Below are 64,353 nucleotides of genomic sequence, written 5' to 3' on the forward strand. Positions count from 1 at the left end.
CAAGATTCTAACTCTTTGTTTTATTGTGCAGGAACAGTTGAACAGGGCTGCAAACAATCTTTGGATTGTAGATAGCGGCTGTTCCAGGCACATGACAGGCAACAAACACTTGTTGCAAGACTTAAAACCTGTTCAGGGAGCTAGAGTTAGTTTTGCTGGTGAAAGCGGAGGAAGGATTACCGGTAGAGGAACTGTGTCGAATGGGAGAATGACACTTGAAAACGTAAATTTTGTGGAGGAATTAAAGCACAATCTGCTGAGTGTGTCGCAGATCTGTGATAAAGAATACACTGTCCATTTCACTAAGAATGAAGCGATTGTATTGAAGCCTGGTTTTCATATACCAGAAGAATGGATAGTAATGAAAGCTCCACGTGAAACGAATACATATGTGATGGATATGAGGTCTACTGAAATGGCCACCGGAGAATCCTGTTTAATGACGAAGGCAAGCGAATCAGAATCAGAATTATGGCACAGGAGAATGGGACATATTCATCTTCGTAAGATGAACTTCATTGTCAAAAATGGGCTTGTGATGGGCGTTCCCTTAAAGAGTTTTAACTTTGAAGACAAATGTATAGCATGCAAGAAGGGAAAGCAACACAAGAAATCCCATCTCACCAAGAAGATTAACTCAATTGCCGGTACTCTAGAACTACTTCATATGGATCTCTTCGGTCCCGTGAATGTACAAAGTCTAGGAGGTACCTCTTACTGCTTGGTGATCACTGATGACTACTCGCGATACTCGTGGGTATATTTTCTGAAAACGAAAGACGAGACGGCTCAAATGGTGAAGAATCTAATTACAAAAGTTGAGAACGTCATGAGTAAATCAGTTAAATTCATCAGAAGCGACAATGGGACAGAGTTCAAGAACTTTGAGATGGAAATCTTTTGTCTTCAGAAGGGTATTGAGCATCAATACAGCGCTCCGTATACTCCACAACAGAACGGAGTAGCTGAAAGGAAGAACCGAACGTTGATTGAAGGAGCCAGAACTATGCTGGCAGACTCAAAACTTCCTGTGATGTTCTGGGCTGAAGCAGTTGCTACAGCCTGCTATGTTCTGAATCGGGTGTTAACCGTTAAGAGACTTGGAAAAACTTGTTACGAGCTTATGCACGGAAGGAAGCCCAACTTGTGCGGTCTTGAACCTTTTGGGTCTCCTTGTTCGATTTTGAAGACTAACTCGAAATTTGGTGAAGTAGCCGATGAGGGAATCCTAGTCGGTTATGTTGTTGGGACTCCCAACAGACGGGTCTTCAATACGACAACTTGCAAGGTGGAGGTGGTTTGTAACACCGACATTACTAGTTACCAACCGCCAAAACCAAGCAATGGACCTGCTGAGCTGTTTGACTATGTTAAACTTTTTAAGTCGTTTAACGTACCTAATTTGGAAATTTCTGAAGAAGACGAAAGAGCTGTGACGAAGATGATACTTGATGAGGAAGAGAATATATTGCAACATCAGATTTTTGAGAAATCTCAACCTTCCACATCAAACACGATCGATACCCCTGCGGCCTCAACTGAAGATGAATTTATTAATCCTTTTCACTCTCAGCCAGAAACAACCATAGATGAGATCTCTTCGAACTTGGAAGACAATTTGCATGTCGGTGCTGTTCCGACCACGAGAATTCACAAAGATCACCCATTGGAGAACGTTATAGGTGATGTGTCCTCGAGTGTACAAACCAGAAGTAGCCTGAATGAGCACACCTGTGTTTATTCAAGTATAAAAGAAACAGGTATAATGAATGAATGTTTGTACTCCTGCTTTATAAGCCAAATTGAACCAAAGAATTATCAAATGGCTTTAAAGGACAGCTCGTGGGTCGAAGCCATGCAAGAAGAGTTGGCTCAGTTCGAGAAAATGGAAGTTTGGACCTTGGTTGAAAAACCAAGAAATGTGCATGCTATAGGCACGAAATGGGTGTTCAAGTGCAAGAGGGATGAAAAGGGGATTATCGTGAGAAATAAGGCGAGGTTGGTTGTTAAAGGTTTTAATCAACAAGAGGGTATTGACTACAATGAGGTTTTCGCTCCTGTTGCCCGGTTAGAAGCGATTAGATTGTTTTTGGCGTTTGCTGCATCTAAAAAGATGAAGGTGTTTCAGTTGGATGTGAAGAGCGCGTTTCTTAACGGGAAAGTTGATGAGGTTGTGTTTGTTGAGCAACCTCCGGGTTTTCCTGACCCAGACTTTCCGGATCACGTATACAGGTTGAGCAAGGCGTTATATGGGTTACATCAGGCACCTCGTGCCTGGTATTCAACGTTATCGGACTACTTGCTGGAAAATGGTTTTGAAAGGGGATTGATTGACAGTACGCTGTTTGTGAAGAGAGAAGGATGTGACTTCTTACTGGTTCAAGTTTACGTGGATGATATCATTTTTGCTGCATCAAGAGTATCCATGTGTCAGGATTTTGAGGCTGTCATGAAGAAACGATTCGAGATGAGTGCTATGGGTGAACTAACCTTCTTTCTAGGATTGCAGGTTGATCAGAAGAAGGATGGGATGTTCATTCATCAAACAAAGTATGTTCATGATGTGCTGAAGAGATTCAAGATGGAGGACAGTTCTCCATATGACACCCCAATCTGCGTCAATCACAAATTGGGCGCTGAATCAGATGGTGACGCAGATGTGGACCCTACTCTGTATCGGGCGATAATAGGTTCATTAATGTATTTAACTGCTTCTAGGCCCGATATAATGTTTTCTGTTTGTCTTTGTGCTCGTTTTCAGGCAAACCCAAAGGAATCTCACATGAAAGGTGTGAAGAGGATTTTGCGGTATCTTAAGGGCAAGCCGAAACTAGGGTTGTGGTACCCAAAGGGGGGAGACGTTGAACTGGTGGCGTATACAGATTCTGATTATGGTGGCTGTAATCAGAGTCGGAAGTCAACAACAGGAGGCTGTCAGTTTCTTGGAGGAAGATTAGTTTCCTGGCAGTGCAAGAAACAGACATCAGTTGCAATTTCAACATGCGAAGCTGAATACATGGCAGCATCCAACTGCTGCTCTCAGGTTTTGTGGATTCAGCAACAATTGCGCGACTATGGTCTGAATTTCTTACTTACTCCTATTTTAATTGATAACACTGCCGCCATCTCAGTAATTAACAATCCCGTGAAGCACAGTAAAACTAAGCATATTGACATTCGTCATCACTTCATACGGGATTGTGCTGAGAAGAAACTGATCAAGATCGAAAAAGTTGATACACTTGAAAATTTTGCTGACTTGTTTACAAAAGCGTTTGATAAATCCAGATTTCAAAACCTAATTGAGCTAAACGGGATGATCAATCCCGAGTAACCATGTCTTTGATTTAAAAAAAAAAAAAAAAAAAAAAAAAAACATGGGTCATTTTTGCTTAAAATTAGTCGGTTACCTCAGTTTGATGGACATATCCTAGGATATGTTTTGGTCCTCGTTTCAACTTAGAGAATGAGGATAGCCATTAACCGGAAGACTGAAAGTGACCGGTGCAGCTATGACGTGTGTTCTTTCAGTTGCTGAAAATTAGTCGGTCATACTTAGTAAGAAGGACACATACTTGTATGTGGTCGGTCCAGTTGATCCATTGGATCTTCAGGATAGCCGTTTACCTGACGACTTTGACGTGATTGGGGCGATTGAATTTAAAGTTTTTTTAAAGGGAAATGAAATTAATTTTCAAGTCTGTTACTTCGTATGAAGTTCTATGCTGTGATTAACAGAAAATTGATCAAACCTTGGAAAATGATATATATACTGATCGTGTGTGCTTAACTAGTGAAGTTATTAGGCTTAAAAGGCTTTAGAACAGTCATTGTATGTCGTGGTAATTTTTATGGTGCGTAAAAGTGTATGTGATACTAACTTAAACTACTCGAATTTACGTGGAAACTCCTTAAGAGTTTTGAATGTCTTCACACATATCTTTCCGAATGATAGGCAGAAAAGCGACTACCCAGTCATACACGAGCCCCTGAGTGATCTGATTCCCGTGAAGAAAGCATTTCAAGACACTGCAGTGATCCAGATTCGGGACTTGCAGTAGTTTAATACTCCGAAGTCAATAAGAATGTTTGGTTAAAAAAAAAAAAAAAAAAAAAAAAAAAAAAACATGTATATTTTTAGTACTTATGAGACATAGTAACAATCAAGACTTCTCATGTCTGGAGTAAGAAGAGAACGGGAAGCAGTCAACGAGTATATACAAGTTAATCAGACATTATGGGTCGAAGTCAATTCGGGGTGACTTGGGTATAGCCAAATACGCTTTGAGAATAGATAGAAGACATCATTATCTCTGAGATGTTGCCAACTTAAACTTTTGAGCTTAACTGAACCTTAATCCGTATCACAGAAACGATGAAAACCATTTACGTTATTTACATGCTTACAACCTGTGTCTCTATGTCATAATACAGCCAAACACGGATCTAAGTGACAGTCACATAGTTAGTATGATTCCTGTTAGGATCTTTTCTAAAACGTAGTGGTCCCTGACTAGACTGAAATTTGATCCCTTATTTCGTTAAAATTTTTCTAAGATTTTTTTTGTTTTTTTGTCGTTATATCATTTCATTGTTGGTTACTAGATCTTGATCATATTTGTTTAACTCTTTTTGGTAATTTCTAAGGTTAAATTCAGGATTATTCAAACTTAAAGGGCTGATTTTGAAAATTACGGGCGAAGTTGTTGAATTCGGCGAAGTTGTGCTTAACTTCGCCTTGGCGAAGTTAAGCGTAACTTCGCCTGAACTCCTAAAGCCTCAAAAAGGAAAGTTGATAGAAGACAAAGATCGTGGAATGAGGGCTGACGGCAAACCTTGGATGGTAATGAAGTATAAACCAGTCCGTCATTTGAAAGAAGTACCGATGAAAGTTATGCCCAAGAACGTCCTAAAAGATTTAAAATGGTGGTACGTGGATTGTGAGACAGCTGAGGCGGTAATGGAAGATGAGGATGAACAAGAAGTACTTCGGGTGTACGACCCGATGCATCTTGTTAATCTATCGAAGGATGATTTGAAAGTGCTCAACGAGAAGAAGATCTTCTACATTCCTGCTTGGAAGGATCAAGCTAGGAAATATCAAAGGGTAGTGTCGGTATGTGTGAGAGAAGGGGCGCACGCGTAAAGGTAAAGATTACAAGACTCAAGATTTGAAGATCAAGATATGAAGCTACTGCCAAGGGGGAGTCTGTTGGTACACGTATGTCAGTAGTTCATAGTCTAGCATTTGTAATCGAGTCTGTAATGTAATTATGTTTTGTTTATGTTTGTTTTGTAATGCGCGAAGTTGTCAACAAGTTCGCTATGGCGAACTTGTTGAATCAGCGAAGTTATGGACAACTTCGCCTGTGGCGAAGTTGTCGTGTTTATATACTGTTTCAGACGAAACAGTTTGTGGTTGTTCGTTTAGGGTTTTCGTTTCAGTTTTCAGTAACCGAGTTACGTGTCATAGTCTGTAACGGTGACCTCGGGTCACGTGTTTGTTATCAATATAACGTGGTTGGTTTATTGCTTGTGTGTTCGATCTCTATATTCTCTACACTCGTATCTACCTACGCAGGGATTCCGCACCTGCGTTGTTAGAGACATCCCGTGTACGATCCGTCCAGGAACCTACACCTTTAGAAAAGGTTCACTTTTAGTTTATTAATTTATTAATTTATGATTACAATAATTACGATTGGGCAATAATTTGATTTCTTATATTTTCATTGGTAATGTTTAACTGTATTCGTCGTTTAAAAAATATGTAATCACATTCCCAACAGCTCAAATATACCTATTTTTATACTTACATTGTAAACCATTATCTTTTCTCTTTACTTTTTAATAAATTGATACTTTCATATACCTTTATCATTAGTTTTCTCTCCCATTCACTTATAACCGTTTTTAAAAAGTATTAAAAAAATTGTAAAGAGAAAACAACGTTTCTCCCAATTTACTCATGAATAGTAACTTTTAACTCAATCCTCAACTCAAAAATACTTCATAAAATATAGAGAACAAACTCATATATTTATGGAGGAACTATTGTGAGTGCCCTAAGAGCATTCTCATTTTATCCCTAAAACTATGTGAGGGGAGTTGGTAAATTATATGGTGAAGAGATAAAATGTAGTGATTTGTTGTAAATTTGGGGAAATCTTTTTTGTCCTTATTTATTTTTGAATATTTGTTGAATTGGTTGTAAGTAGAGGAGAGAAAAAACTGCAATGATAAAAGTATAAAAAAATATCTTATTTAATTAAACATAAGAGAGATATATCGTGTTTTTTAGTTTAATTATAGAGATGAAGATGGGCAATAGGTTAGAAAAGCTCTCAGAGCATTCCCAATTGGTTCTCCATACATATCTCCATTTCTAAAATTTAGAAAAATCATCTAAATAACCACTCCAACCCATTCTCTATCTCCAAACTTCATTTCTTAATTTTAGTGAAATGGTATAGGATGCCTTCAAATTTAGAGTGTTGCAACAACACTCCATTTCCAACTACCATTCTATAAATATATATTAGAAATCAATTTATATTGAAAATGATAATAAGACAAAATAGTTATAAGTTAAGATTATAAATGGAAGAAAGAGAAAAAAATAATAAAAAAGAATATAGAGATGAGAATGAAGAATGGGTTGGAGAAAGTTTTTAGAAAATGATATATAAATTAAAGAAATTGTGATTTTTAGTTAAATTTTAAAGATGGAGATAGAGAACCCATTGGGAATGCTCTAAGCTACTCTATCTCCATCTTTATAATTACACAAAAATCACTATCTTTTCTTATACTTTTCAATTAAGTACTATTGTTCTTTTGTACTCTTATCATTGAATTTTCTCTTTCCTCTTATGATGCATGGTTTAAAAGTTGTGCCTATAGTGTCTAATACTGTGTGTTTTAGTTGTTTATATTATCAAACACGCGTACTTTGATTGGTTTATGATTGTAGGTGTTCAGAGCTTAAAGGAACTAAATTGGAGCATCCCTGACGATGAAGAATCAAGTTATGGATAAAAGGAAGCAACCAAGGGTTAGAACGTCGCACGAGCATCAAGAAAATGGAAAACGAAGAAGTAAGTATTAACTCCACCTCGCTTACGACAGATCCACAGTAGCTTGGCATAGATGACACCGTAGAGCAGAGTGTGAGTACCGCAAGAAGGTTTAGTCCACCGTAAGCTACGGTGGCCTACCGTATCTTACGGTACGCCTGACGAGAAAAGTCAATTTTTTATGATTTTTTTTAATATTTAAGTTGGGTTTAACCCTAAGTCATCATATCATCTTACCCTAGCCCTAATGAACGATTTTGGGGCAACTCTTTACCATCTTAACACCTCCCTGATCATTAATTCTTCCATGAATTCAAGATTCCAACCAACAATTGAAGGATTCAGGATGCAGAGGGAAGGCTAACCACTCGTGACTACTTTAGGTATAGATTTTGCATATGAACTGATTAATTTTATCACATTAGATGTATTGGGATTTAGTTTTGATTATACTTTTGGTTGTTTGAATATATATTTATTGGAATTGATTAAGCAGTTGTCTTTCTAAGACTTTTGTTTATCATCAATTGTTTGGTTTGTGTTCATCAACATTTAGGATTAAGTTCTTATCCTCATTGAACCATTTGCCGTTAATCATTGATATATGTTAAGTTTCATATTAATGAACTGGTAATTAGGTAGACCACGTTCAGTTATGTCAATTCTCTGATTAGGTTTTGTGAATCATCATAACCAAACTACAATGTCTTGTAATTATTTATCTGTTCTAATAAATGAATCATGTCTATGTGATTTCCAAGTTGATAGAAATTTTCGTTGGTCAGTTTATTGCATATCGTGAACCTGAAGTGTAGTCATAGTTTTCTTAAATTGTTTTACAACCAAATCAATATTTAAACTGTCTGGCATCGTTTGTCCATCATAACATAACTAATTAGTGAACAAGGAACTATGGTAGCACTTTCCATTAATTCTTTATGAAGATGACCTTAATTGCCCATACCAGTTTTAGGTATTTTGTTTTTTATTAGCCCACGACAACTACATCAACTAACAGCCACTTTAAAAAAATATTTAAAAATCATAGAGTATGAACAGTGTCTTACCAAATTTACTGATTAAAAGTAACCTTTTGTCTCTCCTATACGCACCAACAACTCTATATAATATGAAGAACCCATTCAAAAATTTTTTGAGTATCACATGTTATAAATGCTCTTAACTATATAAATGTTATGGAGGGAGGGGCACCATCGGGTAGGTGGGTATCGGGTACCCTACTCAATTAAAGACGTGATAGTGGGCGAATTTCAATTAGGGATTAGTAAATTCGGTATTGGTAACGATTGGTACCTGTACCGCATTCGGTATCGTTGGTACCAAATCGATACAAAAGTTTTGAGTATCAGTACGGTACCGGTATTTCCCGAATGTTACCTTCAATACCGGTACCGAACCGAATATTTTGATATCGGTATTAAAAATTTACGATTTTCAAGATCAGGATTTTCGTTACCGGATACCATGGCGGTACCCATCTCATTCTTAATTCCAATTTTAATTCCAATTGCTATTCAAAGAACTCAACTTGCACCATATTCAATTTTCCAGTGGTATAACCATATTAATTCTTTAATATTAATTCTTTAGTAAAAGATCAGGCAATGAATAAATAATTTTTTAATCAACCCATATAATTTTATTTTTTGAGAAAGAAAACTTTATTTATTTATTTCGATATATGTAAAAGCTCGTCTTCGCAAATATTTCTATATGATAATACATGCCCAAATGTGTATTTTAATTAAAATATATAAAACTAAAGTACATGTTCTGCATAAAATGTAACAAAATATATACATTTAAAATCTATATAATATCATGGTTTGGCTATGAAGATCAAGTGCTACAAACGAGAGTTATCTATCATTTGAATGAAAACATACATAAGATGTAGCTTTGATTGACGATACTTCAACAATTTAACTTTCTAATAAAGCCTTTTAACTTCTGATGAATTCCTCGTCTACTCTCCCTTTTAAACAATGTTTTAAAAACCGGTAATTTACTTTAGTTTAAAAATTGTACAACCGATTGAACCGGAATGTACCAGGAGGTTCAATCGAGTTGAATAATTAATTACCTTGTGATACCATATATAATACCATATAAACACAACTTCAACTAAAAAAAACCCAAAAGTAAATCAATAAACATCAAACTTGAACCAAATATCACACATGAATAATGGTCGAATCAGAGAGAAAGTTTGTACTTTGTATACTCTAGATCCTATTTCGATGGACCTAACAACTTTACTCGGATCAACCCGTGTTGCTAGCTAGAGGAAATCACTAATAACACTCGGATCTTGGATCTTAGTTTGTAAGAACAAAAGAAAGAAAGGTGGAAAAGTGAGAGGTGGTGGAGGTGTTTGGTGAGAGAGAAATACTCTTTATTTCCTTGAATGACTTTTTTGAATTATGAGAGGTAGGTGGAGAAATGAGTTAAAGTGACTCTTTTATATGGTTCCCCATTTCTTCAAGTTTACATAACATGGATACAAAATAAATGTACTGAGGTACGTAATACACTGACTAAAAGCAAATATAAAGACTTACACAATCATAAAACTGATATAGAATATTGGTCCTACATATACGAAATTAGTCAATTACAAAATATGTAAATAAACCAGCATTTACCGTGTTTACTCGTTTATGTTTTATTCTCTATGTTAATAGTCATTTTTGAAAAAATATGGGCCACAAAAAATATCAAAAATATTTTGGATGTAAAACCGGTTTGCCGGTTTGAACCGATATTTTTAAAAAACTGACGGTACGATGTTTTAACAAACCGTCCAAAAATACCGGGCTCTAAATACCAGTTGACTTATAATAATCAGTTCAATCGACCAATACGTACCGTATTTTTAAACATTGCTTTTAAATGCATTTAATGTATTGTATTCGGGTCATTGCATATTTGCATGTGGCGCTTTTGACTTACCGGTGAAGATTGTTTGAATTGCAATTTGTGGCTATTATCTTTAGACGATTCAACTAACAAAGAGTAAGTTAGAGATGTATGGTTAACATTATTTTTCTTATTGGATACATAAAAAACGAGTAAATTTGAATGTAAAGTAAATCCTTGTAACAATGATATGTCTATACAAATTAAATTTGTTATGCATCTACAATATGGTTGGAATCCTTTATTAGTGTTAGTTGTGTTAATCTTTTTTTGTGCTATAATTAAACTTGTTTTAATAAATTATTAGGATAGAGCCAATGTGATACACGTGTAGTTAAAAAATACAACAATTTTTTTTAATTTAATAATATACATAATAACATGACTTATGGATAAATAAGATATAAATAATGATAAGCAAAATTTTACAATTCATAAATCTCTAAAATCTCTTTAAATACAACATTGGATAGGAGAAATGCTAATATCATTATATTTAAACATATTCAAAGATTAACTTATAACATACTAATAGGATATTTAAACGAAATTGTATATATATTCATTAGGTAAAGTTAAAATACAAAGGACAACAAAAATGAGAAAGGTGAGAATGAATCCAATCCATTTATCTTAAATTTGAATGGCTGAGATTAATTTAATCAATAAAAATTGATGGAAAAGAGCATTAAGGTAATAACTCACCTTTGTTGACTTTCTCTCTCCACATGCAAGGCACATGTCAATTCCCTCAATCATTTTAAAATGTCTATAACTTTTTCATACGACATTATTTTTTAAAAAAAATCAACATAATAATAAGCGTTTTTTTATCTTTAATATGCGTATCATATTGATATATAAAAATAAAAAAAATTAATGGGTTTTTTAATTGTGGTTTTATATTGTTCATTGTGTCATTGTGTAATATGTTGTTTCCATTGTGTTTTACGTTTCAATTAATTGTGTTATATATATTCACCATTGTGTCTTACGTTTTAGGCCATTGTGTTATACATATTCACCATTGTATCTTACGTTTTAGGCCATTGTGTTATACGTATTCATCATTGTGTCTTACGTTTTAGGTCATTGTGTTATACGTATTCACTATTGTGTTTTACGTTTCAAGTTTTTACATATTATTATTACATAATGGTGTTATTAGTAATTAAAAAAACATAATGATGAGTTGAACGACACAATGACGAAAAAAGACACAAAGATAAGTGATAAGACACAATGGTGTGCGAAAAAAGACACAGTGGTGTGCGAAAAGACACAATGGCGAAAAAAAACACAATGGTGTGCGAAAAGACACAATGACGAAAAAAGACACAATAATAAGAGAAAAGACACAATGGTGTGCAAAAAGACGCAATGACGAAAAAAGACACAATGACGAAAAAAGATACAATGATAAGCGAAAAGACACAATGGTATGCGAAAAGACACAATGGTGTGTGAAAAGACACAATGACGAAAAAAGACACAATTATAAGCGAAAAGACACAATGGTGTGCGAAAAGACACAACGACGAAAAAAAACACAATGATAAGCGAAAAGACACAATGATGTGCGAAAAGACACAATGACACAATGACGAAAAAAGACACAATGATAAGTGAAAAGACACAATGGTGTGCGAAAAGACACAATGACGAAAAAAGACACAATTATAAGCGAAAAGACACAATGATGTGCGAAAAGACACAATGTCTTGTGAATCATCATAACGTATGAATGTTATGATGAATCATGTCAATTCTCTGATTAGGTTTTGTGAATCATCATAACCAAACTACAATGTCTTGTAATTATTTATCTGTTCTAATAAATGAATCATGTCTATGTGATTTCCAAGTTGATAGAAATTTTCGTTGGTCAGTTTATTGCATATCGTGAACCTGAAGTGTAGTCATAGTTTTCTTAAATTGTTTTACAACCAAATCAATATTTAAACTGTCTGGCATCGTTTGTCCATCATAACATAACTAATTAGTGAACAAGGAACTATGGTAGCACTTTCCATTAATTCTTTATGAAGATGACCTTAATTGCCCATACCAGTTTTAGGTATTTTGTTTTTTATTAGCCCACGACAACTACATCAACTAACAGCCACTTTAAAAAAATATTTAAAAATCATAGAGTATGAACAGTGTCTTACCAAATTTACTGATTAAAAGTAACCTTTTGTCTCTCCTATACGCACCAACAACTCTATATAATATGAAGAACCCATTCAAAAATTTTTTGAGTATCACATGTTATAAATGCTCTTAACTATATAAATGTTATGGAGGGAGGGGCACCATCGGGTAGGTGGGTATCGGGTACCCTACTCAATTAAAGACGTGATAGTGGGCGAATTTCAATTAGGGATTAGTAAATTCGGTATTGGTAACGATTGGTACCTGTACCGCATTCGGTATCGTTGGTACCAAATCGATACAAAAGTTTTGAGTATCAGTACGGTACCGGTATTTCCCGAATGTTACCTTCAATACCGGTACCGAACCGAATATTTTGATATCGGTATTAAAAATTTACGATTTTCAAGATCAGGATTTTCGTTACCGGATACCATGGCGGTACCCATCTCATTCTTAATTCCAATTTTAATTCCAATTGCTATTCAAAGAACTCAACTTGCACCATATTCAATTTTCCAGTGGTATAACCATATTAATTCTTTAATATTAATTCTTTAGTAAAAGATCAGGCAATGAATAAATAATTTTTTAATCAACCCATATAATTTTATTTTTTGAGAAAGAAAACTTTATTTATTTATTTCGATATATGTAAAAGCTCGTCTTCGCAAATATTTCTATATGATAATACATGCCCAAATGTGTATTTTAATTAAAATATATAAAACTAAAGTACATGTTCTGCATAAAATGTAACAAAATATATACATTTAAAATCTATATAATATCATGGTTTGGCTATGAAGATCAAGTGCTACAAACGAGAGTTATCTATCATTTGAATGAAAACATACATAAGATGTAGCTTTGATTGACGATACTTCAACAATTTAACTTTCTAATAAAGCCTTTTAACTTCTGATGAATTCCTCGTCTACTCTCCCTTTTAAACAATGTTTTAAAAACCGGTAATTTACTTTAGTTTAAAAATTGTACAACCGATTGAACCGAAATGTACCAGGAGGTTCAATCGAGTTGAATAATTAATTACCTTGTGATACCATATATAATACCATATAAACACAACTTCAACTAAAAAAAACCCAAAAGTAAATCAATAAACATCAAACTTGAACCAAATATCACACATGAATAATGGTCGAATCAGAGAGAAAGTTTGTACTTTGTATACTCTAGATCCTATTTCGATGGACCTAACAACTTTACTCGGATCAACCCGTGTTGCTAGCTAGAGGAAATCACTAATAACACTCGGATCTTGGATCTTAGTTTGTAAGAACAAAAGAAAGAAAGGTGGAAAAGTGAGAGGTGGTGGAGGTGTTTGGTGAGAGAGAAATACTCTTTATTTCCTTGAATGACTTTTTTGAATTATGAGAGGTAGGTGGAGAAATGAGTTAAAGTGACTCTTTTATATGGTTCCCCATTTCTTCAAGTTTACATAACATGGATACAAAATAAATGTACTGAGGTACGTAATACACTGACTAAAAGCAAATATAAAGACTTACACAATCATAAAACTGATATAGAATATTGGTCCTACATATACGAAATTAGTCAATTACAAAATATGTAAATAAACCAGCATTTACCGTGTTTACTCGTTTATGTTTTATTCTCTATGTTAATAGTCATTTTTGAAAAAATATGGGCCACAAAAAATATCAAAAATATTTTGGATGTAAAACCGGTTTGCCGGTTTGAACCGATATTTTTAAAAAACTGACGGTACGATGTTTTAACAAACCGTCCAAAAATACCGGGCTCTAAATACCAGTTGACTTATAATAATCAGTTCAATCGACCAATACGTACCGTATTTTTAAACATTGCTTTTAAATGCATTTAATGTATTGTATTCGGGTCATTGCATATTTGCATGTGGCGCTTTTGACTTACCGGTGAAGATTGTTTGAATTGCAATTTGTGGCTATTATCTTTAGACGATTCAACTAACAAAGAGTAAGTTAGAGATGTATGGTTAACATTATTTTTCTTATTGGATACATAAAAAACGAGTAAATTTGAATGTAAAGTAAATCCTTGTAACAATGATATGTCTATACAAATTAAATTTGTTATGCATCTACAATATGGTTGGAATCCTTTATTAGTGTTAGTTGTGTTAATCTTTTTTTGTGCTATAATTAAACTTGTTTTAATAAATTATTAGGATAGAGCCAATGTGATACACGTGTAGTTAAAAAATACAACAATTTTTTTTAATTTAATAATATACATAATAACATGACTTATGGATAAATAAGATATAAATAATGATAAGCAAAATTTTACAATTCATAAATCTCTAAAATCTCTTTAAATACAACATTGGATAGGAGAAATGCTAATATCATTATATTTAAACATATTCAAAGATTAACTTATAACATACTAATAGGATATTTAAACGAAATTGTATATATATTCATTAGGTAAAGTTAAAATACAAAGGACAACAAAAATGAGAAAGGTGAGAATGAATCCAATCCATTTATCTTATATTTGAATGGCTGAGATTAATTTAATCAATAAAAATTGATGGAAAAGAGCATTAAGGTAATAACTCACCTTTGTTGACTTTCTCTCTCCACATGCAAGGCACATGTCAATTCCCCCAATCATTTTAAAATGTCTATAACTTTTTCATACGACATTATTTTTTAAAAAAAATCAACATAATAATAAGCGTTTTTTTATCTTTAATATGCGTATCATATTGTTATATAAAAATAAAAAAAATTAATGGGTTTTTTAATTGTGGTTTTATATTGTTCATTGTGTCATTGTGTAATATGTTGTTTCCATTGTGTTTTACGTTTCAATTAATTGTGTTATATATATTCACCATTGTGTCTTACGTTTTAGGCCATTGTGTTATACATATTCACCATTGTATCTTACGTTTTAGGCCATTGTGTTATACGTATTCATCATTGTGTCTTACGTTTTAGGTCATTGTGTTATACGTATTCACTATTGTGTTTTACGTTTCAAGTTTTTACATATTATTATTACATAATGGTGTTATTAGTAATTAAAAAAACATAATGATGAGTTGAACGACACAATGACGAAAAAAGACACAAAGATAAGTGATAAGACACAATGGTGTGCGAAAAAAGACACAGTGGTGTGCGAAAAGACACAATGGCGAAAAAAAACACAATGGTGTGCGAAAAGACACAATGACGAAAAAAGACACAATAATAAGAGAAAAGACACAATGGTGTGCAAAAAGACGCAATGACGAAAAAAGACACAATGACGAAAAAAGATACAATGATAAGCGAAAAGACACAATGGTATGCGAAAAGACACAATGGTGTGTGAAAAGACACAATGACGAAAAAAGACACAATTATAAGCGAAAAGACACAATGGTGTGCGAAAAGACACAACGACGAAAAAAAACACAATGATAAGCGAAAAGACACAATGATGTGCGAAAAGACACAATGACGAAAAAATACACAATGATGAAAAAAGACACAATGATAAGTGAAAAGACACAATGGTGTGCGAAAAGACACAATGACGAAAAAAGACACAATTATAAGCGAAAAGACACAATGATGTGCGAAAAGACACAATGAAGAAAAAAGACACGTTGATAAGCGAAAAGACACAATGGTGTGCGAAAAGACACAATGATAAACGAAAAAACACAATGGTGTGTGAAAAGACACAATGAAGAAAAAAGACACAATGATAAACGAAAAAACACAATGGTGTGTGAAAAGACACATTGACGTGATTTTTGTTTTAAATTTTATATAACAAAAATCATACTCATATTAAAGATAAAAAAACGCTTGTTATTATGATGATTTAAAAAAAAACAAAACATCATACGAAAAAGTTATAAACTGTTGGTACATGATGTCAGTAGTTCAGTGTCTATTGTCTGTAATCGAGTTAGTTGGATTTGTATTTTGTATTAAGCGAAGTTCTCACAAGTTCGCTGATATAGGCGAACTTGTGGAATAAGCGAAGTTAGGGACAACTTCGCCTAAACATGATAGGCGAAGTTGTCGTCTGATATATACTGTTAGGTTACGGCTGTGTTTCATAGTTTTAGTTTACGAGTTTACGAGTTGTCCAGCTTTGTGTAATCGGTGATCAGTGAATCACGTGTTTCCAGTTGCAATACAACGTGTCTTTGTTTATTGTAACGTGTGTTTGATCGTGTTAACGTGTATCGTCTTCTACGCTCGTATCGTCTTACGTAGGGATTCCGCACCTACGTAGAACGAGATATTCTGTGTAGATCCGGCTGGGAACCTACATAAACGTTCTAAAATGATGGGGCTATTAACATGTCTTGCATGTGGAGAGAGAAAATATGTACAATTACCTTTATACCATTTTTTCTTTGGTACCCACTTGACACATGTCAATTATTTATGGCTTCTCACACTTCTCATTTTTATTACCATTTGTAGAATAACTTGACCCTATATTCATTTATCTATAATATTTCTATAACTTATTTTGGGATTTTCAAATATAACATATTTGATTTGACTTGATAAAATAAGAAATTGCTCACATGACATTCTATGGGGGGGTCATAAAATGATGTCATGTTAAAAAATCATCTTGCTTTAATAGTATACTTAGATCAGATAGTTAAATGTAGTGTTTTGTTTTGTCGTTTAAAAACACAATAATATTCCAAATTATGTAGGTAAGTTGCTATAATTCAATCTGAAATTTGTGTAATTCTGCACCAAATATTTATTTTAACTGCATGAATCACAAAATTCGGGCATCAACCAAGGTACTAGATATGCATATCCAGCTTTCTGTCTTGTTTTATTATTTTAGATATGTTTTTAAATTTTTAATTGGTGAGTGGCAAATTGGAGAATGATTATCAATTATTTAATTTTCGAAAATAACAAAAGGTAAGCATAAAAATAATAATAGGTGATTATAAAAAAAAAAGTTGATTGACATCACAAAAAAGGTCATATTTTCTGCAGCATTCTTTCTATTGCTTGTTTATTTGTGGCAATGAAAGTGGAACTACGTTTTTGTTTATTTCGGTACCAAAAACACATAAAAAAAACACAATAATGACGAAAATAAACAAAAAACACATGTATAAAAAAGACAATTATTTTTTCTCCTCAACATTTTTTTTAAATGAGAATGAGAGGATAAACATTATTGTTTTTTAATTTTTTTATTTTAAGTTATGATTTTTTATTAATTTTATTATTTTTATTTTATGGTCACAAATCATTTTCATCTTTCTCATATTTATTTCCATTTATAGAATAACATGACCCTAAAAAAACCCTTAGACTCGATTCCTTATATATATATATATATATAGGGGAGAGTTATCGTACAATAATGACTTATCGTACATTACGTACGCGACAATCATGATCATCGATTTCAATTTCACGGGGTGGCAGTTTGGTAAATAACTCAAACAGTAGTTCGCGATCGAATTGATCGATTTAAAATCAATTCTGATCCAAATTCAGAACTCCTTAATCTATCTCATTCAATTTCTAAAACTCTAATCACAACTTACAGTTCTCAAAAGCTAAAAACCAAAATTGAAATAGAATGTCACTGAACATAAAAAATCTTCAAAATTGATCAAAAATTGATGATTTAATCAATTGAATTGATGTGTAAGAGGCTTTAGAATCATCAATCGATTATGGAATTGCATAATTAACGCACTCAATCGTGCTCTGATTAGAGTTCAGAATATTATGTTTAAACGTTCTGAAACAAAACTTAAGGCCTATAAACGTTCTGAACAAAAAAGAACATATTTAAACGTTCTAATACATTCAAAGAAGTTCTGAGGTTAAAAAAACGAACATCTTTAAACGTTCTAATATGTTCTTAGAAGTTCATGGTGTTTAAAAAAGTTTTGAAGTTCTGATAAAGTTTAGAAGTTCTGATAAAATTTAGAAGTTCTAAGAAGTTCTGGGTGTTCAAAAGAGTTTAAAAGTTCTGATAAAGTTTAGAAGTTCTAAGAAGTTCTGGTTCTTCAGAACTTCTAAAACTAACAAAAAAAAATTAAACACCTGTAAACATGAAATTGAACACTGAAATCACTTCATATAATCTCATAATCATCAAACAATCGTCAATCGACCGTTAATTTTATCATTGATTAGATCATATGAACAAAATATTTGTAACATCCTAAAATATTCTAATATTAAATAAAGACAGCCGCGTTTAGTTATTGTGTGCTAATAGTTAATAAATATTAAATGAAGAAAGATCATGGACTTGGATTAACTATGGTGGATTGGAGGGTAACGTGCCTTAGGTCCATTGGCTTTAAGGGATATAAATATCCCCTTAAACCATCCTAAAACCCTAACTATCATTTCCATCTTTCATAAATCTCTACACACTCAAAACACACACACATCCTACACCATTATATACGGCCGAGAGAGAGAGGCGAGATCCGAGCCAAACGAACGTCGATTCTTGATAGATCCTCATAGTGCAAGATAGATACAAGACCTAAAGTTCGTAACCAAGCTAAACCGTAACCGAAAAACACGTAAAGGTATGTTCTTGACCTTAAAGTTCATGTTTTTATGAACGGTTAGCCTTGAAACCCGAACCTAGGATAGATCGGGTATAAACGAGTATTAAAGTAGCGAACTTGATGTTAGAAACGAACTTAAAGAACTCGCGGCTGCGTATGACTGGTTTAAAATAAACCCTAGACCTATTATTGAACGTTTTAATCTTAAAGGCTCAAACCTTATGCTTTTCCGAGCCGTGTTTTACCCGAAAAAGACCATGGGAATGAGCACGGGTTTGCTTAATACTATATTCAAGAATTTCGATGAAACAAAGATGATTATGGGGGGGGGGGGGGGTTAAGGTAGACCAGCGGCTGCTGCAGGGCAACTTCGCCTGTAGCTAAGCTCGCTGCATAACTTCGCTGCAGCTGGGTTCGCCAAATAAGTTCGCTCGTGACTGAACTTCGCTACATGCAAGTTCGCTGGTGGCCAACTTCGCTACATACAAATTCGCTGGTTGCTAACTTCGCTTGTATAAGTACGCTTAAAATTAAGTTCGCCTCACATAAGTTCGCTTGTATATAACTTCGCTTGTATATAAGTTCGCTGATGTTAAATTCGCTCGAAATAAGTTCGCCACTGACATGTTCGCCACCAGCCAGGGGCTCTGCCCCTTGGACCCCGCCAGGGGCTGCCGCCCCTAGAACCCCGCTGCCAGGGGCGCTGCCCTCGGACCCCCGTTCGTTGTAGGTTATATAAAGATAGAAATACAATATTAGTAGAAATAGTTAATTGATACATGTACATATTATACAGTTAGCCGTGCACAGCTCAAGAAGGGAATCACTATTAACGGTGAACGTAACCGCATTCAGGTGAGTTTCTAGCCCCATTTCCTTGCTATGTTTTCGGGGTTGTGTGCATACTCGATGTGGTAAATGTATGCCTTATATGATTTATGTATAAATGAATGCTTGACGATGCATGAACGATCTTCAGATATTGCATGTGCCATCAAGGGATAGTATAAAGATATGATTGACATATATATGATGTATATATAATGTATAGATGATGTTGGACGTATGAATGTTTTAATTATGAATGTATAGAAAGGTACGAAAGGTACGAAAGGTATGGATAGAACGAGGGAACCGACCCTAATAATGTCGGCGAATGTAGGGAACCGACCCTAATAATGTCGGCGAATGTAGGGTACCGACCCTAATAATGTCGACGAATGTATGGAACCGACCCTAATAATATCGGCGAAGGTCATATGGCGTAAGGCTCTTTAAAATATATGTGTATGAATAAAAGTATGTATGTTAATATGAAAGAAAGAATTAAAATACGCAAGTATGTAAGTATGTATGATAATAGGAAGGTATGTACCTTCGGGTGCATATGCAGATATGAGAATGAATCATACGTTTCCTGATTAACTAGAACTCATTCAGCGTAGCTGACTTTTAGTATGCATGCAGGCTAATCGACTGAGGCAGCTGGCTTGAGGGAGACACTTGGCAATACTAAAAAGGTTGGCATCTGAGGATTGGTCGTGATGATTTGACACTATGTTTTATGTTATGTTTTAAAAAGACAAATTATGGATGATTGTATCGAATGGTTGACTATTTTATTATTCCGCGAAAGTTTTTAATTAACTCTGATTTTAGAACTGCGTTATGAGTAAATCCAACACCAAATGTAGGGTACCGGTAACGGGGTCTTACAATATTGAACGTCTGCAATTGGGTTTCTGCAAAACTCAAAATTGATTAATTGAAACTTCAAATTGATGATTAATTGGATCAATTTCAAAGTTTAATTGATCAATTAGTTCAACAATTACAATTTCAATTGCTCAATTTGACAACTAACCTGTGTGAAACCCCGTGAAACAGCAGACGATGGGTGTGAATGAAATTTAATTATGTTTCTGATCTTGGTCTGCAATTTAGGAGTCGATGTATGATCGTGCTTGATGAGCGAATGATTTAATTTGGGACGGAATATGATTTGAATAAAATTACAATCTTGCCGTGTGTTTTTATAAATCGACGTTCCAGACGCTCGCGTACCTATTGTACGATAAGGGATTTTTGTATCGGATCCTTTATCTATATATATATATATATTATAGTTGATTTCTTATGTGAACCGCTTTGAGTTTTAAGAACTCGAAAGAGTAAAAAAAAATTTAATTCTTTTACACATATGCAATATGTATGTTATATATACGTAAAAAAAATTACTTTTTTTACACACCGAATCCACTTTTTACATAGGTGTAACTAATGTTTACACTAACGTAATAATCACACATCTTTATTTTCTTTCATAAATTATTTTTAATCAGATTTAATCACAGCCACATATTTTATACACATTTAAATTTTGTGTGGTCCATATTGAGTTTTTAAAGTTTTTACAACTAATCAAGTTCTCAAAATTTTATCTTAGCTCTATAATTTTGCTATATGGCTTAGAGACAGTCGAGCTCATCATGTTAGTTTCTTTCTTTGAAATCTTAGAAATGTAGGGTTTGGATCAGTTTCTTTATTTCGATTTTCAAAATTGACATTTTTAACCCAAAATAAATTTGGGATTTTCCGAGATGTTACAAAAAACTCGTCGGGACGACCTGTTTTGTTCAAAAACTGGCCAGGAAGACTTGTTTACAAACTAGTCGGGAAAACTTGTTTGTTCGACAAACTCGTCTGGACTACATGTTTGTTCACCAAACTCATCTGGAACGACCTATTTGTTCACCAAACTCGACTGGAACAACCTATTTGTTCATCAAACTCGTTTGGAATGACTAAGCCGGCGTTATTTAATTGGAGGATAAACACGTCAAGCGAGTAGGAAAAAAGACAACGACGACATGTTTGAAGGAAACATTTGTAAAACTCTTTGTTTATGTGAATTTAAACAGAATCTCTCCCTCTGTAAAACGAACATTTTGATAATTTTTTAAACATAATCACAAAGTTAAAATTACATCCAAATACTAAAAATAAATAAAAGTCATAATGATTTCCATCAATGACACTACTCATATTAGGGGTGAGAAACTTAACCGTTATAACCATTAAACCGAACCATAACCGATATAACCGAACCGATTTTAACCGATAACCGACATAACCGATGGGTCGGTTTAATGAATTTTTAAAAACCGCTAAACACGGGTCGGTTTTGGTTAAAGATAAATCCAAAACCGCTATAACCGAATCGACCCATTTATTTAACCAACAATATGTTTAATATGTTTGGGATTAACTTCCACCAAACATGTTGTTGGATTATATCATTTTGATGTTTTTGGTTCAATGTTTGTTATCAAATTAAGTTGAATTTCAATGTTGGATTATATAATGTCATTCGTTTTTGAATATTTAGTATTAATATTAGGAATTATCTAGGGTGCAGCATTCTACTGCTTCGCCTAGCAGCACGACGCTTGTATTGCTCTCCCACAACCCCGTTTTCACGGTTTAGGCTGCTCCCATTTCGCTCGCCGCCATGCTAATGTGCCTTGGATGATCCACATCTCAGGGTCAGGCGCCGATGAGCACATTGAACTATCCATGTGGCTGATAGCCCTCACAGCCCAGGCACAACGACGCAATTATCAGGGGCGCGCTCTACCCACTGAGCTAATAGCCCGTCGTGCGGGCCCCCCGTGTAATTTATTAGATTAGGTAATGTCATTTTTTGTTATAATTGGTAACAAATTTTTGGGCCCAATTACATTGTTTTGGTTATGGTTAACCGACCCATAACCTACTCACTATAACCTATAAAACCGATTAACCAAAACCGCCATAATGGGTCGGTTATGGGTATGGTTATTCATTAACCGCCATATCGGTTATGGTTATGGGTTCGACTCAAAACCGTCCCAAACCGACCCATGCACACCCCTAACTCACATATAGGACAATTAGGACTACATGAAGCACAATATGGGCCCCACTTTGTAATTATTATTTAATAAGCAGCTAAACAAATAAAACATATATTTTGTTTGTACGTAAGAGATGTTGATTAGGATATGGTTAATGTGATAGCCTACAACACAAAGTATTTGTTTATAAATTAAAGAGATATCATATGGTAGTAAGGTTAAGGGTGTCCAAAATACCCGAACCCGATTAACCTGACCCGGCCCGAACTCGAATAATCTAATTAGGGTCAGGTTAAATAGGGTCAAAAAGTATTAATCAGATTATTTGGGTAGACCCGAATGACTCGAATTGCTAATAGGGTTGGGTTTCGGGTTTATTTTTGAAAAATAATCGGGTTTCGGGTTAACCCGAATAACCCGATTAGTGATGATAGTTTACTTAAAATACAATAATAAAAGTGTGAAATAAGCACTAAAAAGTCAATATTGAAAGTTTTATAGAGGAGTTAATTATTCTTCTACTTTTCATGAACCGTTAGACCGGAAGTTCTTTTAAAATAAACGAACGAACATGAACAAATGTTTCACTCGTTCATCTATGTTTGTGTACACTCGTTTATGATCATTAATTAAGTTTGTTTACATTCTTTCATGTTCGTCCACATATCAATAAAAAATTATTAAATAATATTTGCATTTAGAAATTATATCACCATAATATGTTTATATATTTGTTTATTAAAATGCGTTCATTTATGTTCTTTTATGTATGTTTGCATTCATTAATGTATGTACATGTTCCTTCAAGTTCGTTTATCCTTGTTTAATTGTGTTCATTAATGTTTGTGAACTGTTCGTTTAGATTTTAAATGAACGGTCATAAAAAAACACGAACATGTTCATTTTTAACGAACGAACATGTGCACAAATATTTGTTTGATTAAGTGTTCGTGATTGTATCCGTTTAAAGTTAAACGAACAAACACGGGCTTGCCTTTATTCATGTCTGTTCGGTTCGTATACAAGCCTATATGTAATTATAAGATAATTACTTGTGAAATAAATTGAAAATTGAATGGAGTGAGAAATTTTGCAACCCATGAGTTACAAACATAAAAATCAACTTAAAATTATGAAGTAACATGGTCAACCCGATTAACCCGACTAACCCGAAACCCGAATAACCCGAACCCGACTAAGCCGAACCTTAATAGGGTCGGGTTTCGGGTTAGATATTTTTTAAGAAAAACCCGACTAACCCGACCCGATTAACCCGAAACCCAATCGAGTTGACCAGATCAAGACCCCTAAGTAAGGTACTTTCTTCTAATACAAAATTTAAGAGTTCAAATCTTGAAAGAAAGAAAGAAAGAAAGAAGGGAAATTTCATAAAATAGTAACATAAGCTTCAAAAGTGTTTTAATAGGTCACTCAAGTTTAAAAATGTTCTAATTAAGTCATTTAATTTTCATATTATATTAAATTAAAGGCTTTAACATGTTTGTTTTAGCATTTTTCTTTTTTGTTTCACATATTATCTTATTTTTTTATGTTGGCGTTAAATGGCGACGTGAATTCTATTTTATATTTCTAAATTTTAATGTGATTAACGTTTTTTTATTTTTTTAAATTATCTACATATATTGCAAATTCCGACCACCACATCTTATCTTCCAATTCTTTCTTGACGCACAGAAAATCGGTAAGACCCGATTTGGAGAAAAATTGCATTAATGACCTAATTGGAACACTTTTGAAAATTTGTTACCATTCTATGACATTTTCCCAAACAAATATTAGTTGAAGTAGATTAGGAACTGTTAAAATAGAGCTGACCCGGGGGGGTCGACGACTTACTGCCCGTAACCCCGTTAGGCCCGATTTTTTATTAATTATATATATTTTAATAAAAATAAATATATAATTTTAACGTTTAAACTCAATTAAACAACAACTAGCTTAGTGTAGTGGCAAAGGAATATGATTATTAACCCAAATATTATGGTTCTAGTCTTATTTGTGACATGATGAATATATCAGCTGTTCAAATATATATATATATATATATATATAAGCTTCTTTTTATACAAATGTTTTTTTATAACTCAAATCATAACCAAGTAACATCATTTAAAAATTTAAACATTTAAACAAAAAAAAACCCTTTTACTTAAGTACCAAATTTTTTTTCTCTTTCGACGCCAAAACAAATTTAACACAAGACGACACTTGCAGTGGCGTACATAAATAGAGGGTAGGGGTAGCTTCCCCTACCCCTCAACTTTTTAATGGTAGTGTAAAAAAAATTGACTGGTTTTCGTGTTTCGTTACCCCTAAAAAAATAACGTTACCCCTGTAAATTTAAGCCCAACCAATTTAAGTTTAAAATCCACCAAAAGCCCAAGCCCAAACCAAAAAACCTAATAACCTAACACAAACCAAAACCGGGTCACTAATCCATTTACAACAGCAGATCCGCTTCACAGTTCTGAGTTCACTACTTCACACCGCACCACAGCACCGGCCTCCACACCACACCATAGCGCCAGCCGCCGCCTCACCAGTCACTCCACACCACAGTGTCGGCTGCCAAACTATGTCTACACCGTCGGACAACACCACACTAGTCACCACAGTCCACAACCACCACCCACATCTCTATCTTTCCGGTAATATTTTTCGTTTTCTTGTTAAAAGTATAATTAATTTGGGATTTATGGTTTGTGTTAAAATTGGAATTGATTAGGTATTTAGTGTTTATGTTTAAATTGGAATTGATTAGCTTTTAGTTTTATGTGTAAATTGTCAAATTGGAATTGATTATTGATATTAGGTTTTTGTTTCAAATTTTGTTTAGGGAACTTTGATATTCAGTTTTTCGGTTCAAATTTTGTTTAAGGAACTTTGAAGATGATTAAACAACCTCTTATTAGCAACATTTTTAAACATCAAAGAAAAGAAAACGATGACATTGGTTCATCATCAAGTTTAAATATTCAAACTTCAAGTTCAAGATGATAAAAAGCCTACCACTTAATTAAAACCTAAACGCCCAACTTAAATAACCGGGTGAAGGCACAAGTGAAATGCGTTACCAAGCGCAGATATGAACGAAAATGTCACACCCCGGCATAGGGCCTATGCGTATGACCAATAGTTGGTAACTGTTTTGTAAATACATCAGAGTTGCGGGTTATTTTAGCGGAAGACTTTGGTTGAATAGAATATTAATTTATTTGAAAACTTCTCGGATAATAAATATCCAGTGTTTGATTTATAAAGCTTGTTGAAATACCGTTTGTAATATTGTAATAATTAAAAACTGAGCCATCATTACCTTGCGAGCATCTAACTCCATGAATGTCTTGCTACCTTTACTAATCTGTATTTCCTGAAATGTGGGGAAAAATATGTCAGCTATATGCTGGTGAACACGTATGACTCAATAAAACATTTTGAATGACATTATAATACAAATGTAGTTTTCTTGACAATCTCAGCGGAAGCATTTCTACTTCCGGTATATGTACCACTGCCCTACACACAACGGTATTCCCCGAGCCAAACGGCCCTAAACTGAGAACTGGTCATGACCGTTTAAGCTCGCGGCTTCATTGCCTTTGATTGATTGATTGAGCTTTAACAGTTATGTTTGGATCCATACACATGCGTATTCGGTCTGAGTTGATATTATTCTATACTTTGTATTATAACGTTTTAGAGATTTCATTATCTCATGTAGACATTGATTGACTCGTTAAGACAAACACCCGTTCGTCTCATTGAGTATAAATATGATTTGACTAATTAAAAAGGTTAACGTATTCATGTTATAAAAGGTTTGAACGTATTCACATGTGATTGTCTGTTCTGAATGATATGGTGATTTCGTTTGAAACCTTGACTGTGAATGAATGATTAATTGACTAACTGATTGATTGTTTGACCTATAATAAAATAGGTATATAAATATCCGGATTGTCTCTTGATCCGGCTATAGACCTTTAGTCTGGTTTAAATAGCTTTAAACCTTGATTGATCATTTGTTTGAATAAAATATTTAGACTCGTAGTTTTTCTATTTATTTACCAAATCATATGATGAGTTTCTTCTTCATGAAGAAACATCTATAATCTGTTTCTTCTTCAAGAAGAAACATTCATTGACTTCTATGCATGTAAAATCTTACGTTTCTTATACATGAAGAAACAATGTTTTAGCTATATTCTTTGTATACGAATGCTATGTTTCTTAATCGTGAAGAAACTATATTTCTTTATGAATGTAAAACTGATGTTTCTTAGTTGTAAAGAAACACTATTATAATCCTTTGTATGTTTAAAGCTTATGTAAACATAATTATGATCAAGGTTTGGGCTATACCCTGACTATGGTCCAAGCCATATAATAATAATATCATAATGACTTAGGTCAGAACCCTTACCTTACACGGGTATTCGAAGTTAGATACCTAAGTTCGTACGAGCAGCACTTCTACTCTATGTCGCGTACCGGTGCTTAGATTGTCAGAACTTCGGGGCTTAGCACGAACTTCAAGGTTGGCACACAAAATGAGGCAACATATGGTGGCCGTCGTGATGTGCACGTACTTCGAGATAGAATGTCGGGTTATTTTCTGATGGCACACACTTCAAGGAACACGTCGAGTATTTGCACGGATTACGAGGTAATGATTGTAGGGTTGGTGGCACGCAAAACGATGCTTGGCACGCAAACCGAGGTGGATAGAGTGGATTTCTAGAGAGAGGTTGTGTTTGGTGTGTGGGGAATGAGCTCGTGGCCTCCCCTTTTATAGCTGATCTCGCACTCCATCGCGGTACGCGATGGAGTTCTTCCATGTGGCCGTCGCGTACCGCGACGCCGCCACTTATGCATGAACGCCACGTGTCACCTGAGTGTGACACGTGTCCCTGAGTCATCACGGTCCATCGCGTACCGCGATGGCCATCTTCTTGGACTCGTCACGTAGCGCGATGGGTCCTTGAATATTATTTTTCACTTTTAGTCCCTTGTCTTTTGTTAGCTTGTCACTTCCGGGTCTAACTCTCATTGTTCAAAAATACTAAGGCGGCTCTCAAGTGGCTTGCGGCGATGCGAGCGTGCGAAGTGCAAAGTGCGCACATCGCCCGTGCCCGTGCCCGAGCCCGAGCCCGTACGCGTGCGCGTCGGGTGCTTCGCACCCTCCGTTAGGACCACTGGTTGCATGCTAGGCATATAAGAATATTATTATTGAAAATCTCTTCCTTATAAAGAGCTTCCATTTCTTTACCACTTTCCATGTGGGATGGGTTTTAATTTCCTTATTTATTGTCACACCCGCACTTAGGGCCTAGACGTGTGACCAATAGTTGGTACCTGCTTTGAAAATATATCAGAGTTTTAGAGGAAGTCTTTAGTTTATAATAAAATATTAATTTATGTTTTGAAACATTAGTTTATTTGTAAAATATAACAAAATATTTGATTTAATATAAAGCTTCTCGAATAATAAACATTCAAGAGTTTGATTTTCAAACTTTTGTTTTATTTATAAAACTTTGTTTAAATATTGTTTGCAATATTTTAATAATTTAAAATATTGAGCCATCTCTACCTTGCGAACATCTATCTCCATGAGTTGGCTATAATTCCATGTTACCTGTGCTAACTTTATTTCTTGTAATATTTGGGGGGGAAATACGTCAGCGATATGCTGGTGAATCGTTGACTCTAAAAATATTTTATAAATCTTTCTTTGACTGACAGGATAGTTTTCATGAAACAATCTCAGCAAAAACGTCTATTATTTCTGGGATTTGTACCACTGCCATACACACACAATTACGGTTCTCCGGGATTTGACACCCATTGGAGAACTTTTACTATGACCTCTAGTCTGCGGCCACGTAGCCTTGACTGATAGACTAGATTGATTATGTTTGGATCCAGACACATGTGTACTCGGTTTGAGTTGTTTTTATTTTCTATCTTGTATTTTAATAGGGATCACGTAATCCCATAAATCTCTTTTTGACTGTCTTTGTTTAGTATAAACAACCCGTTTATCTTGACTAATTGAAAAAGGTTTAACGTATTCACCTGTGACTGTCTGTTCTGAATGATGTGGTGATCTCGTTTGAAAACCTTTGTGAATGAATGAATGATTGATTGAATGATTGACCTATAATTAAATAGGTTTATATAAATACCCGGATCGTCTTTTAATCCGGCTACAGACCTTTAGTCTGGTTTTGATAGCTTAAACCTTGATTGATCTTTTGTTTGAATAAAATATGTTTGATATGAATTCCTTCTCTTTATTTGCTAACCATGTGCTACGTTTCTTCTTCAAGAAGAAATGTCTATGATATGTTTCTTCTTTAAGAAGAAACGTCATTTATCAATAACCTTTGTTTGTTAAGTCTTATGTTTCTTAAAAATAAAGAAACACTATTTTAACTATAACCTTAAGTTTCTCAATCATAAAGAAACTATAATATTTGTTTAGACCATATTGTATTTCTTAATTATAAAGAAATTTTATTTAGTTGTTAAACTTTGATCAAGGTCTAGGCTATACCCCTGACTAGGGTCTAAGCCTTTGGAATAATAATATTTTGTCTGGGCAGAACCCATACCTTCCTTAGGTTATTACTTTCTAGATTCTCGAGCAGCACTTCGACGCTTGCACGTACTTTGAGAATCTTGATCAACAACTCCTCAGCACGCAAATCGAGGCAACATTCGGGAGTCGCCGGGTCGTGCACGTACTTCGAGGCAGAATGTTGGGTCGTCTCGGGTCGACACGGTTTACAAGGTCGTTCCGCGTTTCGAGGTCGGCACGCAAAACGAGGTGCGCCGGTCGTCGGGTTTGTCTTTACGAACTTCGAGGTGTCGTTGGTATATGGTGCGGATTACGAGGTTGTAGTTTTCGGGTCGGTGGCACGGAAATCGAGGTAGAGAGAGAAAGTTTCTAGAGAAAGAGTGGGGTGGTGTGCAAATGAAGGTGTCATGGCCTTCCTATTTATAGCTGTAAAGTGGTCCCATCGCGATACGCAATGGAACCTTTCTTTTTGGTCATCGCGTATCGCGATGACATGTGTTACTCAGAGAGTGCCACGTGTCGCCATGTGGCGGACACGTGTCACCGTCTTAACCAACCTCTGCCACGTGTTGACACGTGGCTTGCCACGTGTCGCGTCGTCTGCCACGTGTCACCTCCGAGTGACACGTGTTGATGTGTCATCAAGGACCATCGCGTATCGCGATGGCCTCTCTGGCTATGCCCATCGCGTATCGCGATGGGTCAATAAATCTGGATTTTTATTTTTAAACCCCTTTAGTTTTACTAACTTGTCATTTTTGGATTGAAATTTCGGGGACGTTACATTTATACCCATGTGGAATGCTTCTATTTTCTTACATCTTTCAATGTGGAATGGAATTTACTTATTCTATATCCTTAACATAAGATAACTTTATTTATGGAATATTTTTATTTCCTTATAGAATGGTTTTATTTTCTTTATTTGAATTTTCTCATTACTTATTAGAGAATAATTTGATCCTTCAACTTTACTAATTTGTCAAATTTGGACCAAAAAATTTGGGATGTTACAGAATCGGGCAACCAAGCGCCCGTACACGTTAAATGGGTAATCGGATGCGGTACATACCAAAGGGGTAATCCGGCCTAGTATGTTTGTAACACTAAACCGGTCCCGAAACACAGAACACGTAACCAGGCGCTTGTACGAGCAAAACACATTACCTAGTGGAGGTGCCCTAATAAAGGCATTCTTTATACTGCATTCTCAGTTTTAAAATACAAGAAAAAAAAATGATGAGATTGGATAGAGGAAGAAAGGATAAGAAGTTATATACTTAAAAGTCATTCTCGAGTAAAAATAAAAGGGAAAAATTTTTTTTATTACATTCTTGAGTTAGATTGGAAGAAAAAGATAGGAAAAAAATTTGTAACTTTATAATTATATCCTCATAGCAACATGGAAAAGAGAATTAAGATAGGGTAAATTGGTAATATGGTAATGAGATATAAACTTTCCTTCGCAATCCGGCCATATTTGGTAGAAAAGTTTTGAAGGAAAAAAGGCTTAACTTTTTCTTTCATTATCTTTCTTTTCTTTTAATAAAAAAACTCAAGAATGAAAAAATAAAAATTTTCTTTTCTTTTTTTTTTCAATCCCTTAAATAAAAAACTGAATATGTTTAAAGAGAGGGAAAAAAAAGGGTAAGGTGACGACTTAGTTGGTACAGTTCAATCTATCGTAGATATATGAGTTTGATAGTATAGTTGAATGACAAATAGGCATGGAATCAAAAATCTAGTAGGGTGATGGTGGTGTGAGTTTAGGTTTTATATATTAACTAGTGTTTAATCCCGGCTGTTACGTCGGACAGGTTATTAAAACTTGGAAGGTTATAAAATCCAAGTGTTGTCTGTTTTGAGCTTTGAGATAGTAAGTCGACGCGAATTTTGTTGGTTTTTGTTACATGTGTTATTTTACCAAAAATAATACCAAAAATAAAACAAAAAAAAACAAAAATTGAGGTGGACCAATAGGGTGTCGTTGGTCGATAAAACTTGAGTTTTGGTAAAACCCGATTGATGTCAATCCCAGGCATCGAGGCGGTGGGTCTACCCAAATTCGGACGGTTCCCGTCACGTTTGTTACAGTACCGGAACTAAAAAAATGGACATTCAGTCGGTTTTCTTTACGTTCGTGACGATACTAGAACTGGAACATAATGCGGTGAGTCTACATGAATTCGATCGATTTCTGTCACGTTGTTATGATATCGAAATTAAAAAAAACAAAAAAAGAAAAAGAAAAACGGTTGGCATTCGTTCGGTTTTGGTTGCATTCGTTACAAACCATAACTAAAACCAAAAATATATATAGCTTTGCACCAATTAAGTTCCGCCAAGTGGTTTAATGGAGTCCTTACAACACTAAGACTCTATTATATATATATATATATATATATATATATATATATATATATATATATATATAAAAGATTGATTTCTTTTGAGAACCACTTTGAGTTTTAAGAACTCGAAAGAACTCAACGTAACAAATTTTTTTTTCGAATTTTTTTTACACATGCGTAATACGTAAGTGTAAGTGATGTACAAAAGATTACGGTATTTTTTTACACACCGAATCAAATTTTTACACATATGTAACTAACGTTTAAACTTGTGTAATTATCAAAAATACTTATTCTCTCTCCTGCTTTATTTTTTAATTAAATTTAATCTCAGCCACATATTTCAAATCATTTAATTAAATGTGTGATTCAAAATTGAGTTTTTAAAGTTCTTAAAACTCACTATGGTTCTCAAAATAACCCTCTCCTATATATATATATATATATATATATATATATATATATATATATATATATATATATATATATATATATGAGGGTTATCCTAAAAATAAGTAGTTTCCTAGGAAGACTAGGAATAAATCAAGTCATTGGATAATGTTAATCAATATTTGAGATTCAAAATTACCAATAACTGACATAATTTCCTAGAATTACTCTTAAATCATTATAACCGACATACTTTAATTCCTAGAATTGTTCTTTCACCATCATTTGTAATGTCAAATGTCAAAATTTTGTTGGTTCTTACCGTTCCTAGGAAACTCCTTATTCTTATTTGGACCATTTTATATATGTGTGTATATATATATATGGTGGGGTTAAAATAAGAAGTGGAGTGTGTCTAAGAAGTGTAAGAAGTAATCTGGTGCATTAGATATGTTGATCTGATGGTAAATATGGAAAGTGTGTTTATTGTGCGGCGTGTTTCATTTTAGTTGCAATGTGTTTATTCTGTGGTGTGTTTTATTAGATTTAATGGTAAAAACACACTTTTTTACACTTTTTAGGAAAAATCTAATTCTTATTATAATTTATACATATATATATATATATACATATATATATATATGTATATATGTATATATGTATATATATATATGTATATATGTATATATATATATATAGGGTGAGGTTAGAATAAGAAGTGAGTTATTTGTAAGAAGTGTGAGAAGTAAAATCGGGCGTTGGATGTGATCATCTGATGGTGTATATTGTTAGTGTGTTTTTAGTTCGGTATGTTTTATTTTGTTAGTTCGGTGTGTTTTTAGTTTGGTGTGTTTTATTTTTTTAAAGATAAAAAACACTTCTTACACTTCTTATGATAGTTTCACTTAAAACCTTGCTAATAACAGTAAATAGCCATCCTTTTTTAACCCTAGTACATAAATTTCTTTTTCTTTTTATGACATTTAATTAATCCTCAGGAGTCACTATTCAAATCATCCATTCTACTATATCATTGTTTGATTTGTTGCTCAGGCTGAGGGGTGTGGGGGGCGCGAGAGGGGGCGTGAGTGGGGGCGCCATCCAATAATATTGTGACGTGTGGCAGAGAGAGAAACTTGATAAGATGGGTATTGGTAGTGGTGATAGCGCCCCGGGGCATGGTGTGGAGGGGCGCGAGAGGGGGCGCGAGCGGTTTATTTTTTTATTTTTTTATAAATGTATTAAAAAACGTATTATTAAAAAAACAAGTAATTATTTAAACAAACACACATTAATTAAAAAAACACATTAATATATAAAAAAAAATTAATGGTTTGGTTTCACGCATTGAGTTTCAATAATAAGTTTACAGTCCGGTCCGGTTTTATATGGCCTATTTTTGATATAAACCATAAACCGAACTGTTTTCTATGGTTTGAACATTCATAAACCAGCTAATCAAAAGTGGCGATTGGTTTAAACGTTTTCAAGATTTCAAACGAACTTTGAACATCAATAATTGTTACATGATAACCAGGATTTTAATAATAATATTTTCAAAGCAGCCTCCGAACCTAACCTTTTATATCTTAATAATAATCTGGTGGTGGGGTTTGTTTCTTCACCGGAATCATCTCTCCCTTAACTGCCATGGCGACCAATAATTCAGGTTTTCTTTTCTCTCTTTACCAAGTTGTTTATTAATCCATCAGAAAGTTGGTTAGGGTTTTAATCCTTTCGAAAGTTGTTTATTAATCCATCAGAAATTTTTTTATTCATTATTAAAGCCTCCAACGGCTCTTTCCCATTTCCCACAGTCCATTCACGCGCGCGAGCCTCCTGGCGCCTGCCTCGTTTTCCGCTCTCGCGCCCCTCTCGCGCCCCTCTCGCGCCCCGGTGGTGTGGCTCTTGCGCCCCGGGGCGCGAGCGAACGTCCTCTCGCGCCCTGACTAGCGCTCCGCACCCCTCAGCCTCATGTATGCTAGAAACAAATGTAATAGGCATATTTTAATATTATATGACTTTATAGGCTAAACCAGTCAACCTATATATTATAATATGAGAGAAGTATAGTGTGCAATAACATCTTAGCATACATCAATTCCTTAATCGTACAACAATCAAGGCCGTGGCATAATTCATGTAAATAAACTGACCTAAATTACGCATAAAGGTACATGATTATGCATGAAGAAAACATAATTAATCATCTATTTATAACTGTCACCGCGTTTCTTTTAAGTGAATCAACGGATGCTGTTTTTCGGTATGTTTTGTATGATAAAGTGTTATTGTAATGTATTCTTTACCATTAAAATATAATAAATAGATAATTTATATACTATATAAACTACTACTTTAGGTACGTCTTATATACTCCATTTATTGATGTTATACCTAGAAAACACAACAACATATATGTTTTAATGTGTGTAAATTAGATGCACTTAAAGTATATGATTTAATATATAAAAATGGTTGGTAATTTGTAGTTTGTGGAAGTAAATGACAGGAACCTAAGTCTGAAACACATGGGGAAAGAAGGTAGGTGTTTGCAGCGAGTGGTCATGTCTCCAAGAAAAGGAAGGAAGATAGCCGAGAATTGTACAAATATGTTGAAACACACAGGAAAGAATTTAAATTACTCTCCATGATAAGACACTTCCCTGCTTCATCAATCATATCACCCACACCTGTACTTTACAATTCTCTCCATGCCCTGCCTTTTAATACTATTATCAATATTTTTTAAATACGTTTATTTATTATATATCATTAAAAGTAATGTGTATATTAGTTAGACCTATCTTTAGTGGTATTATAACTTAAATTAATTGTTTGAACTCGTGTGTTGTGATGGGACTCGGTTGGTATACATTCGATCGGTCATTATATCATCATTTGTTATAGTAAACGATGTTTGTATAATGTCTACTATAGTATTTCAAGGATGCTATATATAATTAAAATTTTGCATTTAAAAGTAACTTTGTTAAATCGTAAAATAACCAAAAAAAGGTCGCTTCGCTCACTATGGCAACCGATATGTGTAAAGAAATGAAAACGACTTATATAAAACTTATATTGAAACATGGATAAAAAAATTTTCGGCTCCTTTTATCAAAACTAATTATCATTCTTACAAAGTTAACCAAATTGATAAATTTGAGGGCATAGTTCAAGTTGTAAAAGTTAAGGGACTGCACCAGCAACTTAACAAGACATATAAAGAATAAACTAACGACTTCACCAGGTTTCAAACTTGGGTAACACTGATTGTATGGATGAGCCTTTACCACTAGACCAAAACATTTTCTTGTTAATCTTCCAACACAAAAAGTATATATACTAAAACACGTGAAAGTAATGGACACAAGATTCAAACTAGAAATTTAATAGATATTATAGTTTCATTTTAAATTGTTACGTCATTACCATCTATACAATGGATCTTTAATTAAATTATATTTTATAAGGTTATGGTGGTTTTAACTAATAAACTTGATATTAAAGAAACTAAATAAATAAATAAATAAAATTATAATATATTGATGGAAAGTGGTGAACCCTCTTTCAGTTCCGTCACCACTTCCGTTAACCTTTGGGGAAGACGAGTTTGGCTCCTTGCTTTGGATATCTAGTAGTGGTGTTGAGGTAGTAGGCCAACAGTGCCTCCAAATTATATTGCAAGTGTTTACTGTTTAGAGATGTATGTAAGTGAAAATTTTTAAGGCTATTCGTAGTGGGCGTGGGTTAGGGGCGAAATGGGGCGAGAAAGGGCGCAAATACCGCCCCCGGGTGATATTTGGGCGATTTGGGGGCGGGGGCGGGGATTAATTGTCGCCGGCGATGTGTGATAAATAATAATATTATATTAATATTACCGTTCGACAACGGTCAAATATAAAAAAAAATAATTAATTTAAACAATATATATATACATATAAACATACATTATTTTTCTCCATTTTATATCCGTTTTATATACAAATCATACCCAAATTCTTACAAAAAACTAACAAAATGAATCCTAGAAACAACCCGAACCAACCGAACTACCAATTCCCTGGTTTCGGTCAAACGTATGGTTCGTAATCGAGCCAACCGAACCAACCGAACTACCAATTCCCTGGTTTCGGTCAAACGTATGGTTCGCAATCGAGCCAACCGAACTTACAATGGAACCCGATGAACCCGAACCAACCGAGCTATCCGATTCAATTTTCCGACCCGAACCTAAACATCTACGCCAACTATCTCAGCCCCCAAAACACAATGCCGGCGTTCGGGTCTACAACACCGAGTCGGAGCCGGTGACGGTGCCGGAGACGCAAACGGCACGGGCCTCCGGTTCAAGCAAAAAGGCGACCCGTAAACACAAAAAGAAACAACCGGGGGAGCCGATGACGCAACGTGATCCATACAAGCATTGGAGCGAGGAGGAGGTGGTGGCCCTCGCAAGGGCTTGGATCGTCATTTCAGAGGATCCCAACGTCGGTAAGTTTTTTAATATTAAGTATTTATTAAAAATGTATTTAGTGTTTATTAAAATGTATACAAATTTTGACAAATAATTTTAAGACAGAATTACAAATTTTGTCCTTTAAAAAAAGCCAAATTACGGTTCGTGTCCTTTTTTTAGTTTTCTTGCAGGCGATGTCCTTTAAACATTTTTTTCCTACACGTTATGTCCTTTACGCTAACTGGGTTAGAAAAACTCAGTTTGATACCCTCACATGATGCGCATATGAGGGCATTTTTGTCTTTTCGTCTATACTGCAAATTTATAACTTACAAAATCCCAAAACCTACCACCAACCCCAAAACCTGCAAATCCATTATCATCCCAAATTCAAATCAAACCAAAACCCAACCATCTCCCCATTCCTCAATCCAAATTCAAATCAAACCAAAACCTGGCCGTACACCTCGGCCAAACTATCGAACTCGTCGGCGTTATATTCTCCGGCAAGATTTGGTTCAAACTCGTAGGAATCGTAACGGCCGATCTGGGTTTCAACGGGATCCACATTACACTCCCCATCCGCCGTCCTCATCGTCTTCCCCGGGATTGAAGGTTGAAATTACACTCCGGGATCCACATTACACTCTGGCGGCGCCGCCTTTATGCCGATACACGTAACCCTAATCGGGACCTTCTTACTCTTGAACGCCAAAACCGTCCCTTCGCGACGTCCACGCCGTTGGAATCGAACGATACGGTGACCGGATCGTAGGAGAACGGGTCTTCTTGTTAGGGTTTCGAGCGGTGATAGTGAAATTGAATTTGGTGTTGAGTTTTTTGGATGGAGATAAGCTAAATTGTGACACGTGGAGTGACAATACGTGGTTGAGGACGGTAGACGTGGTTGAGGACGTTGCGGCGGCGATGAGTAGTAGGATAATGACGGTGAAGGTGATCCAGAGACAGCATGAGCAGCAGATGGAACGATTGCGGCGGGGTTGAGGACGGTAGACGGGACGAGAGTGGTTGTAGAGTTGGGCTTTGGTGGCCGGAATGATGGTGGTTACTGGAGGTTGAACGGTGATGTGAAGGTGGGTGTTGATGGTGGGTTTGGTGGTGGTGGATGGCTTCTGGAAGAAAGATAGTCTTATACAAAATTTTTGCAGGTGTAGACGAAAAGACCAATATGCCCTCACATGCGTCTCATGTGAGGGTATTTAACTGAGTTTTTCTAACCCTGTTAGCGTAAAGGACATAACGTGTAGGATGTTTAAAGGACACCGTCTGCAAGGAAACTAAAAAAAGGACACGAACCGTAATTTGGCTTTTTAAAGGACAAAATTTGTAATTCCGTCTAATTTTAATTTGTAGCTAACTTTCAAGCCACCGGGGTGTTTTGGAAGAAAGTATTTGAAGCTTGGCTCGCGATAACCGGTAAACCCGAAGACTACCGGGGAAAAGAAGCGGTTCAAGCCCACTGGCCTAACGTCGATTGTCAAAAATTTGCCGGGATAATTAACCGGTCGCAGGGGTCCGACTGGCGTAGCGGACATAACGACGTCGACATTATAAGTCAAGCCTTGAGCGACTTTCGAGCTCAGGGTCACACTGTTGAGTGGCCCAGGAAACCGTTCAAGTATTTGAGTTGTTGGGAAAAGCTACGTGGTTGCTCAAAATGAAAGGGGGTACCAACCGTTCCGACCGCCCGACGAGCCGGCTCATCCCGGCCTTCAAAAAGGTCGAAGACATCGTCGTCGACAAATCCAAGCACACCAAACACACCTTCCGATGCTCGTAGCTTCTTCCTGGACGACACGGTCAATTTAGCCGACGAAGAGGTAGAGGAGTTGCCTAGACCACGCGGAAGATCGAGAAAAAATAATGAGGAAGGTTCGTCGTCAACACGATTCAATATGGAGCCTGTTGAAATAAACCAGTTGGTCGGTCATTTGGAAACAAATGCCACAGTAATAGGAAACGACCTTCGAGCATCCAACAAACAACAAGAAAAGCTAAACCAGACGTTGGAATTACGTCAAATGAAAGACGACTACGAATCCCTCAAAGCGGAGGGGTTTCACGAGTAAGCCGCATTATTGTTTCAATGACGACGTGAAAAAATGCGCCAATATTACGGATATTAGTTTCTTTTTTTTAGTTATGTTTTTTTTTTAAATTTTTTTCTTTAGTTATGTTTTTTTTATATTTTTAGTTATGTTTTTTTTATATTTTTAGTTATGTATTTTTTTTAGTTATGTATTTTTTTTATTTCTTTTTAATTTTAATGCATTTTTATTTAATTATTTAAATAAACTGGTTTTAATTTAATTAGTTTAATTATAAAAAGAAAATAATAAAAAAAGATACTGTGGGCCCAACTTGTAGACCCTAACACCATTACACCCCAAAAACAAATTCACACTCTTTGCTGACTGGGCGCCACGTGTCACAATTCACCTCCAATTATAACCCCTCCACTACACATAGCCTAAGCATGCATGGAATTACCCCCACACATATCAAAATGACTCAAATTAAATAGAGTAATCTATTAATATTACTTCTAATCTTTTCAAACTATTATTAGTTTGTTATTCATGTAAATCGTAATTTTTATATGTTTTAAATGTGAGGGCCTTTCTCATAAAAGGAGGCTAACGCAAAAGTGTCTACGTGACTTAAATGATGCCCCGTGAGCCCCACTCGGGCCACGCCCTCCATTCTCCCCTCATGCATGACGGGGTGTGCATGAGGGCTATCACACAACTCATTACTATTTTTCTCATTTTATGATCCCACCATTCGCAACCTCACCAAATTATATTTTTTTTCTTTTAATTTTTCAAATATTTTTTTGTATTTAAATAATATAAATAAATGACATGATAGAGAATAAGATACACCATGTATTTTGAGTGATTGGATTGAATGATAGAGGAATAGATGAGCTAACGCTAACGCGTCGAATGATGGAAAATGTATATATAGTATTTAAATTTTAAGAATGCTGCATGGTTTGATTTGAGGATATGTGTTGCAGAAATCATTCATTTCTCTCTCCATTTCTTTCAAACCTATTCCAATTTTTAACATTTTTTCTTTACAAGAGCCAAGCGTGGGGCTCTAAGTTAGTTGAAGCTGTCTGATACATTGAACCTTAAAAAGTAGACTTAGACTTGAAATTCAAACAAATTAGAATGTGTACAAGTTCAATTCTGTGACTTTGTTACAAAATAATTATCTTCGGTTTGTAAAATAGCTTAAAGGTATATTGTAATGGCGAGGCGGTGGCGACAATGAACTCTTCCATGAGATTTGAGTTTCAGAAAACTCTTCACTTCACATAATACAACATGCTAAGCATGTAATACAACTTCCAAGAACATGTTGACAATACTTCACATAAATACCACAATTTCATTAGATATAGAATTCATATCCACATGCTACATAAGTACATATACAACATTTACTTGTTTTACTCATTTTTAGACAGGAAGGAGCATAGGATGTGCTCCAAAAATATAATAATTAGCACATACTTTATACCATATGGAGTTTTCATAACCTCAAAAAGTAAAGGCGACAGGGAGCTAGCTTACTTCATTAATAACATGCTATACCTTGTAATAGTTGTAGAAATAATGATCAGCTTCAACACTCCCCACTTTTACAATAGCAGCCAAACACTATTTTCACAAGTTCCTAAATATGCATATACACTGCACAAACAATGAGAAAAAACCAGGGTTACAGCTTTCGGAACCAAGCGGATTGGGTCACAAAAAGAAACCGGACTGGTCAACGTGAACCAGTTTGATTAGACCCGTTTCAACATGAACCCATTTTGACCCCGTTTTAAGATGAACCCATTTTGACTGTTTCCAATGATTATTCTATTAAAAGTATGGGTGTGCATGAGTTGGTTTTGGGTTCAAACTGGACATAAAAACCACAAATTCGGTTTTTGATTTTTGAAAATCGTATGGTTTTGGTTTTCACTTTCCACAATGGGTTTAGTTCTCTTCGGTTTCTTTGCTTTTACCTTTTGGGCTTGTAAACTGTTTCAGACAGAAAAATAGCCCAAGATGAACTTGGGCCTAATTTTTTTTGGTTAACTGATATTTGAATCTAAATCTTTTGGGCTTACATCATTTATTTAAAAATTGGTTTTCTCAGTTTTTGGTTCATATCAAAACCGAAGTCCGAAACCGACCCAAATCGGTTTTTTCAAAAAACTAAAACCAAACCGTCGGATTTTTATTGGGTTCGGTTATTTCAGTTATGGTTACTGTTAGGTTATTTCAGTTCGTACACACCTTTAATTAAAAGTCAAGCCATACAGATGGTTTCTCGGTTAGCATTGGTTTAGTGCAACACCCACAACCATAATCAAACCAATGGTTTGAACATTAAACTCTTCTTGAACCAAAAAACAAAAACTTACAGTCAACACCGATCCAGGTTTAATAACCTTAAACAGCATAAAGCCGCACAACTTGTTCAATCTTGGCTCTACAAACAGGGCAACCCCAATCCTTGCCTTTGACTTCATTCAAACACATCATGCATCCAGCCATGTGACCACACGGGATACAAGCTCCCTCAACCGGTGCATCCAAACATATAACACACGATGAAGAATCATTATTATTAATCTCCTTCTCAACATCACTAGGGTTGGAGTCAATTGATGGGTAGTGAACGGGACCGTCATCAACTGTTTCTGGTAACAGAGGTGCTGAGGGGACCGAGGGTGGTGCACTCATAATGATAGGTGCGGTTGGGACAACTTGAGAATATATGCCGGTCTCCGAGTTGGGATAATAACTAATAGGGGCCGTGGGTCCCACTTCTGAACTGGATTGGAGGGAGGTGTTAATAGGCAGAGGTAACTCAGTGTCTCGTGTTGTTTGGGCAGGTGATTCAATATTAGAGACTTGGGTGTTGAATGGAAGTGCAAGATGCATAACCTGCAATGTGTAAAATATGAAAATTGTGCTTATATAAACATTAAGAATTGATTATGCTGTTTTAAGACACAATAACTAGATAATTAGTTCCAAAATGCTAATCGAAATATCATTATAAACGCCTCAATAAGGTACAATGTGAACACTCGAGTAATAATTCAAAAAAGGTTAGAATGGATCAAGCAGATGATTATACCTGAGTAATTCCTTTGCAAGCATTGCAAAACTGCTTAAATTGTGGCTTTTCATTTTCGTTAACGGGTGCAAGTTTGATGCGTGACTCTGTAATTGAGAAATAAATTCAGGTTCAGGAATCCAAGTCTTTCATTTTACAATAACGGTACATAAACATGTATTGATGCTTTTCTAATTTTTTGCAGATAAAACTATTCTATACATGATCACCTAAAAATGAAGATAGACTTCATATTCAGGCCCATATAAAGACAAAATGATATTTATACACAAACACACATGATGGGTGTTCAATACAGAACAAATTTAAGTAAAGAACTACGAGAATTGCATAAACACTTGTATGCAGTGCTGCTCAGATGTAGTGGGAGAGAGAAAGGTAGGTATGTGGTTTGTGTACGTGCAATTCTCACAGTTCTGTACATTTAAAGCTATACGTACATACATTGAACATCCCTCTAAATACATATAACCAAGACAATTTAACTTAAAAAGTTAAACCTACAAAAATTTGTTAGAAAAGTATAAAAAACAAACTTGAGGAAATTGTTAACTAAAATGATTATTCTTTGTGTGCGTGGGAAGTTTAGGCTAAACTTACGCTTAACTTGGGAGTGCCCAATGTTTCTTTTCCGTCTCCAACGTTTCGGGACTATACGTGTAAAAGACAAAAAAAAATAATGTAAAACATTTATATACCAGATTACATGAACAAGTATACCAAATTTGAATGTGTTGAGAACTTACTCTTGGAACTAGAAATGATCAATGCAGGATTGGGTTGGTTAAGATTTGATTCATCAATATTAGCCTTCCATAGTGCCATAATTGTGCGCGGTTTGGCATCCTGTTCATTCATAAGTCACAGTTATTGAAACTTTATAATAGAAAGTTTTCAACAAGTTCAGCGTTTTTTAAGCATCTATCAGCAGTTTCATTAAGCAGTTGTCCTTTGTTTAACAAGTAGTCAAACGTATTCAAAAGTTAGAAGATAAACAAGTACAGTGATCCTTGATTTTTGGTTATTAGTAGCTAAAAACAAACATACCTGTAAGCCAGAATATATAGCAAGTTCCAACTGCATAGGTTTCGACTGTTTACGTTGTCCACACGGTACTACAACTACCCACCTGCAAATAGTGCGGTTCATTAAAAAAGGTGACAGGTCAAGAGAGAGAGAGAGATACATCAAAGTAGAGCAATATTCCAAATACTTTCCATTAATAGAGGTGCGGATTTTTGACACAACATGAAATTCGCAGGCTTGGGTTTAGTATAAATGGGTTTGGGTCAGTTTTGGGTCGAACCCACGAACCTGTTTTGCTAAACAAGTCGTGTTCATGTCAACCTGACAGTTTCGGGTCTGTTTCAGGTCATTCGCTAACTCGTTTGGCCAAATGGGTCATGTCAACCCAACGGGTTCACGGTGTGACCCATTTCACCCAGTTATGTTTTTAAATGTGTTTTATGTCATAAATTAGATTGGTTGGGTAACTTATGCCAAAACTAAGTTTTAAGAAGAAACTGAAAAGATTTTATAATTAGATCTACTTGTTTTTATATACACCCATTTTTTGTTGTAAACTTGTAATTGTAAAGTATCCGGAAAAAAAACAAAACATTAAAATACATTTGGGTTAAACAGGCCGTGTTCGTGTCAACCTGAAAATATCCATGTTGTGTTTGTGTTTGGTTCATATGTACAACACTCTTTTAGGGTTCGTGTCGTGTCAAATTTTCAGGTCCATGTTAATATGTATGACACCATCAAACATAGCTCAAAACATGCAGAAACATTTGAATTTAGAACCACGCAATTTATGCATCTTATATTGATATGACCACTTAGTAGTATTATACACAAATGATAAAATGCAACACTTACACTTTTCTAGGCTTAGGAGCACGAAGGTCAAGAAAGCCCGGCTCACATACCTCGTGCAACCAACCAGAGAATAAGCAGATATGGCTCTAAAAGCATCACATTACAAATCCAACTAAAATCATTACAATGGGTTTGGTGCAAGTCATAAATCATAATCACGTGTGAAATGAAATGTCAAATGTACCTCAATTGCATGAACAACATTACTATTTCCCGTGAGCCTTGCAACATCAAGTGCAGTTTGACAGTTATCATTCAACACCAATGCATTAGCTGAAAATGATAATAATAAATAGCGTATTTAGTTTAACTATTAAGTAATAATAAATAAAAAAAGAGACCCGTAAATAACAAGTACTCACCACCATGTGAAAGCAGTAGATTAACCATCTGCACTAATCCACTTTGTGCAGCATGATGCAAAGGAGTTCCAGCATGATGACCTGACACGGATACATATTGTATAATGTATATGAAGAGCTTATAATAAACAGCTACATAGAGGCTTTAAAGGGCAGAAAGTAGAACACCTGGACGGTAGGCATTAACATTTGCACCCAATTCTGTTAATGTTTTTGCAACATCAAATAACTGTGGATTCATTGAAGCCAATATCAGAGGAGTCTTTCCTTCTTTATCCGTCCACTGCACCAGAAACAACAGTTTACACATGGTTAAACACATAACTTCAACACTAAGTAGAGCTGTTCAAAAAGCTTGCTTGAAAATTGACTTGTTTATAAACGATCAGAGCTGAGCTGAGCGTAGCCAAAGACAAAGTAAGCTCGGCTCGTTGCCTCGCTTGTTAGGCTTGTTTAGATGGCTAGTTGGCTTGTTTAAATTAAAGCACAAATTTTAATAGGTATAAATAATAACCCAAAAGTATAACACAAATTTTAGAGTAAATTACACTTTCCGTCTATATTAAAATTTACTTTTCGTCCTTAGACTAAGAAAATAACAAAAATCATCCTTTACGTTCACATTTTTTTCACCGTTTAAATCCTTTCCACTAACCAAAGCTAATTTTTTTGCGCTAAAGTCTAGTCATGTAAATATTCACATGAGGGCAGTTTTGTCCTTTCACGAGACACAAGCCGGCTCAACTCGCTCAAGCTCAACATTTCAGCTTGTTAAGATAAACGAGCTGAGCCGACTTGATTTGCAAACGAGGCCAAGCCCAACCAGTGGGCTTGGGTTAAAACCGATTATCTGCTTCAAATAATCCATTTGGAATAAACAACTTTAAACCGCCTATTTAAAAGGGCGTAATTCTCTAGCAACTAATTAAATTAATCAGTTTAGTTAACCAATTCGAAACAGCTTATTGCTGCATCATAACACAATCATCAGATAACCAATTCGAATAAGCAGTCTGAAAAGGCTAATCTGGAAACTAGACTGTTATTTTTTATTAATATTTTTCACAACTATTTTTGTTATAATTTATTTATTTATAGTTAAAAAGATCCAAGTACAATAAAGAGCCAGGTAAGCGGACAAATAAAGAGCCAGGTAAGCGGACAACAAGCTGCACGACAACCCCTTTTAAATACATAAATAATATTAATCTAGATTAGCAGCAAAACCCATATCAATGTTAATTTACTGTGTTATATGCAATTATTATAACACAAGGTCTGAACTTTAAACCTATAAATATATAAATGTGATTAAAAATTGAAATTGGGGCAAATTAATTAACCAATTCAACTCCAAGAATTGAATTTTATAAAAAAAATAACCCAAATTAATTGCCAATTATAACAAAACTCGAATTTAATGAAATGAATAGAATTTAATAAATACCTCAAGACCAGCACCTTCGGTTCGAAGCTTTTTGACGGCTTCAGTGTTGGCATTTGTGACTTGTTGATACAAAAGCTCATCTTTGGATTGCTGTAAACCCATTTGATAATAATAATAATAATAATAATAATAATGAAATTGGGTGGTGTTAATAAACAGTGATCCAAAGATCAGGGCTTGATTGCATTTTACTTTTCCTCAAGGAAAAAAGAAAGAAAATTAAATATAAATATAAATATAATATAGTCAGTCTATTCTTCTTCTTCTTTTCCGCGTAATTTCTATGGATTACAATTTGGTCAAAGGGTTGTGGTTTCTTGTCTTGAGTTTGATTACATCTTCAAGCGTCCATTGTAGTTGTAGTTGGCAGTTAGTTCGATTCATCCATGAGCTAGCTCTGTACTACATAGTCTTTATCCTGTGCTTGCTTCATAACTTTTATTATTATTATTATTATTATTATTATTATTATTATTATTATTATTATAATTTTGTTTAACGGATAACAAACATAAAATTTCTAGTTATTTTGTAAAGGTGACCCAATGGAAAAATGTCACTGTAACTTGGTCTAACCCGGTTGTACGGAGCCCTTAAGTGCCTTCGAGTTATTTCTGGTTTCGGGAAAAACCCACCCATCTTAAGGCCTACTGGTGGTAAAATCTGGACGCTCTCAGGATCGAACTAGAGATTACAAAGATCACAGTCTTCCTTTATTGAGTTATCCATATCCCCTAAAGTGTTTCCAGTAAGGATTAAACTTAAGTCTTTAATAAAAAACCTAAAGTTCTTACCAATACATCACATTAAAAAGGACATTATTATTAATTATTGTATGTTGTTGAAAAGATATATCTTTATGGAGTATTGATGGTTAGGGTCCATGAATTTGGTTATTTGTTGAGTGTGGTTATTTGTTGAAGCTATGGCAATAAGTGTGTGACCATTGTTGGGAGATTTTGTGATGTCACAAAAGAAATGGTAACATCTTATGACCAGGATTCTTTTAACGTTTTACACAAGGGTTACGTGAATCATTAATAACAAAAATACCCATGTTTAAAAATAAATCTTGTTTAACAAAAGTAAAAAAATGGTAATGGTGGTGATGGTGATGATGCCGACAGTGAGAATGGTGGTGATAGTGGTCAAGTGATGATGGGGACAGTGGTGATGATGATGGAGGCAGTGAGAGTGGTGGTGATAGTGAGGCGGTGGTGGTAGTAGTAATAACATTAGTATTGATGGTGGTAGTGTCGGGAAAGTAGGGTGATAGAGGGAATAGAGTGAAAAAACATAAAAGCAGGTGGATGCAATTGAATGACTTGATGTGAGATTCCTTGGGTAATTTATGATTTCATTCGTATGACCAACCCAAACATGTATTTTCATTCCCTAACAATAGTTCATTTCATTATGTATGCCTTAAGTTTTGAATGATATTATATCAACTCTTAGAGCTCAACACAAGGTTCAGATACATTTCATAGGCGTTAAATTACTTGTGTTTATGTTTTGGCAAGTCGATCATTCACAAACCTGGAAATCTGATGTGGAATCCAAAATTTCACACAACCTCAAAATCACTCTAAACTCATTAACTAGAACATGGGATGAGTTTTTATGGCTTGACACGAACTGATTATTTGTAAGGCCCCGTTACCAGTAGCCCTACTTTCGTGTTGGATTTACTCATAAACGCAGTTCTAAATATCAGTGTTAATTAAAACATTAGCGGAACATTAAAAACATTCAACCCATTACATTCCATAACCATAATTCTTGTCTTATCGAGCATTCATAGTCATTTAAAAACAAAACATAGTCTTTTAAAATAAAACATCATAGCAAAATCTTCAGATGCCAGCTTCGTCCAACTCTGCCATGTGTCCTCCTCAAGCTACCTGCCTCATTCTACTTACCTGCGTGCATACTAAAAGTCAGCTACGCTGAGTGAGTTCTAGTTAATCACATAATCATACAATACCTTCTTACATTTCATACTTAACCTCTTAACTTTCTTTCACACACACATAAGTGCATATACTTTCATTCTTACCTTCATACTTTCTTTACATACATAATCATACGTTTTAAAGAGCCTTTCGCCCTATAACTTCACAGATATTATAAGGGTTTAGTCCCTAACATCACAGATATTATGAGGGTCTGGTCCTAACATCATAGATATTATAAGGGTCTGGTCCCTAACATCACAGATATTATTAGGGTCTGGTCCCTTTGTTTCGTGTAACTGTACCATACCTGTTCATACATACTTTCCTTGACAATACGTGCAATCTCCGAAGAGCGTTCACGTACCATCATCATAACATACATACATTGTGCATACATCATATATTCATACATACATCATATCTCTCATCATACTTATCAATCATATCTTAACTACCACCTGACGGTTCATGCAATATCCGAAGATCGTTCACGCACCGTCAAGCGATCATCATACATAAATCATACAAGGCATACACTTATCACTTAAGATAAGTGTATTAACTATCACATCGAGTATGCACACAGCCCCGAAAACATAACAAGGAAGTGGGGCTAGAAACTCACCTGAATCTTGTTACGCTCTCCGTTAATCTTTATTCCCTTCTTGAGTTGTGCACGGCTAACTGTATAATATTTACACGTATCAATTATCTACTACTACTCATGTTGTATTTCTATCTTTATATAACCCACAACGAACGGGGGTCCGGGGGTAGCGCCCCTGGCAGCGGGGTTTAGGGGCGGCAGCCCCTAGCAGGGTCCAAGGGGCAGAGCCCCTGGCTGGGGTCGAGCTGCCAGTTCAGCTTGGAAAAATTTTATTTCCATTAACTGTCTTAACACATTTTTCATTAGGTTTTTAATTTACTTTCTAATTTGCTAACTCCAGCGAACTTATCATTAAGCGAACTTAACAATAAGCGAACTTAACATTAAGCGAACTTAACAATAAGCGAACTTAACATTAAGCGAACTTAACAATAAGCGAACTTAACATTAAGCGAACTTACTGCAGGCGAACTTAGTGTTAAGCGAACTTAACATTAAGCGAATTTACTGTAAGCGAACTTAACATTAAGCGAAGTTAAGCATTGAGCGAACTTATCACCAGGCGAAGTTAAGGCTCGGCGAACTTAGCTTTAGGCTAAGTTATCATGGGCGACCTTATCACCAGGCGAAGTTACAGTTAGGCGAACTTGGCTTTAGGCGAACTTGCTTGCAAGCGAAGTTAAGCTTTGTAGGCGAAGTTACCCAGCTGCCGTCTCTGTTCAAACTTAATCACCAAAATCACCCTTATTTCATCGAGAATTTCTTGGATATTACGTTAACTAACTCCGCGATCATTCCCATGGCCTAGTTCGGGTAAAACTTGGCCCGGAAAGACATAAAGTTTGGAGCTTTCGGCTTAAAACGTTTAATAACAAGTCGCCGTACATAGCCATAGGTTTGTCAAGTTCATTTCCAACATCAAGTTTGTTACTTTACGTTTCGTTTAGACCCGATTTACTTTATGTTTAAGTTTCAAAGCTAACCGATCCTAAAAACGTAAACTTTAAGGTAAAAGGCATACCTTTACGCGTTCGGTGTGGTCGCGGTTTGCTTGGTTATCTCGTATCTAGCTCGTATATCAAAGGTCTAATAATGGTTAGCTTGATTTTGGACTCGAGTCCCGTTCTCTCTCTCTCTCGCGGCCGTGTGAGGTGAAGGATGTGTGTGTTTTTGAGTGTGTAGAGATTAAGATGGAATGAAATGAGGTTTAGGGTTTTATGGTGGTTTAGGGGATATTTATATCCCTTAAAGCCCATGGACCTAAGGCCCATTCCCATTCAACCCACCTTAATTAATCTAAGTCCATGACCCGTTCTTTACTCGGTATTAATTAATTAATAACGCGAAATCACTAAACGTAACTTTCTTTATTTATTATTAGAATATTTAGGATGTTACATTATTTCACGAAAAAATTAGTTTTATATTTTTTTTATTTTCATGACAGTAATCTAATTTACAAATATACAACAAAAATACAAATGTTACTACAATTATTGTGTTTAAGCTATAAACGCCAATTCTCTTTAAATGTTGTCACAAGATATCAAATTAGTTTAACTTATAAAAGAGAACACATTTTTTTTAAATTAATCAGGTTAAACAAGTTACTTGTGAACCCACCGACTAAGACTCAGCTTGTACACAACTCATTGAGCTAATCTTGTTCACCGAATCAGCCAAACCCCCTCCCCCCTCCCCCCAATTTCATGTTAGATTCGTGTCGTGTTAATTTTTACTCATAATTATCATACTGCTCTTGATTGAGAGGGGTGGCGTATTTGAGTTTAAATCAACAATATATCGACATGTGTATACATAACCAGTTAGGCATGCGTATAACATAAAACTCCATATGACTAAATAAGTTATATATAAACAACAATATCTTTTTTATTTACTTTATACGCTAATATGGGAGTTTCCACCCAAAACGGTATAGATAATTATGGGTAAAGTTAAAATACAAAGGACAACAAAAACGAGAAGGGTGAGAAGGAATCCAGTTCATTAATTTTAGATTTGAATGGCTGAAATTAATTTAATAAATAAAAATTGATGAAAATGGCATTAAGGTAATAACCCACATTTGTTGACTTTCTCTCTCCACATGCAAGACACATGCCAATTCCCCCATCATTTTAAAATGTCCATAACTTTTTCATAGGACATTATTTTTTTTAAAAAAATCACCATAATAATAAGCGTTTTTTTATCTTTAATATGAGTATCATATTGTTATATAAAAATAAAAAAAATTAATGAGTTTTTTAATTTTGTTTTTTTTGTTGTGCATTGTGTCATTGTGTAATATGTTGTTTCCATTGTGTTTTACATTTCAAGTCATTGTGTTATATATATTCATCATTGTGTTTTACGTTTCAAGTTATTGTGTAACATGTATTAATGGCGAAAAAAGACACAATGGTGTGTGAAAAGACACAATGGAGAAAAAAGACACAATGGTGTGCGAAAAGACACAATGACGAAAAAAGACACAATGGTAAGCGAAAATACACAATGGTGTGCGAAAAGACACAATGACGAAAAAAGACACAATGATAAGCGAAAAGACACAATGACGAAAAAAGACACAATGATAAGCGAAAAAACACAATGGTGTGCGAAAAGACACAATGGTGTGCGAAAAAAAGACACAATTATAAGCGAAAAGACACAATGGTGTGCGAAAAGACACAATGAAAAGCGAAAAGACACAATGGTGTGTGAAAAGACACAATAACGAAAAAAGACACAATGATAAGCGAAAAGACACAATGGTGTGTGAAAAGACACAATGACGAAAAAAGACACAATGATAAGCGAAAAGACACAATGGTGTGCGAAATGACACGATGACGAAAAAATACACAATGATTAAAAAGGACATAATGATAAGCGAAAAAACACAATGGTGTGCGAAAAAAGACACAATGATAAGCGAAAAGACACAATGGTGTGCGAAAAGACACAATGACGAAAAAAGACACAATGATAAGCGAAAAGACACAATGGTGTGCGAAAAGACACAATGACGAAAAAAGACACAATTATAAGCGAAAAGACACAATGGTGTGCGGAAAGACACAATGAGATGTTTTTTGTTTTAAATTTTATTTAAAAAAAATCATACTCATATTAAAGATAAAAAACGTTTGTTATTATGATGATTTTTTTTTAAAAAAAAATATCATACGAAAAAGTTATAAACGTTTTAAAATGATGGGGGTATTAACATGTGCCTTGCATGTTGGGAGAGAAAATATATACAATTACCTTTATACTCTTTTCCTTTGGTCCTCACTTGACACATGTCAATAATTTATGGCTTCTTACACTTCTCATTTTTATTACCCTTTGTAGAATAACTTGACTAAGGTAATTATAATTTTTGTACTATTTTACAGCAACCATACTAAATTAGAAAGGAATTCTGTATAAACATAGCTAGAAGTGTATTTTAGGGTGTTTATCACATCAACTTGGCCTTATGACGTTACATGTGTTGGGGATTTTAGTGCAATCATGCTATTTGGGTAATTTGGATTTTATTACATCCCAAATGAGGAATAAGAATACGTATTTAAATAAATTAAGATGTGTGGAGTGCAGTCGGTACACGCTAGATCATGACTATTGTTATTTAACTCACTAACCTGAGTGTTTAAAGAGGTAGCCCCACTTGGTTGGGGTTAGAGGGAAATGCCCTAAGCGAGGGGTTGGTGGGATTGCATATGTGTCACCAAAAGTTGCTTTAGAATTGCATAATTGAGAAAATGTTGCATAAAAGAAGGATGACAGGTAGGATCTAATGACCCGTGGGACTGATCTAAGTGGCACCGGTCATTAGGAGCATGATGTGCTAGAAAACAGTCAATTAAATATTAACTAAACTAAGCAAGTAATAAAAACTAGACTTAAGACTCAACTACACAAAACACCGGCAAGTGAACCGGTCAATTGTACTAAAGCTAAGTAAGTCCGAAATATCAAACCCACATGACTCTATAAATTACGCTAATTAACTAATTAGACTCGACTTACGACACGACTATTTATTATTAATGTTTAAAAGGGGTTTTTAAACTAAGATTAAACTAAGAAAGCAATTAAATAATTAAACAAGAAGCAAGCAATTAATCACAAGATCGAAATCAAATAGAGAAGGAATATACCTAGGTAAGAATTCCATGTATCAACAATCATCAAAAAATGGACAAATAACATGATATGGAAACTGATTTCTAAATATATTCATCTAACAAACCCTAAAGAACCCTTGATCGCATCAAGTAAAATCCTAAAGAATAATTATTAGATTATTAAGCAATCAGGTATATTGATTTCCTCACAGTTATCAAATAGGGTTAATTAATAGTATCTTAGGCAAGCAATCTCACGAAACACTAAACCCTAGATAACTTGATAAGCTAAACACGACATCATGAACAAGGATCAACACAATAAGCAAGAATATTGTCACTATCTATCCTAGCATGCGATTGACCAAGACACATGAACAACTCCTCACCTTACAGCTTTTGGAATTTAGCAAAACATTTAAAGTCCTAATAAATGATTAACAAGCTTCTATGATCTAATGTGCCCATTCAACCATAATAATCAAAACACCAAGTCATTGATTAAACATAAATCCTAAATCTAAAGAACACAATCAAAAGATAAAAGATCTTCGTGAAGCAATAATTAATAATCAATCAAGATAATAAATACTTATACGTATCATGAAAACAAAACCAAGTCTTTTACTATTAATAAAACGAAACCATAATCAAAACATTTGTCCAAAGCAAGAATCAAGTATCAAACATGTTCATCAAACCTAGGTAGACATGAAGTCTAGCATAGCAAAGTCATAATCAAAGATAAATAACTAAACCAAAGAACAAAGAGAAACATCATGAACGATAATGAACAAGAACAAAGATAAAGAACGAGAGAACCCGTCTTAATCAACCCTTGAACACCCGTATGAAAGCTTGATGATCCTCCTTGATTCCTAGATTCAAAAAATCTTCAAACCCTTGTTTATTTCTCTCAAAAACGGCTGCCAAAAGTTCTCCATTCGTCTAGGTTTGCAATAGTATATATATAGAACGAGATGGGCTTGGAACTTGCAAAAACGGTTGACCAAGGAGGCCTAGGCGTCGCGCCCCCCCCCCCCCCCTTGGGCATGCCTTCGCGCGGCGTGGATTACTATATGAGGGGCTACGAATTTTTTTTGTTTATTTTATGCTTAAACTTTCTAGGTCTCTTCCTTAGCTTCCAAGTAACGATAAGAACCTTCTGGAACTTCTTTTCCTTGACTTACAAATCATCATCTACATGAAAACAAATCAAAACACTAAGTGGAGTAATCATTTAATCAATAACGAGCAAAACGAACTTAACCTTCACATGAAAAGATAGAAAGAATTAAGTTTAACATGCAAGACACCAAAAGATATAAAATACGTAAACATATATAAACTTGACTCAAAACCTAAATTAATAAAAGATGGACTAAACACGAACTAAACCGAACTTGAAACATTAAAGAAACACAACTTTACAGGGGATTTGAGATGTATAAATAGATGTATATCAGAGCATTTTTTATTGGTTGCAATCGTGCAACAATTATAACTAGGCGATTAATGGTAACAAAGTTAGCGTTGATGGAGTTGCTTACTGAAGTTTCCAGTATGGTTCCCATTAATGTCATCACGACGGTTACACCAAACCATCATTCTTTATTAGGAAGAGTTACGGTGTTTCATCCTAACCATTGTGATGGTAAATCGTATGATCTTTTCAACATACAAAGTAAGAATCAGTTTTTACAAGAAAGAACATCTTATTATTGTAGAACTCAGTCTATCTTATTTAACCACTAATTTTGCACACAGACGAAATACTTTAATTTTAAAGTGACCCCAAACATGATTCATAATTATATCCGGGAATTGAAATATGAAATATACAATACGGGTCTTATGATGTTAAATCAAGTCTACACAACAAAGCCTTTAAAAATATATGGTTCGTATATGGCTGGCAATTTATACACTAGACACGAATACACGACACGTACCTACACGACTTTAACAGGTAACATGTAAGGCCTTAACATGTTTCGTGTACTAAACAGGTAGACACGAAATTACCTGTTAATTTTCGTGTCTAAACATGTGTATAAATAGGTATAATACCTGTTTACCTGTTATATATATAATATAGTTATATTATATCATCCCTAACCCTAAATTCATCCAAATCAGTCTTACAAACCAAACCACAACCGTCGCCTACTCGCCTCTCATCATCCATCCCACCACCGCCGGCCATCCTCCCGTCGCCGGCGTTTCTCAGTCGCCGGCCTTCCTCCTGTCGCCGGCCATATCTCTCTCCAGCCATCACCCTCGCCGACCATATCTCTCTCCGTCGCTAGGTTGTCAAATATCTACCTATCTAATAAAATAGTGGATTTTCAACAACCATTTTTTCCTACTTTTCATCAAAACTCTTTAAATTGCCACATGACATTTTGATTTTTTTTTATTTTTTTCATTTTCATTAAAATACTTTTTATCAAATCTTTTTAAATTACTATATGGCATTTTGGCATTTTTTTATATTTTTTCTTTTTTATTAAAATACTTTACATTAAATCTCTTTAAATTGCCACATGATTTTTTTTATTAAAATACTTTTCATCAAATCTCTTTAAATTGTCACATGATATTTTGGCATTTTTCTATTTTTTTCTTTTCATTAAAATTAAAATTCAATTCACATTTAGCGGGTTATGTAAACAACCAGACTATGTCAAAAGCAATTCCATTTTCATCATTTAGGCTTAAACCTAACAATTCTATGTAATCCTCAACCATAATTCTATAATGATTATACCCTAATAAAAAGTATAAATGCGATTAAACTATACATATTCAATTAACGATCGCTGTCTGCTTTTGCATTCGTCTTCTACATTGGAATTATAAGGTTTGTTTGATTTCTTCTTTTTACATTTGTTTCAATCGACATTCATCAACATGGGTATCGATTTATCGAACGTAACACAAAATTAAAACATTCATAGGAGATTCGTTGGTAGAAACATGAGTTTCGATAAATTCATAGGAGATTCATTGGTAATTTTATGATATTAATAAAAATGTTTGTAATTGTTTATATTATCATTTATTTATCATTTTTGTTTTATTATTACACTGTGTACTACATATGTTTTTTTATTATATATTTTTTATTATCCCGTGTATCACGCGGGTTCTAACCTAGTGTGATTCTAAACAGCTATTATCGTGTATTATCGTGTATACCAGGTAGTAACAGGTTCGTATACGTGTTTGGGTTAGAGGTACACGATAAGTTTTCGTGTCGTGTACATGTATACACATTTTGTGTTCGTTATTATCGTGTTCGTGTCTTATCGTATACGGGTATACACGGTATGCCAGCCCTAGGTTCGTATGATAGAACATAAAATGGTCATATGAGTCATATAAATTTGCCAGTTGTCATCTCAGTCATTTCCTTGTTGTCAAACACATCATATGTCCATATGCTTATTATCCTTTGTCGTATGGTTCATTTGACCATACGGCCCATGTGATCATAAGGCTTTTATTACACGTTAGTGATGTTTGAATAGTGTCTTCGTGATGTTCCTTTAGACACAACCAACTAGAAATAATCATTAGTTAAACTTTTGTTAAAAGATAATTATACCCACAATTTTGTTTCCCCCCTCTTTTTGTTTGTGTTTCCAATATATATACTATATGTGTCTTTGAACGAAAATAGGAAACACATCAAATCCTATCTTAAATAGGAAACATATCAATCTATTGTATATAAGTTATTTTTTGATAAAATGAGATTGCTCTTTACAACAAAAGTGAAAGTTAAGAGTGTTATCGGCCTCATTGCTAGTATGAATTGTCATCCATCAATGAGCTATATTTAGATTATTAAAACCGTTTTTTCCAATAACAAACAGAAGTATAGTTGATTGTTTTAACTCTCACAAAGTTTACCTTCTAAATCTCTTTTGATGTAGTCAATATACAAGTGATCTCCTAATGAAGATAAAATTTTCAAACCATAAACCTTGGAGAACATGACAAGATAACAGACTGGAGTCATGTTAAGCAGAATCTTTGTAAATTCTTTTTAAACTTTGATTCAACATATCTCCCTTCACTACCATCTTCAAGAAAGTAAACACTCTAAAGAAGATCATATTTTGGCCTAATTACAAGTTCCCACAAGAACAAAACCGAGTTAAGTAGATGGTGGTGGTTCTTGATTATTTTCCTGAGCAGGTGGCCGTGGTACACTTGAACTACCTGATGGTCTTCTTGGACTATACCGTTGAAACAGCCTGTCCCTGTTTTCCCTCCACCATTCTTCTGCTTGCTGTTCATTGAACCTTCTTCGGCTGCGCGATATTGTAGAAAATTTGGATTAATAGAGAACTTCTGATTGCAAATGAGCTCTTTTGTTATACTTGTGGATTGTAGGTCAAATGTTGATCGATGTTTTCCTTTCATCTTAACATTTACTTTTACATGACAAAGGTTGGGAAAGCATGCCTAGTTATAAGTACTAGGATTAATATATGTATTATTCTTTATCTACAATTTATAAAACTTAACAAAATAGTCACTTTTATTAAGTTTGGGGGCTAGATAATGCTAAAAAGGACATTTTATGATAAAAAAAGTAAAATCATTGTACTAATAATCTATATAACTGCATAAAACTATTTAGAAAATTGTAGGCATTAAAGTAGAGTTCAGATGATTCGACCCATTTGAACCATTCTGCAGTTAGCTAGTATTTTAGTTGACCCGCTTAAGATAGATATTGCAGACACTTGTTAAAAGGAACATGTGTAAAAGCTAGACGAGTGAGAAATAGGTTGAAGTACCTGAATCTAACCCGATTGAATACTTTGGTACCATCTGAAAGTTGGAGAACAGTAACATAAACACCGGCTTCAAATTGTTCAATCACTTCTTTCCCACTATCACGGTTTGGATTCCTGCCTTCTAAACTATTCTGACTTTCAGCATCTGAAGTATTATTTTAAGAAGATTCATTGTTTTCATCAATATTATGATTACTTGAACTTTCTCCAGGCTCATATGATCGCATGGGAGCACGACTTGAAGACGTAACACTTCCGTGTGTGTTGATGTAATCATTGGCTTTATCAATCAAGTCTTTGATAGTTTCTTCATTGGAGATTTCGGGTGGCATTTTTTCGGCCAGTTCATTTAACTGATTATCAAAACCAATAAAATAATAAGTAATTACCACATCATCTATGCATACTGTACCACATTGTTTAATTTTGTCGACTTGCTAAATTGTTGTAATATTTTGTTGCATAAAAATCCAATATGGATTCTTTATAGTTACATAATATCTGAGTTCAAGAGTCTTTGATTCAAAAAAACAGAGCCAAAATTATAGAATAAAAAGTGGAAATAGATACAATATTGGCATACCTGAGATATGATGCATTTGAACGCATAGACAGCAATTGTACATTTGGCACTTTCATTTTCAGCTAACGACTCAGCTTGTTTAGTAGCTGTCTGTAGTTTTCTAATATCTGAATCTTGCTTATCACTCTTTTGCTTCCATTGTTTCACCTACCAATTATAAATAATAATAATAATAACAATTGCATATAGAAAGGATGATCATTACAATCTCTTTCAGGTGTAACATAGTATTAAGGTTTAATTGTGTTTAACCCACGGGATCAAGTTAGGTTTCTTTAGGGTGTGTTTCCTATATTTTGAGGGTTCCCCCTTCTTTGTAATTACGCAATTCAGTTAAAGATGTAGTCCATTACTATTACATGGTATCAAAGCTAAGACTCAAAACACAATTAACCCCTAATAATACTAATAATCTAATATATATTTAAGATAACAAAAAGACAAAAATGAAATATCAGTTAACAAGAGCTCTTACCTGGTTTCGCAATCTTGACACTTGTTGGCTCAAATTTTCATTTGATTTCTTTTGATCATCGGTCACACCCCGTGATAAATTAGGGGTAACAGTGGACGGAGGATTAGGCCGTCTTGGGCCAGTGAAGGCAGGTATTTTTGGAGTCATTGTACCAGGTTTCCACGTACTATGAAGAACACTTACTGAACATTGAAATGAAACATCTTTTAAATTATGGAAAGATGGAACTTGAGAAGTTCTTACCATCGAAGTAGAATTAGATCTTGATCCACATTTTCCTGATTTCACTTCATGGTACTTGACCGGTTCCATTATTTGGGATATCAAAGGCTTTGAAGTCCTCTTATTAAACCTTCTATTGAAAGTTGAAACATTATTGCTCTTGTTATTATTATTACTATTATTATTTCCGGTTTCAGCAGCTTTCTTAAGTTTTACATAACAAGAGTCACAAACACGATGTGGCTTTTCCGCGGTTGGAGCCATCGCTGCTTTCATAGCCTTTCGAGAACTGCAACCATGACAGTGCACAAGTCCACAGTTGTAACAGTTACGTCTTTTTCTGGTAAAACCAAATGCTTGTTTACAACCATGACAAACTGATTGGTCTACTCCAGAAGCCCATTTATAAATGCATATACTAGCTGTAAAATTTGCACCACAAGATAAACTTTTAACAGTTCTATCTTTCAATGCTTCAACCAAAGTTGGAGTGTTTCGATCTTCTACGTCTCCATGTCCTAGTCTCCCATTTGCACCTTTTCCCCAAGTAAAAACTTCACTTCCTGATGTTAAAACCACAACATGGTACGCTCCACATGCGATTTCTTCAACAAATTCACCTACTAGTTTATCTTGAACCATACTAGGGGATTTACCATCAGCTTGTGGGTTACCAAGTTGACCATGTGCAGTACTACCCATAGCGAAGACATGACCGGATGTCGTAAGGCCAACGGTCATAGTATGTCCACATGCTAATTGATGGAAATTATGATCAGTTAAAGATAGTACACATGTTGGTTCTGTGTAAGTATCTTTGTTTCCATGACCCAGACGGTACTTATCTCCGTCCCCCCAAGTGAAAAGTTTTTTGGATGTTTTGTTTTTAGTTTGATATTTTAAGGCCTCTACAACTGCTGCCGTGTGCCATAATCCACATGCAACTTTAAGAGTTTTTTGCCCATTCAAAGATGCAACCTCTTTTGGAAATTTTACACTCTCTCGATTACCATGTCCCAGAGCACGATAAGTCCCATCGCCAAACGTATATAATTTCTTTTCGGAAGTTATCACTGCCGAATGCCAATTACCACAAGCAACTGATAAAACTTGGATTCCTTCTAAAGGTCCAGAAACCTGTTTGGGTATCCAGTGGCTGACATCCGTACCATGTCCAAGAAGACCAGCATTGTGGGTCCCGTCTCCCCAAGTATATAAATCACCAGATGAAGATACAGCGCAAGTATGATGCTGACCACAAGCAACAAAGTCAACATTATTAACCGAAAGGAATTCAATAACGCGAGGGCGACCAACATTTCGGTCAGTTCCATGACCAAGCCTACCACCAGATTCCTCCCCACAAGTGAAAATTTCACCTTGTTTTGTTACAAGAGAAAAGTGCGAAACACCACACGCAATTTGTTGGACATCTATAACTACATTTGATTCCAGTAATTTAGGAGTTAAAGTGTCACCTTTTGGTTGGGACTATTTAAAGTTCCCTCATTAAAACAACAAACTTTTCCCCAAAGGTAAATATCTCCTAATGATTCTATATCATCAGGTGCAGCGGTAGTTTGAGTTGAACAACTAGGTGTATTTGAAACACTAATTCTGTAATTATCTGCACAACTTGTTCTTACTTGCATGTTTGCACTTCCCGTTGCCACATCTGAACTAAGAAAACTACTTATGTTTTCTGGATAACGCAAATCCACAGAGAATGAGCCTCGCGAGTTACTTGAATCACACTCTAATGCTACACCAGAAGGACGCCCCTTTTGACCGGCTTCACTTGCAACATCATAAACCTGTAATAAGAAAAAAAGTACAATAGAGTTTAATCAGAGAACATACATTGAGTCCAAAGCGGATGAAATGTATACCGAGTGAACTCAAGGATAGAAAAATGAAACTCTTACATCAGAAATATCACTTCCGCTACGTCTAGCACGATTTTGTGCTGAAGAAACTAAATGTCTCAACCCTGCAAGCCAGACATCTACCTCAACCTTGTCTTTGCATATCTGCAATTATATAACCATCGTAATTACTTTTACATTCTGTGAACTCTCGAGTGTGTTTAAGGGTTTTAATTATTTGAATAAATAGGCATTCGAAAGAATAAGTTATCTAACCAAATCAAAGGATCTTTCACCATTTTTGTAAATAAGGGAAAACGACAAGTACTCCTTCTCAGGTTGGCTGCATCTTTTGAAAACCAGCTGCAGGTACATATACTATTGCTGATTAAATTAATTTCAGGAAATAAATCAATGAATTAATACTTGAAATAGCTAATTAACTGTTCTCTTTCCAGGGATGATCCTAATAACTGAAGCTAAGTTCAAATTCCTTTCCCGTCCATGGGAGTACCAGATCAAAGTTGTTTCATCCTGTCAATTTAAATAAACACCTTTTAGTTTGGTTGTCAAAGAAAAATTAGGATTCAACATACAGTAAAAGAAAACAATCAACAGTCAGAATATAACTAGCTTGAAAGGCCGGCATAAACTTGAAGAACAAGAGCCACAAAAAAAAAGTTATATGGCAAGAGTAAATGTTAGCCGGTGGTGATCATTCTTTTCGTTCTCTGCACCTAACTAACAAAAGTTTCATGCTATGGTAAGGGGTTGATTCAAGTGTTAGCAGACTCATACTCCGACCAGCTAGACAGGGGAAAACGGGCAGAAAGGTGCCCAACATAAACAGGGTATAATTTGGGCTACAAGTGGAGTTACGTGGCCATAAGCAATGGAGGAGGTCTCAACGAGCCAGGTCATGTAGTTTGGCCCAGATGTCAGACCTGAATTCCATTATTTACGGTCCATTTCATCACTAAAGATTTCCACTCAATTGTTGCAATTTCCAATCTTTTCATTCATAGTGTAACAACGCGTAAAACATTGATTGCCTTAATTCAAAGGTATATTTACATCTTTAGTTTCAGTATTTAAATACGAGTTATAAATTTCAAACGTGCCAAATTTAGAATCCCCTATAAATAGAGCTTGTCCAGTTTATGTTGGGCTTTTAGGTAACATGCAATTGGAAAGTGATACGATAAAATAATGAATGATTTCTGATAAAGCCATATACAGTTCAAGAAATCAGTATATGAAGCAACTTACAATGGAGATTCTGAATAAACGAAACTTAGGCTTTCACTTCCTGGTGTACTTGATTAGCTGGGTACCTTTTTTCAATGTGTTGAGCGCCTTCATAATAAGGATAAACATGAATTATACATACTAGAAGGGAAATTAAGCAGCTTTATTTGAAAATTTCTAGTGAAATGAACATAAGTCAGGTTACAATGTTTAAAATTCTCATCAAAGTAATTTCAAGCAGTAGAATGAAAGAATATTGTAACACTAGCGGATCCGCATGACTTCCACCATGGTTTTAGAACAAAAATAATTAACATCAGCTAACATAAAACAATTTGTGCAAAGCATTGATACGAATCTGATAAATTAATATACACAATTGATTCCAACATAAGTTCCTCGATTTTTACGTGTTCTAATCCAACTTCCAACGGTTTCCTGCCTTGACGCTTTGAAGATGCGCCCAGCGTAAGCCACTGGTTAGCACGACGTTTAAAATAGTCGAAAATAAATACAATTTGGTTCATAAAACATAATAGAGACCGATACTTTCTCGTAATTCTTACGTTTCTACCAAGAACCGTACCAAAATTCAACAAAATTATATATGTATATATTCGGGTGGGATTCAAATTTCCCGGTTTGTTCATGCGTGATAGATTAATTAACGGATACCTGTTCGATGTCACGGTCCGGATCTGTCATTCGTAACCATAGACGTGATAGTCTTCATCAATAAATGAAATCCAGTCTTCCTCAATTCTTTGACCAATCATCAACTTCAATTGCGTCTCAATTTCTTTACATGTTTAAACAATTGATTGCATTGTGATGCAACAAATTAAATTACTTAGGAAAAACCTAATATACAATGATACATTAAAAGAAAGAAAAGAAAAAGAAATGGAGGAGATACAGAGAGAAGAAGGTAACGAGAAGTTTAGGGAGCTCAATAGAAACTCAAGCGATAATGGCGGGTTTTATTGGTAATCGTAACTACCTTGCATAACAGCATTACCTATGTTTAAATGAATACATAAAATACGCATATAAATATATCTATACTATTACTACATATATATTTGAAAGGCCTCGTAATATTTAAGAGGTCCGGACTATGATGCAACTTGTATAACTTTCTATGCATAATTTGTAAATATATTTAGGACATTTTTGACTTTACACAAATCATTAACCCATAACTTTTAATTGTCATTATATATTTACAATATATACCCTTTAAAACTTACATTATATATTCTTAAAATTTAGTTAACTTTTGTAACATCTAGAAATGTTTACACATTTTACCCCTCATCTTTATCAAAAAATTTGACAAACTTACCTTTTTTTTTTCTTGCTTTCGTCCATATTTTTAAATATATAACGTACTTAAAAAATTTGAACCAAACATTACGACGTGCTTATTTTTGTCGACGTTTTGATATATAAAATTTTCAAAATGATTTGTAGATTATAATGTATAAGTCAATAAAGCATTAAAGTACAACTTAGATAAGCAACTAAAAACCTATAAAATGTTTATAAACACCCCTCGTTCTATTTTACATTAATAACTATGAAATTACAAAACCAGCCCTCCCAATTATACATTTCAAATTACAAATTCATAAGAATAAAATCAACTCAATATAATATTATACCACACATAAACTTATATTCGATTGTGGAATCACAAAATCATCCACATATCAATAAATAGCAAAAAAAAAAATAAAAATTTATTAAGATCAATTTAATACTTCTTTTTAAAATATCAATACTAGCCAGTAAATACCATATGCAATATCATTAACCCAAAGTTGGTTACCGATTGCAACATCATCTTTGTAGACTGCCTTTGCGTAATTACGCATCATTGAAGTAAGCGAAACCAATTAAAAAAAAAATCAACATTCAATGTAATTGTTTTATAATGACATGTCTATATTTAACAAAAAAACAATGAAATACTTTCAACAATCATTAACATAATCAAGCTATTACAAATTTTTACTGAAGGTAATAAATTGTTTTATATTATCCCTTTCTTTAGCAGGCTTGGGACTAAAAGAATGGTTGGGACAACAAACATCCATCTCGTTTGTATTTTGGATACCCGTATAACCATCGAAGGCTGTTGAAGTGACTTATTTCTGGAATTTGGGAAGCGTTGAGAACAAAGAAATTGTTGGAGTTATCATTTCTCTCTAGTACCAATACGTTTGATGTTAAGAAAAGATCTCTTGCAGGAAGGTTGGCTAGAGATTTCTTGTAAAAACACTAGCCCTACTCAGTTCATAATGAGAAGTTTTTCATCTTCTTTATTTTATCATTTTATCATTATGCACATAAGAGAGGAGCCGTATGAGATGAAAATCTCATGTACGGTTCTGTAACGGAGATTCTTTGAATTGAATGACGACCGTAACGGATGTCAGCCCAATCCGAAGGAAATTATGCGGAAGCTTTACAGAATTATTATGAAGCTATGCGACTAGAAATTGATCCCTATGACCGAAGTTATATACTCTATAACATAGGACTTATCCACACAAGTAACGGAGAACACACAAAAGCTTTGGAATATTATTTTCGAGCGCTCGAACGAAACCCATTCTTACCACAAGCTTTTAATAATATGGCCGTGATCTGTCATTACGTGCGACTATCTCCACTATAGAAAGAAAAAAGTAAAGAAAGATCAAATTCACTAGTAAATACTATAAAAAAGGGCTTTCTACATAAGCATCGTCTAAAACAACGATTTTTATTAGCTGTAGAAAAGAAAGAAACTTCATAGAAGTTGAAATATGAAGAAATAGATATGCCTAGCTATTTTAGTCTATGGGTAAAGTATCTAATTGATAGAGTAAGCACCGTAAAGATCAATTAGCGAGGTTTTGGCCGATACAATAAGAACTGCTTACTTATGTCATGATGTGAGACAAACGTTAGTAATCAACTTATGTAATAGAGTTGATCCACTAAGGTATTGAGCAGCGGTGTAGGATCAGATCCCAAAGATAGTAAGTCTTTCCTTTCGAAAGTCTTTTTCAAAAATTCTATATAATCTAAATTTCTATATGATATGAAACTGAGATAGTTACCTTTCAGAAAATTCTAATGATATGCG

At 34.7% G+C, this 64,353-nt stretch overlaps 1 protein-coding gene and 1 pseudogene across 1 annotated transcript; both read right to left on the reverse strand.

Moving 5' to 3' along the window:
• Positions 1-39,838: 39,838 nt before the first annotated feature.
• Positions 39,839-45,541, reverse strand: LOC143614357 (putative E3 ubiquitin-protein ligase XBAT35). The gene is made up of 11 exons (XM_077087818.1): positions 45,304-45,541; positions 44,025-44,139; positions 43,857-43,937; positions 43,679-43,767; positions 43,495-43,580; positions 42,658-42,739; positions 42,357-42,456; positions 42,211-42,261; positions 41,611-41,696; positions 40,889-41,414; positions 39,839-40,163 (listed from the first exon to the last, which is right to left on the reverse strand). Exons 1-10 carry the CDS (start codon positions 45,403-45,405, stop codon positions 40,917-40,919), a joined length of 1,290 nt encoding a protein of 429 aa, XP_076943933.1. The 5' UTR covers positions 45,406-45,541; the 3' UTR covers positions 39,839-40,163; positions 40,889-40,916.
• A 10,474-nt stretch (positions 45,542-56,015) lies between these two features.
• Positions 56,016-59,773, reverse strand: LOC143613929 (PH, RCC1 and FYVE domains-containing protein 1-like; annotated as a pseudogene).
• Positions 59,774-64,353: the final 4,580 nt, after the last annotated feature.

Source organism: Bidens hawaiensis, unplaced genomic scaffold (genome assembly GCF_021521415.1).
Source record: "Bidens hawaiensis isolate Kalapana, Puna unplaced genomic scaffold, B.hawaiensis_p1.1 tig00002273_1, whole genome shotgun sequence".
In the NCBI taxonomy this organism is placed as follows: domain Eukaryota; kingdom Viridiplantae; phylum Streptophyta; class Magnoliopsida; order Asterales; family Asteraceae; genus Bidens; species Bidens hawaiensis.

Coding starts and splice junctions, on each gene's coding strand:
- LOC143614357 (XM_077087818.1), bottom strand. CDS start 45,405: ATGGGTTTACAGCAATCCAAAGATGAGCTTTTGTATCAACAAGTCACA. Junction 42,262..42,356: donor GATCATTTCTAGTTCCAAGA/GTAAGTTCTCAA, acceptor TTACACGTATAG/TCCCGAAACGTTGGAGACGG. Junction 41,415..41,610: donor CTTGCAAAGGAATTACTCAG/GTATAATCATCT, acceptor TACACATTGCAG/GTTATGCATCTTGCACTTCC.